The 72,089-nt window shown below is 38.2% G+C and overlaps 1 pseudogene; it reads right to left on the bottom strand.

The window, feature by feature from the left end:
• Positions 1–28,989: 28,989 nt before the first annotated feature.
• On the bottom strand, positions 28,990–49,747 carry LOC119507717 (annotated as a pseudogene).
• Between the last annotated feature and the right edge of the window lie 22,342 nt (positions 49,748–72,089).

Raw genomic sequence — 72,089 nt, 5'->3', positions numbered from 1 at the left:
TATGGCTTGGTGGGTCAGACAACACCCATCTCATGATAGGTAACTCAGGTCTCAGGGTAACTTGGTGGGCCCTGGTTAAACATTCTGTCTCAACTAAGGCCCAGTAGCAGGCCAACAGCTGTTTCTCAAATGGAGAGTAGTTATCTGCAGAGGATGATAAGGCTTTACTCCAAAATCCTAAGGGCCTGCATTGTGATTCTATAGGAGCCTGCCAAAGGCTTCAAACAGCATCTCTATTTGCCACTGACACTTCCAGCACCATTGGGTCAGCTGGATCATATAGTTCAAGTGGCAGAGCAGCTTGCACAGCAGCCTGGATCTGTCGCAGAGCCTCATTTTGTTCTGGTCCCCACTCAAAACTAGAAGATTTTCTGGTCATTTGGTAAATGGGCCAGAGTAGCACACCCAAATGAGGAATATATTGTCTCCAAAATCCAAAGAGGCCAACTAAGCATTGTGCCTCTTTTTTGGTTGTAGGAGGGGCCAGATGCAAAAGTTTATCCTTTACCTTAGAAGGAATATCTCAACATGTCCCACACCACAGGACACCTAGAAATTTTACTGAGGTGGAAGTCTCCTGTATTTTTGTTTGATTTATCTCCCATCCTCTGCCATGCAAATACCTTACCAACAAATCTAGCATAGTTGCTACTTCTTGCTCACTAGGTCCAATCAACATGATATCATCAATATAATGGACCAGTGTGATGTCTTGTGGGAGTGAGAAATGATCAAGATCCCTGCTGACAATATGACATAGGGCTGGAGAGTTGATATAACCCTGAGGTAGCAAAGTGAATGTAAACTTTTGGCTTTGCTAGCTGAATGCAAACTGTTTCTGGTGGTCCTTACTGACAGCAATTGAGAAAAAAGCATTTGCCAGATCAATAGCTGCATACCAGGTACCACGGGATGTGTTGATTTGCTCAAGCAATGATACCACATCTGGAACAGCAGCTGCAATTGCAGTCACCACCTGGTTAAGCTTACGATAACCCTCTGTCATCCTCCAAGACCCATCTGTTTTCTGCACAGGCCAAATAGGAGAGTTGATTGGGGATGTGGTAGGAATCACCACCCATCCATCCTTCAAGTCCTTCAGTGTGGCATTAATTTTGGCAGTCCCTCCAGGAATCTTGTTTTGCTTCTGGTTTACTATTTTGCTAGGCAGGGGTAGTTCTAGTGGCTTCCACTTGGCCTTTCCCACCATAATAGCCCTCACTCCATGAGTCAGGGAACCAATGTGAGGATTCTGCCAGTTGTTGAGTATGTCTATTCCAATAATGCATTCTTGCACTGGGGAAATATCCACAGAATGGGTCTGGGGACACACTGGACCCACTGTGAGATGGACCTGAGCTAAAACTCCATTGATCACCTGACCTCCATAAGCCCCAACTCTGACTGGTAGACCAGAGTGACGTTTTGGATATCCTGGAATTAATGTCACTTCTGAACCAGTGTCTAATCATGAAATATCTGATCATTTCTTTTTCCACAATACACTGTTACCCTGGTAAAAGGTGGTAGGTCCCCCTGGGGAAGGCTGGGAGGAAGATTAACAGTATAAATTTTTGGCAGTGAAACAGAGTCCTTCCCCTAGTGGACCCAGCCTTCCCCTCATTCAAGGTGCTCTGGATCTGTAAATTGTCTGAAGTTTGGGAATTGATTAAGGGGCCATGACTCTCTGTTTTTGTAATTCAAGGGAAATTTTTGTTCATTTGCTTATATATTTCAAACAAGAATTTAGTCAATTGCCCATCTATTTTACTACTTGGTACTCCATGATCTACCAGCCAATGCCATAAGTGTCTGCGAGTCAGATTATTTTGATTGCTGCTTTGAGCCCGTTTTCCAATATCGTAGCCATGCCCACCTTGTCTGTGGTGATTAACTGCTTCTGCCTCCTCGGGATCTGATTATCCCCATTGTGTTTAAGGATTCCAACTCAGTGGAAGCAGTTCCTACAATAATATCTGACCTACAGAGAAGGGTGACTACAGAGCACTTCAGGGATGATGGAGCTAGTTTCACAAATTTATTCCTCACAGTTGTGGTAAAAGAAGTGTTGTCTGGACATTCCAGGAGTGTGTGAGCAGGTCTCCATGATAAATCCACTCTAACATTCCAATCTCTCTAAGCCTTTGAATCCCCTTCTCTACATTATACCAGGGCAGTTCCGACATTTCAACCTCCAGTAATGCCGGCCACCTTTTGATCCATGTTTCACCCAACCACCCAAACAAACTGTTAATGCCCTTTCTAATCCCTCAAGCTACAGCAATGAATGCAGAATCTCTGCTTAGTGGGCCCATATCAGTAAATTCAGCCTGATCCAACCTTGTATTCCTTCCCCCATTATCCCACACCCTTAATATCCCTTCCCATACACATTCCCCTGGTTTCTGTCCGTATAAGTTGGGAAACTCATACAGTTCTTTTGGAGTATAGCATACTTCCTCATGGGTCACACTTTGTACGTCACCCTTTGGGGTCTGTTGGAACTTTAGTTATAGGTCTTGATGCAAAGTCTGGTGGTGGGGGTGGGTCATGAAAAGAATTAGAAGTATCTCTCAAGCCATTTACCTCAGGACATTCTGTTGTATTTTCATCTCTTAAAACAGGATTAATCTCTCCAGAGGAGTGAGGGCTGCTTCTCCAGGGGAGGTGATTACAGGATTAGCAGGCTGTGAAGGGTTAATCTCTTTAAGTGGAGGTTGGATGGCAGGCTCCTTAGGGCAGGTTGGAGGTGGGGAAGCTGTGTCCTCAGCACAGCCCTCTACAGGTAAATATAACAATGACTCAGCAGAATCCAAGGTTCCAGTGTCCCCACTGCCATTATTATCAATCCATATGTCCCCATCCCAAGTTTCAGGATCCCATTCTTTTCCAATCAATGCCTTTGCTTTAACAGCAGACACCCTGAGAGGTTGAGATTTTAGTTTATATTGTAAATCTGCTACTTGCACAATGAGAGTCTGAATCTGGTTTTCAGAAATCTCAAGTCTGTGGCCACAGGAAATAAGATTTTCTTTCAGGGCATGCATAGAAACCTTTCCATCTGTCAGATGGCATTTAAGTTTTAAATTTGAAGCCTTTAACTCATCCCTTTCTCTTATAACTTTATCCAGTGTATCTAAGAGCAGCCATCCAACATCATTATACCTCTTAATTCTGCAAAACTCTGTGAAGGTGTTGAAAACACTGTCACCCAGAGCCTTGCTTCATACAAGAGCATGATTAGGAGAATCAAATGGTGCTATTTTGCATATCTCCTCTGCCAACTCACACCATTGACTGTCAGTGCACTCTTGATTATTGGAAATGGATTCATTAGTGCCTTTGAGTCTAATCAGAGTAGAAAACAAATTGTAAAAGCCCATTTTAGGATTCTGTTTCTCAAGAACCACTCCTGGTACCAAGTTGTATTAGTTAGGGTTCTCTAGGGAAACAGAATCAATGAGAGATATCCATGAATGTAAGATTTATAAAAGTGCCTCATGCAACTGTGGGTATGCACAATTCCAAATTCCATAGGGCAGACAGCAAACTGGCAACTCCAATGAAGATGTTCGATGATCTCCTCAGGAAATTAACTGGCAATGTCAACAAACGTGTTCGATGAACTCCTCAGGAAACTAACTGACAACTTCAGTGAACTCCTCAGGAAATTCTTTGCTGGTCAGCCAAAGAAGTGAAGATCCTCTATCCATCTTGCTTAAAAGTCTTCAACTGATTGATTGGATTAAATCCAGCCAACTGAATTCTCTCATTGTGGAAGACATGCCCTTCATTGATGTCATCATCATAGCTGCAACCAACTGACTGATGATTTGATAAACCAGCCTGTTGGTATATTAGCCAGCCACAAACATCCTCGCAGCAATGGTTAGGCCAGTGCTTGCTTGACCAGACAGCTGGGTATTATCACCTGGCCAAGTTGACACATGAACCTAACCTTCACAGTTTCAGTGGCTGAGAGATTCCAAATGGAGTTGAGAGGTCACTCTGGTGGGCATTCTTATGCACTATATAGATAACCCTTTTTAGGTTTTAATGCATGGGAATAGCTAAAAGTAAATATCTGAAACTATCAAACTGCAGCCCAGTGGCCTTGACTCTTGAAGATGATTTTATATGAATGTAGCTTATAAGGGGTGAAAATGTGATTCTGAAAGCCTTGTGGATCACACTCCCTTTATCCAGTGTGTGGATGGATGAGTAGAAAAATGGGGACAAAAAAACTAAATGAAAAATTGACTGGGAAGAGGGGGATGATTTGGGTGTTCTTTTTTACTTTTTTTTGTTATACTTGTTTTCACTTTTTCTGAAACAAGGAAAATGTTTGAAAAATAGATTGGGGTGGTGAATGCACAGGTATATGATGGTACTGTGAACAACTGATTGTACACTTTGGATGAGTGTATGGTATGTGAATATATGTCAGTAAAATTGAATTAAAAATAAAACCATATGAAGATACTTAAAAACAAACAAAAAATAAAACACCATCAATATCATCCTTTACCCTTTAGTTTGATTCACCTTATACCTAACCAAGTCCATTTTGTTTATAGGTCTATTTGAAGTCCTATCTCTTTTTTAAGACTCCTTAACATTTGCTGAATGGGGTAATGCTGACATTTATAGCTGTTGGACTCTGGTTCTGAGTCTCAGGTGTCACAAAGATACCCAAATTTCCAGGTACCTACCAGGTTATACACAAGAAGCTCATTATCCCATAATTTAGAAATAACCATTACAATTCAATGAATAGATGTGACTGCTGTAAGAGCTTACAATATAGGAAACTTTACTATAAGCCTCCCCCTGATCACCTATGCTCTTAGATTCAATTCTCAGAATTTGCACGTTATAGTTCATCCATATTACTGAGGTGTTATAATGTTTATCTTTTTGATTCTGGCTTATTTCACTCAACATATTTTCCTCAAGTTTCATTCACCTAGTTGCATACCTCACAACTTCATTTTTTCTTGCTGCTGTTCACTATTCCATTGAATGTATACACCACAGTGCACCATTCCATTTATTGGTTGTTGTACCCTTAGGCCATCTCCATTTGTTGTGAACCATGAATACTGCTGCCATAAACACCAGTGTACAATGTTCATTCATGTCTCTGGTCTCAGTTCTTCCAAGTATATTCCCAATAATGTGATTGCAGGACTATATAGCAACTCCATATTTAGCTTCCTGTGTAATCACCACACAGCCCTCCAGATGGGCTGCACTATTCTCCTTCCCTACCAACAGGTAATAGGTAAATCCCTTTTTCCACATTTTCTTCAACACTTGTATCACTTTGTTAATTTTTTAAATAGTTTTATTCACACACTATACAATCCATTCTAAGTAAACAATCAATGATTCCCGGTATAGTCGTGTAGTTATGTATTCACCACCACAACCTATATGAAGATGTTTCCATTTCTTCCACAAAGCAAGAGGAAAAGGCAAAAAAAAAAAAAAAAAAAAAAAAAAAAGGAAAATAAAAAAAAAAAAGAAAAAGAAAAACAATATAAAAGATAGAAGAAAAATAATAATAAAGTAAAATACAATGAAAAGGCCAAACAGTAACACCACCACCAAGAATCCCATATCACTCCCTTATAACCTCCTTTTGTACACATTTAGCTTTGGTACCTTTCCTTTGTTACAATTAATTGAAGCATCTTACAATGTTACCATTAACTATAGACTGTAGTTTGCATTTATTGTACTTTTTTCCCTTGTACCATCCAATTTTCAGCACCTTGCAATGTTGACATTCATTTGTTCTCCCTCCTTTAAAAACATTCTTATATTTGTACATTTAATCAACAAAATTGACTACTCTAGGTTTCACTAAGTTATACAATCTTAATCTTTAACGTCTGTCTTTCCTGCTGGTGTCACACATGCCCGTAGCCTTCCTCTTTTGTACTTTGTTCAGAGTACTTAGTATTGTGCCACCATCACACAGTTTTATGCTATCCATTTCTGAATCTATACAATCAATCCTGTTTACCCTTATGTACACCTTCAGCATCAAATGCCCAATTTCTAACCTCTTTATGTCTCCTGATAACCTGTGTTCTTAACTTGAACTCTCAAATTTTGCTCATTAATGTTGTTTCATATTAGTGTATCCATAGACTACCTGTCCTTTTGTTTCTGGCTAATTTCACTCTATGTAATGTCTACTGTCTACTATTTTGACTTTTGGAATTTATATGTCATATCTTATTTTATTTTATTTTCCCTCTCTCTTTTTATTCTCACCTATAGTCTTCATTTCTACTCTCTTCTCCAAGCCTCTCTTCTGTCTTTTCCTATCTGCCTGTAGTGCTCCCTTTATTTCTTGTAGAGTAGGTCTCTTGTTCACAAACTCTCTCAGTGTCTGTCTGAAAATATTTTAAATTCTCTCTCGTTTTTGAAGGACAGTTTTGCCAGATATAGAATTCTTAGTTGGCAGTTTTTCTCTTTCAGTATCTTTTATATATATAATACCACTGCCTTCTTGCTTCCATTGTTTCTACTGAGAAATCTGCATGTAGTCTTATCAGGCTTCTTTTATATGTGATGGATCACCTTTTTCTTGCTGTTTTAAGAACTCTCTCTTTGTCTTTGACATTTGATAATCTGATTATTAAGTGTTTTCGAGAAGGTCTATACAGATCCACTCTCTTTGAGGTGTGCTGCACTTCTTGGATCTGAAATTTTTTGTCTTTCATAAGAGAGTCTAAATTTTCAGTGATTATTTCCTCCATTTTTTTTTTTTTTTTTTTTTTTGCCCCTTTTCTCTTCTCTTCTGGGACACCCATGACATGTATATTCATGTGCTTCATATTGTCATTTAATTCCCTGAGACCCTGCTTATATTTTTCCATTCTTTTCTCTATCTATTCTTTTTTGTGTAGTATTTCAGATGTCCCGTCCTCCAGTTCCTGAATCCGTTCTTCTGCCTCTTCAAATCTGCTGTTGTAAGTCTCCACTGTGTTTTTCCTCTTCTGTTGTGCCTTTCATTCACTTAAGTTCTGCCAGTTGTTTTTTCAAACTTTCAAGTTCTTCCTCATGTTCACCCATTGTCTTCTTTATGTCCTTCATCTCTTTTGCCGTATCTTTTCTTAACTCATTGATTTCATTTTTGAATTCATTTAGCATATTTGTTTGAAGACTTGTAATTAGTTGTTTCAACTCCCGTATCTTGTTTGAAGTGTAAGTTTGTTCCTCTGACTCGGCTATACCTTCATTTTTTCTAGTGTGATTTGTAATTTTTTGTTTCTAGGCATCTGGTTTCCTTGATTACCCCAATCATATTTTCCCAGACCAGACATGTCCAGGTCTCAGGAAAAAGGTGCAATTAATATCTAGTTTCCCTGAAGATGAGACTCAGAGAGTTGTCAGTCTTTCCTGTGGGGCCTGTAAATGCCACACATTTCTTATCCTGTCCAGCAGGTGGTGCTTGCCAGTCCCCAGCTCCCAGCTGGTAAAGAGGTGTGTTGCCTTTAATTCTTAGTAGACCCTGTCCCTTCCAGTGGCTGAGAGTGTCAGAAGCCAAGCTTATGCAGTTTCTGTTTGTTTTTTTTCCCCCAGACCCCAGGGTATGAGTTCTCTGAGGCAGGGCAGCCACTTGAGCTGGGCCTTGCCTCCCCCTTTTCTTAGGGAAGATAAGCCATTTAGGGATTTATTTCTTACATATGACTTCTTCCTTTGTCTCTCTAACTAGCTTAACTCCCCTTGCCTGTGTCAGTGTTGACAGATTGAAAGTGCCTGCGGCTTTCTCTAATGAGCTACTTAGAATGAAGAGAAAAAAAAAGGAAAGAAGAAAAAAAAGGAAAGAAGAAAGAAATCCCCTTTTCAGAGCCATTCCTCAGCCCCCCAGTTACCAGTCAACAACCAGAGTTGGTGCCTAGTTCTATGTGCCCCTTTTCTTGGCACACAGCCCTTTTTCAGTATTCTGAGCTCAGCCAACTCCAAAGCTTCTGTTATCATTTATTGATGTATTTTTTTTCCATCAGCTCTGCCTTGCCTCTGCTGGGAGAAATCTTTGGGTTTCTTTCCTGCTTGCTCCAGATTTATCTGTTCTCATAGGTTGTATTTAGTAGTCCAAATTTGTTAACTAAAACCACAGTTGGAGCTTGCTTGAGCTACCTTCCCTTCCTCCTAGTATACTGCTTCCTTTTCCCACAGGGAAGTGTGTCAGCTCAGCCTGCCATGCCAGTGGGAGAGGGGCACCTGCTCCACAGTTTGGGGAGGTTTACTTACAGTTCTTGTGCTGTGATATCATCTGTTCCACCCATTCCAGACTGGTTTTTGTTGTGTGACAGGTCATAAATGTCCCCAACAGTTGTTCCAGACTATTTACTAGTTGTTCCTGGCTATATGCTAGTTGTTCCAGAGGACTAACTAAATTCCACAACTCCATATGCTGCCATATATGCCTGTTATCCTATTGGGTTTTGCAGTTATCCTTTTATTTGCCCTTACTTATTATTTTCATTTCTTCACACTACTTTAAGATACTTTCTCCTGTGGTTTCCTTTCAACCTGCAGAACTCCCTTTAGTAATTCTTGTAGGGCAAGTCTTTTGTTGATGAACTCTCTAGTTTCTGTTTATTTGCTGATATTTTCAACTCTCTCATTTCTGAAGGACAGTTTTGCTGTAAAGAATTTTGGGCTGGCAGTTTTTCTCTTTCAGCACATTAAGTATATCATACCACTGCTTTCTTACCTCCATGGTTTCTGAGGAGAAATCATCACTTAGTTTTGAGGATTCTTTGTATGTGATGATCCACTTGTCTCTTGCTACTTTCAGAATTCTTTTTCTTTGGTATTTGACATTCTGATTCATATATGTCTTGGAGTAGGTTTGTTAGGTTTTATTCTATTTGGAGTATGTTGAACTTCTTGGACATGTGTATTTACATCTTTCACAAGAGTTGAGAAGTTTTTGGTCCCGTTTCCTCAAATATTCTTTCAGCCCCTTTTCCCTCTTCTCCTTCTGGGACATGATGATGCATATGTTTGCACACTCTGTGCTGTTACTCAAATCCCTGAGACACTCTCAATTTTTTCTATTCTTTTCTCTAGGTGTTCTTCTGACTTCATGCTTTCAATTGTCCTGTCTTGCAGTTTGCTGATTCTTTCTTCTGCCTGTTCAATTTGCTGTTGTATGCTTCTAGGGTATTTTAATGTCTACTATTGGGCCTTTCATCCCCTTACTTTCTGATATGTAATTTCTTCTTTATGGTCACACATTGTCTTAATATACTCTATCCCTTTATGCTTATTTTCCTTCATTCCTTGAATTGATTTAGGAGATTTGTTTGAACTTCTTTGATTAGTGTTCCAAATTCCAAGTCTCCTCTGAAGTTTTAATTTGTTCCCTTGACTGAGCCATAGCTTCCTGTTTATTAGTATGGCACATAATTGATGGTGGTATCTAGGCATCTTATTTTTTTTCATGAATTAACCCTGTACATCCCTTTTTCTCTGTTGTCTTTGTTTTTATTGTTGTTTGCCTTTGTGTTGAGGCTCTTCCTTCATGCTTGGTCTAAGTTATTCTGGACCTTTAGAATAGCTTGTGTTTTGCATCTCAGAGTTGCTGTGCTCCTCCCCAACTGACTTGCTCTGGATATGTGGTGCAATATTTAAGATTATACTCTTTGTTCAAATGTTTCACCTCCTTTCCTCTATTCAATCTCTGGGAATCTTGATCTGTTGTTTTTGTGCAGAATTTTCTCTTCAGCTCCCATGATTTGTTGAAATTTCTTCTCTCAGTCAGTGTCCCATTTTCCTTAATGCTTTTCACTTCTGGGACCCATCCTGTCTTACAGCAGTTTAGTTTATCCCCTCCCTCCTTTCTTTTTTTTTTCTCTTTGAGACTTTTCTGCATCCAATTTCTTACCTGTTAGGGTATCCCACCATGGAGTATCAGGTGGGGTAAATCCAGAAATGTGGGTCACTCCAGAAAAGTCTGTTTTGCCTTTAAGTGGTCCAGCCAACTGATGCTGTGTTGACTGTGTGCACAACAGTTCTTGTCAGCATTTCTATTGTGGTCTCCTTCCCCCCACTCCACCTCCCAAAGGCCATTTTATATGCAGCACTCCTCAGTGGCTTGTGTTACATCCTGGTCTCTGTGGACTCAGGTCCCTGTGCCTGCATATGCATTGAGTTCCAACACACTGCTGTGAGTCATTATACATTCTGTTCGTGGTGGGTGAGACCCAGGTCATGCTTCTTCTGTTTAATTCTCAAGCTTCTTGGGACCAAGTGATCAGAAACCAACCAGCAGTCTGGGATGGAATTTTCCTACCTGATTTTTTTTTGTTTTTTTGATTCAGGGTTTGTGGTGTTCTCCAGTCTTTACAATCTCCAAAGTTCTAAGCAAGTGGGATATGTCTTTTTTCCCCCACTAAATCTCAAGGAAGACTTTCTCATTGGATGGCTTACATCACCATGTTGATGACTTCACTCCTTAAAGGTTTTTTAATGACTAAATGTACAGTACAACTTGCAGTTATTTGGAATGGTTGGTTAGTGTACTGTTCTTGCTAATTGCTTATTATAATTACCTGACAGTAAGATGCATAGTATTTATCAACTTTCAAAGAATTTAAATATTTATAACACTAAAATGATAGTAAACACAATCACTCTTTCTGAGATTGCCTTTCAGAAGGCAGCATTACTGCCTCAGAGTCATCAGATTTGCTACTTTTACAATGAGGTATGTAAAAAATTTATGTTTTTGGATTTTAGATAGGAAAATTTGACAGTTCTAAGTTATTTTTAAATAGATATTTCTTCCTAAAATAAATCTTATTCTTTAAAAAAAAGGCAACTTGTACAACCTGATTACGCAGTTAATTCTCTGTTTGTCGTATAAATGTCTACTAGGAAAGATAGAATATTAATCCCAGGCAGATGAGGTTGTTTTTTTTCTTTTACTTTTAATCACAGATTGGTAGGTATCGGTAGTCTTTAGTAAATCCTTTATTCCTGCATGGATCTTTATAAGGAAGGATACATCAAAAGTGATATCTTATATATACTTGTTAGATTAAAATATCTGTCTCAGTCCTTGTGATATAGCCATTAATTCCTTAATTTATCACTTTAGAAACCATGTCACATGCACTTTCTTTTTGAGTGGGGAATGGTATCTGATTTTTCCTCTTGAGCTCAGGATGTTGCTCTCTACATGTGGTGAATCTCTGTCAGAAGTGAGTAAAAGCTACATTAGATGTTTCTTATAAAGAAAATTAATTTTCTTTTCTTAACCTACTTCATTTTATTACCATCAGAATATAATTTGGAGAAGGAAGTGTAATGCATTTTGACAAGCCTTCCTGTAGGCAAGTTGTCCCAGTTGTCTTGGGTGATTTCTGCAGGGAAATGCCTTGGCTAGTACATAATTCAGATAAGACAGTGGCAAGAGATTGAACTGACCAATGATTCAGTGAGGAAATCATGTTGAAACCAAGATATTCTGTGTAAAATGTATGATATTTTTAATGCTTACATTTAAATTTACATTTAATATTTAATAAATCTGTCTCTGAAAGATAGTCTTTGAAACACAAGTTCAGGTATCTGACTGGCATTTCTGTGTGCCATAATTAGAGCTGTCACAACAATCTCTTAAAATAGAACCAGAAGGAGCTTGAGTGCTTTCTGTCTGGAGTTGTATTGGTATTACTTGATGTGAATACAGATTTGCCCCCAAAAAGTGAAGCTAAAAAATGCTTTCTGGTTATAAGTACAGCACAATGCATACCACATACACCACTCACACATTCACACATACACACAAACACTCCAAAGGAAACAACATTTTTTTCAAGGCTAATGGTGAGGTTTTCTTTTTCTTTAATATTTTAGATATTTATGAATAAGCAAGCATAGTGTAAATAAATCTATGAAGAAAAATGGTAGTAATAATTTCTGAAATTAAATTATAGAATAAAGAGGCTTCAAATATATTGTTATAATATAGAAAAGAAAATAGGATGATATCTGAAGAAGGTGAAATGAATGTTCATTAATGGATGCCATATCTGAACAGAGCTGCTTTTAATTCCTCATCTTAGGATTGCATGCAATTACTTAGTAAGTGAAAAAATGGCTCATAGATCTCTAATCTCTCCTTTCTGCAGTACATTTTCCCAAGTGATCAAAATCTGAAATGTGAATTTCCTGATTCACAAGTTAAATTCTCATTATGCTTTGTGATGATCCCACTAATCAGCCATGTAAAATTGCAGCATTTATTAGATAGAGTTCTTTTGTCAACTTGTTCTTCTTTTAGCTTATTGCCCATTTATTTGAAAAAATAATACAACAGAGTTCTCTCTTTTTGTTTTTAGAGTAAATTAGCCTTATTATGTCAGGTTACTGATTGTCAGATTGTAAAATTCTGGTAGAAATTCTGAAGCAGAGTCTACAGCAGCATCTCAAATGTAATGTTAATTCCTTTTATTTAAGAAACAAATGACAAGATCTGTATCATAATATCAGATATTGTCTCCAAACTATCTGACTTGTTCAAAAGCCAAGAAGAGCAAAGAGAAATATTGGTCTCTTCAATATATGTCAATTTTTAAAATGTGTGATGATTTTTGAGGGAAAGGCCAAATTTCTTGCTTAAGGGTTTGCACTTGAAGCCTTACCATTCACTTCCCAATTACTCCCCCATTGACACTGTTTTGTGCCTATCTCCAGCTAAGTGCTGAAGGTGTGCCAACTAATGGTTTGTCACTGCATTGGAGTTTAGAGGGTCATCCCAACCTGAGGAGAACTATTGGAGAATGAAACTCTCAGGACTAGTAGAATAAAAAGCCCTGAAGAGCACTTAACAATTATAATAGCAGTTATACCACACAGAGGGCACACCATGGAGCCTCAAGAAGGCTGATACTCATTTTCTGGACAGGGTGCTCTGGATGGTGTATATGCTGCCTAGGATTCTAACGTCCTGTGATCTAGACCACACAGGGCCAGCTGCCTTTCAAGGTGTTGAGTTTTCTTTACTATATCTCTGAAGTTCCTGATGAAAAATGGATGTGCTCTCTCAAAAGGGTCAAACATACTTGACTAAGAAAGAAAAAGAAGTGCTCGCTGGTTTTCAAAGACTCTTATAAACAGGAGGTAGCAGGAGAGAAGAGGAGCATAACGATATTGCAGAGGAGGAAGAGTTGTAGCCCCCTAAAATGCTGCCTCTATAGCCATTGGTCTGGAGAATATCCAACCCCTTACAAATATCCCAAGGAATACTGTTCCCCTCACAGTAATCAGGTTAGGAAGTTATACATATTTCTACAATATTTCAGGAATCTTTCTGAAATTGTATCCAGAATCCAGATCATGTTTTATTTCATATTCTTAAAGGTAAAATATATATATCTTGATTGTTGACTTGATTTATTAAAGTATTCAAAAATTTTAGCTCATAATGATAAGGGAATGGAAATCAACCTAGTTTTACTCTGAAAATATGATGAAGAAATTATAGTTTGTTTCTTTTGAGTAAGATAACACTTCACTACTTTTGCACATCAAGCCTAATTACCCATGTAGCATGAATTCTTCATGAAGGATTCCACTGACTTGCAAGAAAAAGTCAGCATTTACATTACTTATAAGCCTGGGACTTGGACATTGCAAAACTTTAGGGTATCAGGGATTTCTTCTGATTTCTTTTATTACTGATTAATATTTTCTGTAACAATTCCATTTTTTTCTGGCCAAAAATATCATCTTTATTTTTTTGCTCAAAGTTTAAGGTAAAATGATTGCTAAAATTTTTCATGTTAATTTTATTTTGTAGTTTTCTTTCTTCTCATCTAAATTGAATTCTTCAATAATTTATTGTGTTTTAATGAACTGAGTCTTACCTTTTTAACATTTTCATGGCTTCTGAAGATAATTAGACACCTTACTATTCCATGCATAATTGTGACATCTTTTCCTTTTCCTTTAAACCTTCTGATGTAACCCAAAGAACCTTACCTTGATATTACTTCATCTATTTAAGCTTCATTTAGCTGGTCCAGATACCTTTCATGCAAAATTTATTACTTTTTGATCAAAATAATAATCATTTTTATGCTGACCTGAGACAGTAGGAAGACACAAGAGCAATAACAAGACTTACTAAGGGGTTGATCTTGAAGATGTAGCTGCAGGTTGTAATGTTGCAGCATTCTTTGTTTCAATCAGTGCTCTTTTTAGAAGAAAAATAACCAGCTTCCCACAATTGGTTGTAAATCCCTTCTTACTTCTCTTTTACTGGCCCATGTCCTATCACTTATTACTAAGAGTTATAAGCAGGGAAATTCCTAGTAAATGCATTTGTAGTTAAATTTCTGTCCTGCCCAAATCTCAATTTTACCTTCAATCTTAGGGAGCTGGGCTTGACCATATTTAAACTTCAGAGACACTCCGTCATCCTTCTCCTCTAAAGCCTAGATCTGAAAAATGAGTTTCTTCTTGCTTCCTCCCTAAAGCTTCATCTATATCCATTTAAAAGCTTTCCAGGAGAGAATGACAAGACAGGACACTCAGGCATGTGATAGCATCCATTGGAGATAATGTAGAATGGGAGAAGCAGTTATAGGTATAGTTTCCTAATGCCCTTTATGTTCTGGAGCAGTGCGCATAAATGTAACAGGGCTGGATAGTAGGCTCCAGATTCGGGGCATAGTCCTTGGAATGTGGGGTGTGCTGGTTTGGATGTATTATGTCCCTGAAAATGCCATGTTCTTTGATGCAATCTTGTGGGGGCAGACATATTTGTCTTGATTAGGTTGGAACCTTTGGGTTGAGTTGTTTCCATGGAGATGTGACCCATCTAACTGCAGATGATAACTCTGATTGGATTATTTTCATGGAGGTGTGGACACACTCATTCAGCCTGGGTCTTAATTAAATCACTGGAGCCCTATAAGAGCTCAGACAGAAGGAGCTTGGTGCTACAACCCAGAGAGAAATTTTGGAGATGGCCATTGAAAGCAGACTTTTGCTCTGGAGAAGCTAAGAGAGGATAAAACATCCCAAGAGCAACATTTTGAAGAATGCACAGGAACTGAGAGAGGAGCTGGAACATAGCCGAGGATCAGCAGACACCAACCACACACCTTCCCAGCTAACAGAGGTTTTCTGGATGCCATTGGCCTTCCATTGCTGAACGTATACTTGTGTTGATGCCTTAATTTGGACATTTTCATGGCCTTCAGACTGTAAACTTTTAACCAAATAAGCCCTCTTTATAAAAGCAAATCCATTTCTGGTATTTCGCGTAACTGCTGCATTAGCAAACTGGAACAGATTTTGGTACCAGAGAAGTGGGGGTGCTACTGAATTTGCAAATACCAAACATGTTGGAATGGATAAAGGGAAGATTCTGGAAGACTTGTAAGGAGCTTGATAGAAAAGGCCTAGACTACTTTGAAGAGACTGTAGAAATATGGACTCTAAAGATACTTCTGATGAGGTCTTGTGCAGAAATGTTGAGTATGTCATTGAAAACTGGAAGAAAGGTGATCCTTGTTGTAAAGTGGCAGGGAATTTGGCAAAATTGAGTCCTGTTGTCAGATGGAAGGCAGGATTTGAAAGCAACGAGCTGGGATACTTAGCTGAGGAGATCTCCAGGCTACGTGTGAAGGATATAGCGTGGCTTCTCCTTGCAGCTTATAGTAAAATGCAACAGGAGAGGGATAAGCTGAGACTGAACTCTTGAGTACAAAGAAACCAGAAATTGATGGTTTGGAAAACTCTGGGCTTCCAAAAAGTGAGACCCCAGAAGCTGCAGCTCCATGTGAGGATTTAAGCAAACATGGAAACTGACTGCTATTTCAGTACAAGCCAGGATTGGAGATGGAGTTATCCAAAAAGGATTTGTGGAAAGTCCTATTTTCTGATGGTTTTGACTCCTGTAAACTGTATGCCAAGCCTGCAGAAATTTTGCAAGAGCTGTATAAATGGAACCATTGCTGGTCTGGACCGGAGGGGACAGAGAAGGGACAAATTCAAGAAAATGTTTCTTCAAGGACAGAATCATGGAAGTTGAGGTCTGGAGTCAAGACTTCTTGGACAGGGATAGCAGAGCAGCCCATGCACATGGAAAGGGTGAGTTTGCTCCAGAGGCAGAGGGTAGGCCTTCCACCTCGATGCTCAGGAAGAGTGCTGACACTCCAGGCCTCAGAGAGTGTGAAGCACATTCCTTGGTGATTTGGGAGAGCTTGGCCACCATCCCACTGTTCTGAATGGGTTGAGCATAGGCCTCAGAGATGGAAGAGAGTCCAGGTGCCACCCTGATGTTTGAGGGTGGGGCCAAGAAGGTGGTCTCCCCAATGCATGGATATGTTTTAGCACTCACCCCACTGTGTTGAGAGAAAAGGGCTGTTGCAAAGGCCCTTAGAAAGGGTTGGACTCCCATTCTCTCAAGCCCCAAGGATAAAACATTGTTCTATAAATGACTCTCAGATTTTGAAATCTAACAGAGTTTTCCCTGCAGATTTTAGGAAATGTTTTGGTCCCTTAAACCCTATTTTCCTTTCTGTTTCTCCTTATGGCAATGGGAACATTTATGCTATGACTGTCCCTCCTTTGTATATTGGCAGCAGGTAACTTGTTCTCCATTTCACAGATCCAGAGCCAGAGGGGAATTTTGCCTTAGGGCAGACAACACCTGTAACTGATTTTGATAAGATCTTGTACTTACCTATTGTTACTGAAATGATTTAAGTTTCTGTGATATTGTGATAGGATGAATGTATTTTGTATATGGAAAGATCATGTCATTTTGGGGTCCAGGGGTGGAATGTGCTGGTTTGGATGTATTATGTCCCCTAAAATGACATGTTCTTTGATGCAATCTTGTGGGGGCAGATGTATTTAATCTTGATTAGGTTGGAACCTTTGGATTGGGTTGTTTCCATGGAGATGCAACCCACCCAACTGTAGGTGATAACTTGGATTGGATAATTTCCACAGAGGTGTGGCCCTGCCCATTCAGCATGGGTCTTAATTAAATCACTGGAGCCCTATAAGAGCTCAGACAGAAAGAGCTCAGTGCTACATCCAAGAGAGACATTTTGGAGATGGCCATTTTTTTTTAAATTCAGTTTTATTGAGATATATTCATATACCATACAGTCATCCATGGGGTACAATCAACTGTTCACAGTATGATCATATAGTTATGCATTCAACACCACAATCTATTTCTGAACATTTTCCTTACATCAGAAAGAATCACAATAAGAATAAAAAATAAAAGTAAAAAAAGAGCACCCAAACCATCCCCCCATCCCACCTTATTTTTCATTTAATTTTTGTCCCCATTTTTCTACTCATCCATCCATACACTAGATAAAGGGAGTGTGAGCCACAAGGTTTTCACAATCACACTGTCACCCCTTGTAATCTACATTATTATATAATCATCTTTAGGAGTCCAGACTACTGGGTTGGAGTTTGGTAGTTTCAGATATTTACTTCTAGTTATTCTAATACATTAAAATCTAAGAGGTGTTATCTGTATAGTGCATAAGAATGTCCACTAGAGTGACCTCTCGACTCCATTTGAAATCTCTCAGCCACTGAAACTATTTCATCCCATTCTACATGCCCCTTTTGGTCAAGAAGATGTTCTCAATCCCATGAGGCTGGGTCCAGATTCATCCCCAGGAGTCATATCCTATGTTGCCAGGGAGATTTACACCCCTAGGAGTCAGGTCCCATGTAGAGAGGAGAACAGTGAGTTCACCTGCCAAGATGGCTCAGTTAGAGAGAGAGAGGGCCACATCTGAGCAACAAAGAGGTACGCGGGGAGAGTCTTAGGCACAATTATATGCAAGTTTAGCCAGAGATGGCCATTTTTAAAGCAGACTTTTGTTCTGGAGAAACTAAGAGAGGACAAAACACCCCAAGAGCAACATTTTGAAGACCACACAAGAGCTAGAATACAGCCCGGGGTCAGCAGATGCCAGCCATACTAATACATTTTGTATGACTTGTACAGTGTTTATATTTTTAAAAAATAAGTTGCTACCAGAGGTTTTCCAGATGCCATTGGCCTTCCTTCAGTGAAGGTATACTTGCGTTGATGCCTTAATTTGGACATTTTCATGGCCTTCAGACTGTAAATTTTTAACCAAATAAACCCCTTTTATAAAATCCATTTTTGGTATTTTGCATACTGGCAGCATTAGCAAACTAGAACTGGGGCTTTGAAGATGCTTTATTGGGGAAGCACCAACCCATCTCTCAGCATCATCAGGAGCAGGATCTAAGCTTTATGATATGACAGAATCTCTGTCCCTGTTGTACTGGTTTGTAGCTATGTACCCCAGAAAAATACGTTCTTAAACCTAATCCATTCCTCTGAGCTTGAACCCATTGTAAGGAGGACCTTTTGATGAGGTAACTTCAATCAAGGTATGACCCATCTGAATCATGACGTGTCTTAATCCTATTACTGGAATCCTTTATAAGCAGAATGAAATTCAGACAGATAGAAAGCTATGGGAAGCAAGAAGCTGAAGCTCAACAGAACCCAGAGGAGAAAGGAGAGGCCAGGAGAGGCCACCAAGTGCACTGTCATGTGACAATGGAGCTGAGGCCAAAGATGGCAGCCAACCCCAGAACACCAATCTTTTGGAAGAAAGCATGGCCTTGAAAATGCCTTGATTTGGACTTTCTCCTAGGCTCAAACATGTGAGCTATTATAAATTCTCATAGGTTAAGCCAACCCATTGCATAATATTTGCTTGAGCAGCCAAGGAAATGAAAACACCCATTCTGTCATCGCAGCATTCTATACAGATAGCTAAATCATCTCTGTGAAGAAGGTCAGCTGCCTCTCTGTAAAGTCTCCCTGCATTTTTTGCCTAGTGGACTTTTATCTCTCAATGACTAAGGTGATCATTGATAGAACAGAGTGAACATTGCCTTAATCCACTTCTAATCATGGTCCCACATTCCTCTTACTAAATTATGTAGTCATTAGTCCTAAGAAAGGTGGTAGATAGGGCACTATTCTGTGGTACTTCTTTCCTCAATTTTGTCAGAGGCTTAACTGTTGAATTCATTCAAGAGAGTTGCTCCCTGATAGTAGAGTTGGAGGGGTTATTACAAAAAATTTGTTTAGGAGTTGTGGCTGGTGACTGTGGACTAATACATTTGTATGACTTGTACAGTGTTTACATTTTTAAAAAATAGTTGCTAGCATTTCACATTGGGAGTCTCACTTAAAAGTTCAGATTTCTGGCATCTCTCAAAAAATTAAAAGAGTTGACCTCATTGGGCCTGTATTTCTTCATGGCAACAGTCAGCTGGAGGTAAGGGTTGCCTACCCTATGTAGACAGGTATTCTTCAGTTTCCACTTCTCCCTGGCCTATCACAGTCATTTGTGTTTCCTGCCTGACTCTTGTAGTCATGTGAGCTTGCAACTCTTGTTATAGACTTCAAATTGAGTACTTGTATATAACCCTATAGTCAAAGAGGTTGCTAAGAGAGGTATTTTCATGTTCCCAGCAGTACTCTTCCAAGTTGTTTATTGTAGGTATAGCTGGTATCTATTGCTCTCATCAGGTCTGTCTGATCTAATGGTACAAAAATGGACCTGATTAACAGTCTAAAAGATTTTTTTTCCAGTTTCTACTGTGGATGTGGAAGTTTGCTATATATGTATGTATTAGTACAAGTCTTTGGTGGCCAATGATCATATTTCAACATTTCAATATGAACAGAGCTGATCGGCTCAGAATCTTTATTGTGGTTGAGGCAGGTTTAGTAAGGACATAGTTTTCTGCTTCTTTCTGTACTTATAACATTTTATATACTTTTGATTCCAACTAGAATACTTGAGGAAAAATTTCCTTGTACAGGAAGAATTAGCAAACCAAGCAGCACCAAGGAGTATATTGTAACCACTTAAGAATAAACAAACTAAATGTTCATTAGTTGTGTCATAAGGGACAACAGAAAGAAGTAGCAGGTTAATAGAGCTGTACAAAGCCCTGGATCTAATTGATCCCAGATTTAGAGGTTGCTCACCTTCTTTAATGTCCCTAATATGTTTATAGCTGGAGGGAGCTGGGGATATTGAATATTCATGCCAAAGACCAAAGTGAAAATGGTTATGTTTCTGTTGTTTTCTTGTAAATTTGAAGAGTTATGTGATGCTTTATTTTATTTTTATTTTTACTCCTGAGTTGAGACAAGGTATTAAAAGCATATGTTGCAGAGTGAACATCTGAAGAAATATACTAATTTGAGAAGATGAATGTAAAGATGTTGAAGTTTCTAGCTTTTCTAGAGAGAATCAAGCATATGGGTGGGGTGTAGTGCAAAAAATGAGAGTAAGAGAGAAAAAAACTGATGAGTGTGGGACTTCAAGAAAGAGTTCAGACTGAATTGGAAATAACACAGTTGTGTTTGAGATGAAACTGAGTAAGGAGTTGAAATGCCAAAGCCACCTTCTCTTGTCTACTTATCTGCAGCTCTGCTCTCATGGCTAATACTGACATATGCATTTTTGAGTCTTTGGAATTTAAGGTTGGGCATTTGATAAATCAATAAGAATCACTGAAAGAATGGGGCAAATCACAGTTTCATTGACTTTTTGAAAACTATTTATCTGAGTATAAAGTGATACCTAAGAAGCAAATGGGAGCAGAGCTGCTTTAGATTGTAGATGGTTCATTTCCAAGGCCTGTTGGTTCTATCAGTGTTGACTGAAGTCTGCAAGAGCTACAAAAAGTACCCCCTTCTTTTTTTTTTTTTTTCAGTTTCTAACAAACATTAAGTTACACTGCCTTCTGGAATCATCAGTTGCCTTTCATGATGAAATCAAAGATAAATCATTTGAGCTCCTAATATGCAGATTTATTTATGAAATCATCTCAAATGATTATATTCCTGCAAAACACCCATATTTATAACTTGAAGATATAAAAAACATACTGATTCGCTTATTTGGTTAGTCACAAAACAATCTAAAATAATGACAACACATTAATGGTAAATACTGTGATACAATATATGTCAGTCAGTTCTGTGTATTTTTATACTAAACATTAAGGGAAAAATGTCTTAATTAGGAAATTTAGAAGCTAATATTTGATTGAAATAGTTGTACTCTAACTGTGAATGCTTGAAAAGAAAAATGCAAGATGAGTAATATCTCACAGGGCACCAGACGACCTTACTGGAAGCTAGAAACATGAGAGAGTAATTATCCTAATATGCTAGTCAGAAGAATGCTTCTGAGACTCTTTATAAACTGATGCAAAAATCACCATCACAGTTATGAGCCAAATTCTCTAAACCAGTTTCAGGTGTAATGATATGATCTTATTAATCCTTGCATCCTATAGATACACAAGAAATATTATCAAATGAGTGACAAGAAGAATAAAAGATTTTGTTGGATGATGAGATTCTGGTGCAGTGTGATGGTAGTTAGCAATTCAGACAAATTTAAAACTTAAAAACATTATTGAATGCCCCAAATTTTGGGTTATTTAGGTTAAATGAAAATTCACGTGTCTTAGTTGAAAGAACATTTCTAAATCCCTCTGAAACCTGATTCACAGGGGTAGGCCTAATCTTAGAAAGAAAGAAGACTTTGAAGAAATCATTCTGTGTGTTTTACTTTTCTAGTCTGGTATTTTTATCTGGGTGTAATCAAATTAATATAACCATCAAAGAAACCTCTGAAAGAATGCCATAAGGGTATGGGGATTGGAAGAAAGTCATAAATCCTTTTCCCTAATACAGTGTATGTTTTAGGAAAGAAGGACCAATTTTGCTCAGTTTCCTTTGTTTATAGTAAGCATTTTTGCAGAGCTTCCTGTTCTCATGAGCTTCTTGTGGAGTCACTGCTCATTCTGTGGTTGTGCAGTGCCGTAAAGCAGTGGCTGGCAAACCATGGCCCAAGGGCCAAATCATGCTTGTCACCTGTTTCCTTACAACTCTGCAACTGAGAAGGCTTTTTACATTTTTTAATGGCTCAAAAAAATCAAAAGATGGATGATATTTAGTAACATGAAAATGTTGTGAAATTCAAATTTCAGTGTTCATAACTGAATTTTTATTTGAACACAGCCATGCTCATTTGTTTTTGTATTGACTGTGTCTGTTTTTGTGTTAAAACAGCAGATATGAGTAGCTGGACAGAGACTACTGTTTGGAAAAACCTGAAGTATTTACTATCTGGCCCTTTACAGAAAAAGTTTGCTAACCCCAACCTTAAACTTAGGAAGAGCACCTGATATACTTTCTCAAGATCTTGGCATCAATAGCATAAAATCTCCTGTGGAAATTGTAAAAATGCATGTTCCTGGGTCTGAATGCTGCATTATCTACTGAATAGAAATCCATGGAGCTAAGGACTATCAAGTCTGCATTTTTTACTAATTCTCCAAGTGAATACTGTGGAATGAGAATCTCTGCTATGTTCAGGGAAACCACACTAAAGCAAACAGTTTATCTGGCAGACTTTCTAGCTCTGTAGGAAATGTCATTTAGGGATTATTTGAGATAGACTGGAGTATTGTCTCTGTATTCCACATCTTTCTTTGATCTCTTCTCACCTGCAAAGCTTCAAGGAAGACTTGCTATTGAAATAGGATCAGCAGTTTATTGTATAAAATGAATGTCTCCAAAGTGGTGGGCACACATAGCAGGAGCCTGCAATCCTCTGAGTTTGAGGAAGAAAATATTAGAATTATAATTTTTTGTTGCAATTTAATTTTTACTTTTTTTGTGAATGACATACATGTATGTAATTTAAAAATTAAAATTTTTATAACAAAAATACAGTATGCCCCAACTTCACACAGTCCCACACTGATTCCTTTTCCCCAGCTGCTGTTTCTTTTGCCATTTACCTTTATACTTCTAAACTATGTACTCATACTTCTATTTATTTTTTCTTTTGGCAGTTATTTTACAATTTTATCTGATGATCAGCTTGTTAGTTTTCATCCACATTGACTGTCTGTAGGTTTTTGAAAGTGGTGACAGGTATTTAGGTAACCAGTGTATAGAGCTTGTTTGGTAAATCTTCATCATCACTACATTTTCTGTACAACCACATGGATACAGTACTGGGACATTTCTTATTCCTTTGGCCTGGACAACTTTGTTGAGCCTGGTGTCAGTGTGTATATCTGGCTTTCCCATCTCCTTGATGGCAAATTTCCAGATCTCTGAGTACCTGAAAGACTTCTTTTTTTTTTTTTTTTTTTTTTTAATCATCATTTTATTGAGATATATTCACATACCACGCAGTCATACAAAACAAATTGTACTTTCGATTGTTTACAGTACCATTACATAGTTGTACATTCATCACCTAAATCAATCCCTGACACCTTCATTAGCACACACACAAAAATAACAAGAATAATAATTAGAGTGAAAAAGAGCAATTGAAGTAAAAAAGAACACTGGGTACCTTTGTCTGTTTGTTTCCTTCCCCTACTTTTCTACACATCCATCCATAAACTAGACAAAGTGGAGTTTGGTCCTTATGGCTTTCCCAATCCCATTGTCACCCCTCATAAGCTACATTTTTATACAACTGTGAGAGACTTCTTTAAGACCACTCTGTGGATGTGATTGTATTGTTGATAGTGTTCTCCCTGGTTACCATCCCACTGATGGCAGAATGGACCTTCTTATCACCCTTCTTAGTATGAGCCATTCTACCAAGACTAGATTGGAAAGGAAGAGCACAAAGGATTGTCCATACTACTATTTCTTGATTTCTTTATTTTAGACATTATATGTTGACTTCAAATTATGAAAGATGAGGATTTAATTTTCCTATGTTCTTCTTACTCATACCTTTCCCTTTTGTCATTCTCTCAGTGTGGTTATATCAAAATTTTGTTTGGCTTAATAGTGTTCTGGTTTGCTAAGGTTGCTGTTTTGCAAAACACCAGAAATGGATTGGCTTTTATAAAGGGGGTTTATTTGGTTATACAGTTACAGTATTAAGGCCATAAAGTGTCCAAAGTAAGGCATTAACAATCAGGGAACTTCACTGGAGGATGGCCAAAGGTGTCTGGAAAACCTCTGTTAGCTGGGAAGACACATGGCTATTGTCTGCTTGCTCCTAGGTTGCATTTTAGCTCCTGTCTCAGCTCCTGTGCATTCTTCAAAGTGTCCCCCATGGCTGCAGCTTCTCTCCAAAATGTCACTCTCAGTTGCTCTGAGTTGCTCTGTCTGTGAACTCCTTTAAACAACTCCAGTGATCCAATTAACACCCACCCTGAATGGATGGGTTAACACCTCCATGGAAATTATCCAAACATTTCACTCACAGTTGATTGAGTCACATCTCCATGGAAACAAAGAATTCCAATCTAACCAACACTAATACTTCTGTCCCACATGATTGCCTTAAAGAACATGGTGTTTTGGGCGACACAATACATCCAAACTGGCAAGTTGGTGTTTACATTATTATGATAATGAGAATACTATTTACAACTGAGCCACAAAGTGTACAGTGATTATACTCCTTTTATCTACTTCTAACTTCTAAAGTTGCTAGTAAGACTTCAAAGAAATTCAGTGCCAAGTTGATTCCTGATCTTTTGTTTCTCTCTGGAAGCTATTTTTATAAATTCCCCGTTCCACCAGTGATCTGAAATTTCAGGATTCTATGCCTTATTGTAGGGCATTATTCATTTATTGTGTAGACCACTTGGTACTTCCTTTCAATCTAGACATCATATCCTTCAGTTTTGAAATTTTCTCTTGTATTATTTTAATTTTAGTTTCTTCTCTTTTCTCTGTTCTCTCTTTCTAGACCTCCTATTAACTAGAATGTTGAACCTTTTATATTGATTTTAATTTTCTCATTTCTTTCCTACTTTCCATCTATTTTTTAGTTCTACTTTCTGATATATTTTGTCAACCTTATTTTCTAATCCTTACATTGTGTTATTTATTGCTAACATAGTTTTTTTTTCCAAGAGATCTTTCTATTTCTGTGAATATTCTTGGATTATATAACAGACTGTTCTTGTTCTTGGATGCAATTTCTTCTCAGAGCTCTGTGGACAAATATAGCATAGTTTGCTTTTTTTTTTTTTAAGTTTGTGTTTGTTACTTGTGTTCTGTGTTTTCTGAGTGCTTTTTTTTTTTTTTTTCCCATTAGTTTTGGTTTCTATTTTTCATATAATAGGCTTTCTTCAAATTTCCGGTGACCTTTCACTCTTTGTTTCATATTAACGAATGAAACACTAAAAAGCTTAATGAAATTTTGATGTGTATGATTGAGGCTTTATCTGTTTGTGAGCTTTATCTTAGGGTAATAGACAATAAACAGGATGTTCACTCTGGAATTGCCAAATTTCTTTTGAGCAGTTTCATTTCCCAGAGATGAATCTCCATTCTCATGCTTGGTTGGATAAAACTGACTGCAATTATTCTGGTAGCCGAGTAAAGTAAGTGGCTGGAGGCAATACCTTTCTGTATTTGGAATTTTACTTAATCACTCTCCTTTCAGTACAATGCCTTACTCAGCCATTCAAAGCTTTCCAGAAAGTAAACCTGTTGTCTTCTGCCAGGATGTATAGGTTGGGATGGGATGTAAGGGGAGTCATTTAGCCACATGGTGTGGAGATGGGATTTCCCAACCAGTCCTGGAGATTTTAGCCCTGCCACCGTGCCTTCTTATGGGTGGTGCCTCGTTTCTAACTTTGTTGGGATTCTGTGTTGTGGACTGGCTTGCTTTCCTTCTGTCATTTCATTGCCCTCACACCCTCAGTGACATGCAAAATTTCAGTTTTCTGTGGTCTCTAAATCTTTTACTGTTACTTTTATAGGGTTAGGAAGAGAGTAGTGATAAATGTGTATGTACAATCCCCTGTTTATCAGGTGGTTTAGAACTTCTCTTTATTTTTTTCAATGATCTTGTTAAAAATTCATACTGGTATATGTATTATAAGGTGCTAATATGGTAGTTAAGTAACACATACTTATAATTTATAAATTTATAAATATATGTACATTTGAGATGTAGTCAAAAATATTTACTGATAGAGATATTTGATCAAGAACTTTTAGAGGATACTCATGTTAAGGATATGTATAATTAAATTTTTGAAAAATCTTTGTATATAAAGATAGAAGTTGCACTGAGCAAGTCAGATATACTAAACATTTTGCAAGAGCAGAACATAACAAGTTTAGATATACAGCTTATATGCACATAAACCCAAAATGTGCAAAATTAATCATATGCGTTTCCAGGAGATGCTACTGGATGGATATTTCAAGAGCCATATTTATATAGCCCCAGTTTATGGGAGAATGTTCTCATAATTAGAATTATCCAAAATTGAATGTTCTGTTTTGAGATTATATTTTTAGTTTAATAATTTATTTTTTTTCTGTTTCCTTTTATCATGCACATTTATGTCCAGTCTCCAGAGATACTGTACATGAGATTTCTCTTTTGGGTGATATACTAGGCTATAAAAGTTCTATAGTCCCTCCTAAGTCTAATATTCTATGATTTAAAATCAGACCTAAAGTTATAAAATACCATACAGTAGCCAGTTTTGAATAAGCAAAACAGAATCCAGAATAATAGTTATATGTATAATGTATTTTGTAGTTATAATTTCACCTTTTTGTTTATAGCTGAAGATATCTTATTGGTGTGACTTACAGATGTTTTTCTTTTTTTAAGTGCTAAATAACTTATTTTAATAAGTTTGTCATTAGTGCACACATTTGAACAGTTAAACCCAAACTTTAAAAATAAGTCAATACTTAGTAACATGTTAATTTTGAAAAGTTATTTTTTAGCAATGAGTATCAAATGTAACAGAACTTTTAAATATTCATTGCTTTCTATGACCATATTTAAACTTCTTAGCATTCTAAGGCTACCAAAGGTCCCTCAAAAATTTTTATTTTTTGACAAGTAAAAGTGTAGTACCTGCTGGTCGTTAGATCCTTTTTAAATAAAATAAATTTTAAAAACCAGCAACTTCTAACTTGAATGTCATTTGAATGCTTCTAAGCTATCCAGAAATGACTGGTACTTACTAACTCTTTCCAGGTAGTAGGTTCAGGGTCTTGAAGAAGAAATCATATCACAGAGTTTTAAAGTTATACCTGGACTTTTAAACCACAAAAGAAAGAAAATCTAACATTACTTAGTACACTTTCTTGTTTGTTTTGGTTTTGTTTTGCCAATAACGAACCAAATTTAATGTTCTTTTTATTCAAATGGCTTTGATTTCTCTGTTTCTTCCTGGTTATCTGATTACCATTGACTGTTCAAGGACAATTCTCATTAGAGCTGAGCATTTACACATAAAGATAATTACTTTTAATTTAAAGTAAAATTAATATATGTACATGTAGGTTAAATATAACATAACCACATGCAAACTAATGAGAGACATGCAACTAGAAAATGAAAAAGTACCCATTAAAAAGGAGACATAGGGGAAATTTTTTAATTGAGATGATACTTTCCATTGAATCATTAAGATAACTACTATCACAGTGTGCCGGTTTGAGTGTATTGTGTCCCCCAAATGCCATTATCTTTGTGGTCTTGTGTGGGGCAGAAGTTTTGGTGCTGGTTGGATTTGCTTGGAGTGTGCCCCACCCAGCTGTTGGTGATGATTTTGATGAGCTGTTCCCATGGAGGCGTGGCCCCGCCCATTCAGGGTGGGCCTTGATCAGTGGAGCCATATAAATGCGCTGACTCGGAGAGAGGGAACTCAGTGAGTGCAGCTGTGAGTGGCATTTTGAAGAGGAGCAAGCTTGCTGGAGAGGAACGTCCTGGGAGAAAGCCGTTTTGAGGCCAGAGTTTTGGAGCAGACGCCAGCTGCCTTCCTAGCTAGCAGAGGTTTAGCGGACGCCATTGGCCATCCTCTGGTGAAGGTACCCGATTGCTGAGGTGTTACCTTGGATGCTTTGTGGCCTTAAGACTGTAACTGTGTAGTGAAATAAACCCGTTTTATAAAAGCCTATCCATCTCTGGTGTTTTGCATTCTGCAGCATTAGCAAACTAGAACACACAGTATTCAGAGCAACTAAGATCAAAGAAAAGTTAACAATATGTCAAATGCTAAAAAAAATAATTTCTTCTACAACCAAAGCAAATGTGTTTTAAAAAGAGAGGAAAAAATAGGCTCCTAAAATGAAAAATAAACAACAAAACAAAACATGGGATTAATAATCTATTAAATATTACACCCTGATTTTCTTTTGAGAAAAAAAAAACAGTGGTTTTTTAAACAAGGGCATAAAGTAGACTTCATATGATGACTCATATTAAAATCTGTTCTCACTGAAAAATAATACCAGTAGAAATAATACTAAATAAAATGTCAGATATTTTCCATTTAATGTGGGCAAAAATACAATGTTTATGTCTGAAATATAAACTAGTAATTGATTTTCATTCAGAATATAAAGTGTTTGGGAAAATTTTATTCTTTTCAGTGCTCAAAATTAAATGGGAATTGTTTTCCTTACCTAGGAATTGTAATGGTAAAGTGAAGTATGTATGTTTAATTCTGCTGATTAAAGCTCAAATAGATTTAAATAGAAAACATGAATGAAAATGCCTAAAAAAAAAACCCAAGAAGTTTAAAATTTTTGTTATTTTGCAATGATGTTAAGTTTACTTTTCCTAACATTTAAAAAATCTAGCCTTATTCTATCAGTATAAAACTATTAAAATAATCACAATAGAATCTTTTATACTTAACTTAGAAAAACAATTTCACATGATACACTCACAGCACTCAAGAATTACAATCCAGAAAGTTATAGTCTCCTTGAAACAGAAAGAAGTTCTTTCTTTTTTTTTTCACTCCATTCCTTACATATAATCTTTATTTCACATCATTTACATAGAAATATTTATCACAATCTGGCAGGTAGATGAGAAATTTTTTTTTTTCCCTTCTGGAGCTCACCAAGTAAATTTACTCAGTCTTCTTAGTGAGTTTCTTTTTAACTTTATCTGAAGCATCAACTGCAGATTTTTTAGGTAGATGAACCAATGCCATTGAAAGATGATTTAATTTCACTTTTCTTCCCACATGGTAAAAACTGTTGCTGCCTGCCAAAGAGCATCCGACCCAGTATATCCTCAAAAGCAGCAAAAGGCAAAACAGATGTCTTTGTAAGCATCATGGTTATCTTTGTGGTCACAAGAAAGATGGTACATAAGATGATGCTTTGATATTGACAGATGCTTGGTGTGCTGGAACATGAAGATAACTTACCCCAGCAGGGTCACCTTGGCAGAGTATGACAATTTCAGCCATTCTTCAGTTTGTGATTTCCAATTTCCTTTTACCAACTGTTCAAAATTCATGACAATGCTGTCATCTGTACCTCAGGCCCATCCAACAGCTATCATGAGTATCCAGCCATTTTTGTAATAGCTATTAGCATGAGTGACTCCACCTATTATTTTCCAAGCTCTGGTCACTTCCTTCATTCCTGCAGCCAAGAGTTGAAAAGGTAAGAAAGAATAGCCCTGGCAAACTAGGTCACATGGGCAAAAATATATAATATTCCAGATTGAAGATGCCAGTAATATATTAGTGTGGTTTGTAAGAAATCTCAGATGAGGCTCTGCAAGCAGTATACACGTTAAAATTCCTCCACCAAAACAGTGGAGCATAGCAGTAAACCAGGTTGAAAGAGGATTCTTCCATGCCACTGCCTCTGCTCCTTTTAATACAGAGACTGGCCTTCACAGAGGTATGGATTGGATTGTGTTTTATTCAGAAGTACTTCAGAATGCAAGGAGTTATGGTTCCATGGTGGTGGCAGGCCAGGAGAGATGGAAGTTAGGGCTCCACCTAGGTGTTTTTCAATAGGGCTTACACAGAGCTCTTGGAAATTTTCATAGCAAAAGGCCGTCTTCATGAGAAAGACATCCATCCATTTGACTTGACCATCTTTTATTTGGAATGAGTCATGACATTTCTGACTCAGCAGTATGGTATTAATTCTTATCTTGAGGACACCCTAAGGTTTATGTAATACCCAGGCATCAGTCAATTAGACCAAGAAAAAAAAAGTTAATTTTATGAGTTTACATGAGGGAGGCATTTGATTTTCCTTAGAAAACAGGGCTCTGGCTCTTTTCACTGAAGCGTTCCTTCTGCAATCAATTAACTGCTGACTCTTATTCTGTTGACCCTTACTAATTTTGTTTCATGGTCTGTGATTCCTTATCTGGGGGGAAAGGGAAACTCTTCTTTAAATAGCAACAGATTATAAGGTTAAGGGAGGCTCAGTCTATTGTTGGGTCAGTTAATGGTCCTGAAGTGTATGTGTTGAGGAGGACCAGGTCTAGAGCATGCTGCTTGGCACATTTTCCAAGACCAAATGAGAAGTTAGGGCTCTCTCTTTTACACACACACACAAATGGATGGACAGCCAATACCAGCACTGATATTTACAAATTAAAATTTGATTTTATCTTCACACTATTCTTTTATTTTTTATTATTGTATTCTTACTAATGTAAAATGCTGCCTTTATATGGAAATGAAGGTTGGAGACTTAGTAATTAAATTGCTCTTGCCAGCTAAGCATTAGCTGATGCTGTTTCATTTCCATCTCAGTCTCTAAATACCAAAAGAATTAGTGGCTTGTTTAGAACAACAACTTTGGACCTAATCTTTAATTGGTGTAAACAATTAGTATACCCACTTAAATCTATTACTGCTGGCTTCATGTTATTTGTTGGATATCATTCGGATCTCTACATCCGTTTCTCAGATAGGCTTGCTGGGTTAAATCATATCAGATAATGTATTACTATGATAATCTTAAGAACCATTTTCTAAAATTTTGCTGAATTATGTGATGAGTTAGTATTAAACAGACATGGGATGAGGAATTCACTGGAATGGACTTATTGCTGAATGGGCATTTATATACTGCGAGAAAAGTTGAACATTCTTGAGGGGCAGGCTATAGAAGAGACATAAAAGCACAAACTCACCACTATCCTGACTCTCCCACAGAGTATCTGTAAAATGGGAATATTAAGAATTTATTTAACCCTCATCTGAGTCTGAAGAGCTTCATCTTTTGCTTTGCTGCAGCACCTACCTGTACTCTAACTGGATCAAATCATATGAAGAACTCTGAACATCCTGTTTTATTTCTGACCTCTGTGCCTTTATTGTTTTCTCTCTATATAAGAATCTTTTACTTCTTGTTCTGCCTGGTCATTATGCAAGGCAGAGTTCATGTATTTCCTTTCCTGTGGTCTCTCTGACTAATCGAAGTAGAATTGATAATGCCTGCCTTTGTGTCACTACCTGTCAATTATTGGCCCTATATAGCCACTATATCCTTATTTCTTATTAAATTTCATGGCCATACATGATAAGTACTTAATAAATGTTGAATGAATGCTATTGCCTTTGCCTAAAATGTTCTGTATTAGTTATCAATTACTGCATAACAACTCTCCTAAAATTAAAACTGAAAATAAGACTGATTTGTCAGGACAGTTTTTCTGTTGGTGTCACCTGAGCTCACCCATGTGAATATAGTCAACTGGCAGCTTGACTGGGAATAGGTTATCTAAAATGGGTTTTACTCATGTGTCAAGAGCATCAATGGCATAGTTGGGGTGACTGAATCTCTTTCCTTGTGTTTTTTCACCTGGGCTTTTTCACATGATGATGGGCAAGTCCCAATGGATCAGTGCTTATAAAGCCATGCTTGCTGATGTTCCATTGGCCAAAGCAGGTCACATGGCCAAGCTCAGCATTAGTAAGAAAAGGTATTATGGAAGGGCCTGGATGCCAGGAGTCATGGTTCATTGGGGGCCACTAATGTAACAATCTAGCACATGCCCTTATCTCCATTGTCTAACTGCTAAAGAACTACTTATTCTTCAAAACTCCTTTTGTTCATTTTTCTTCTCCAAAATGCCATCCATGTCCTCCCCAGAGTTTACCTTACATTTATCTATTGCACATGGGTGGCCTTCTGTTATCCTTCCTGGGAACAGCAATGAGAGGCTCATCAAGAGCTTGGAGAACATATTCATCTATGTTCCACTGTCTGGCTGTGAACCTACAGAATAGGTTCTGCCAGAGTTCAATGGACATCTAAGACTGAAAAACAAAGCAGACCATTCCATAAAGCAAAATAGTGACAGTTTGTTGGGGAATATTTACAGACTCAGAAACTGGTCCTGGGCAGCCACAGGATATTCAGAGTAGTGTTCTGTGCTGCCCAGCAGGTTACAGGGGTTTATACTGGGCAAGAACAAGGAAAGTACAGAGCCAAGCCACTTCTCGTTGAAGTTGCTGGTATGTAGCAGGAGTGGTTCAGATAGGTATTGTACTTAGGGATGAGCATGTGCAGTTTAAAATGCAGTTACAGAGGGATGTTTTTGGTCTAGGAATTTATGGTTTCTCTGGTTTATGGCCTCACATCTACCTGGTTCCAAAAATTTTAAGGCATCATATTGGAAATAGGGGACATAGGGTCAACTTGGACACTTTAACTGTATGACACTTAAGATAGGATTTAATACATATTGTCTCCCAGGTAAAGTCAGTCCTTACTGAAGATATTAATCTATCCAAAAGAAATATAATGTTTCTCAAATTTTATTTCTGAGAAAATTGAAACAAAAAACTCCAGCATTCTGGAGTTACGTCATCAACATGGCGATGTAAGACATCCCCAGAAAACACCTCCCCAGAGATTCAGTGAATAATAGGGCAAATCCTACTTGCTTAGAACTCTGGAGGATGATAGAAACTGGAGAATGACTCAAAAAAATGCTTAATTGAAGAAAAAGAATAATATCAGGTATGAAACTTCCATTGTGAACACACCAGTCCACTTCCCTCACCTTCACTCAGTCCCATGCAGCTTGGGAATTATTCAGAAGCAGCGGCCTGGATTCCTCCCACCTTCCCCTATTAACACAGGCTATAGAGTCAGCCACAGAAGCAAGCTAGAACCCCACACATATCCAGGCACAGGGACCCAAGTCCACAGAGACCGAGGGAAGAATACAAGCTGCTGGGGAGCACTGCATACAAAAAGGCCCCTGGGGTGGGTGGAGAGGACAGTGTTAGAACTGTGGCTGACAAGATGTGTGCTCACTCAATCAAGTTACTGTTGGTTGAATCCTAAATGCAAAATGGACTTTACTGCAGAGTGACCCACATTTCAGGATTGACCCCATCTGGCTCCCTGGGGTGGGATACCATAAGGGGGAAGAAACCAGAAGCAGAAAAGTCACATACAGAAAAAAAAAATTGGGGTTAAACTGATCTGTTGTAAGACAGGAGGGTCTGAAGGGTGAAAAGTATAAGGAAAATAGGCCACTGAGTGAGAGCATATGAATAAGTCATAGGAGCTGGGAAGAAAATTCTGCATGAAAACAATCAGAACAGCTGAAGATATCTGGAGAAGGAATGGAGGAAAGGAAGCTTTCAACTAGAGGTGAAAAACAATTAACAAAAAGTGCAATCTTAAAAGTTGTACTTCACATCCAGGGCAAGAATCAGAGAAGGAGAGCTGGGAAAAGCTGATTAGTTAAACTTGGGCTACTCTAAAGTTCTAGAATAAGTTGGACCAAGCCAAGGCCAATCAACAATAAAACCCTTTCAGGGAGAAACTGACCTTCAGAGTTAATGTATCACAATGATCAATGCCTAGGCATCACCAAAAATTACAAGCCATACTAAGAAAAAGGAAGATATGGCTTAGTCAAGGGAACAAATTAAAACTTTAGAGGAGAATTGGAATTTGGAACACTAATCAAAGAAGTTCAAACAAATCTCCTAAATCAATTCAAGGAAATGTAGGAAAATAAGCATAACGGGATACAGTATATTAAAAAGACAATGTGTGAGCATAAAGAAGAATTTGCAAGTTTAAAAAGAAACATAAATTATAGAGATGAAAGGCCCCATAGTAGAGATTAAAGTACACTAGAAGCAATCAACAGCAATTAAACAGGCAGAAGAAAGAATCAGCAAACTGCAAGACAGGACAATTGAAATCATGCAGTCAGAAGAATGGATAGAGAAAAGAACAGAAAAATCTCAGGGATTTCAGTGACAGAACAGAGTGCACAAACATACACATCGTGGGTGTACAAGAAAGAGAAGAGGGAAAAGGAGCTGAAAGAATATTTGAGGACATAATGGCCCAAAATTTCCCAATACTTACGAAAGATATAAATATACATGTCCAAGAAACTCAATGTACTCCAAACAGAGTAAAGCCTAATAAACCTACTCCAAGACACATATGAAACAGAATGTCAAATACCAAGGAAAAAGAGAATTCTGAAAGCAGCAAGACAAATGGATCATCACATACAAGGGATCCTCAATAAGACTAAGTGATGATTTCTCATCAGAAACCATGGTGGTGAGAAGGCAGAGTGGTACTTAAGGTATTGAAAATGAAAAATTGCCAACCCCTAATTCTTTATCCAGGAAAACTGTCCTTCAGAAATGAGAGAGTTGAAAATATTGACAAATAAACAGAAAGTAGAGAGTTCATCAACAAAAGACCTTTCCTACAAGAATTACTAAAGGGAGTTCTGCAGGTTGAAAGGAAAACACAGGAAGAGAGTGGCTTGGAATAATGTGAAGAAATGAAGATCATCAGTAAGGGAAACTGAAAGGGTAAATGAAAAACCCAATAGGACTGTGTCCTCAATCTACAACTCTATGTTTTAATTCCTATTAGAGTCAGGATACAATTGAATAAGAGAAAGGCAAGTTTCCTGAAAATGGACATGCAAAATATAGTGTGGTAAAGTGGGACAAAAATAACACAAAGAGGGAAAACAGGGATATGGGAGCAGAGAATGTATACGCTGTTGAAGCTAAGTTGGTGTCTTTTCAAATTAGTAGGTTACAGAGATAGGTTGTGTAATATAAACCCCACAAAGAAAGTATTTAAAAAGCATACTTAAACAGAAATGAGAAAGGGACCAGTCAGATACATCAGGAAAGAGCAACCATACAGAAAAGGAGGTTGCAGTAAAGGAAAAGAGAGACCAAATATATATGTGATATATATAAAAAAGCTAAAGACAAAATGGCTGAAGAAGTACTGCCTTTACAGTAATAACACTGAATGTTAATGGATTAACTCCCTGTGCTGCTTTGAATCTATTATGTCCTCCACAAAAAACCATGTTCTTTTGATCAAATCTTGTGGATGCAGAGATTATGGGTTGGATTTTTTTTTGAGTTCTAGTATTTATTATTTTTTTTTTCAATTCAGTTTTATTGAGATATAGTCACATACCCTACAAGTATCCACAGTATACAATCAGTTGTTCACAGTACTATCATATACTTGTGCATTCATCACCACAATCAATTTTTGAGCGTTTTCATTACTCCAAAGCATAAAAAATAAAAATAAGAATAAAAATACAAGCAAAGAAGAACACCCCAAACATCCCCATCCCCCCATCCCCCCTATTATTCATTTAATTTTGTTCTCATTTTTCTACTCATCTGCCCACACAGTGGGTAAAGGGAGTGTGAGTCACAAGGTTTTCACAATCACAATCACACCATGTAAGCTGCATAGTTATACAATCATCTTCAAGAATCAAGGCTACTAGGTTGCAGTTCAACAGTTTCAGATATTTCCTTCTAGCTATTCCAATATACTAAAAACTAAAAAGAGATGTTTATATAATGCATAGGAATAACTTCCAGAATGACCCTTCAACTCCATTTGAAATCTCTCAGCCACTGAAACTTTATTTTATTTCATATCTCTTCCCCCTTTTGGCCAAGAAGTCTTTCTCAATCCCATCATGCCAGGTCCAGGCTCATCCCCAGGGGTCATGTCCCAAGTTGCCAGGGAGATTTACACCCCTAAGAAAGAGTCATGTCCCATGTGGGTGGGATCTTTTGATTAGATTGTTTCCATGGAGATGTGACCTCACCCATTCAAGGCAGGTCTTGATTAGTTTACTGAAATCCTTCATAGAGCTCAGGGGCTGACACTGGCCCAGTGGAGATGCCAAAAAGAAAGACATTTGGAAATGCTAAGCTAAGAGACATAGCCTAGAATTTGCCCCGGATAAGCTAAGAGAAGACCCCCAGACACTTAGAGAGAAATGCTCTGGGAAAACAAGCAAGGATGCACAAGAGTGAGAGAGAGAAGCTGAGAGACAGAAGCCAAGAGACATTTTGGAGAAAGCCATTTTGAAACCAGATCCTGGGATCAAAGGATCAGCAGATACTAGCCATGTGCCTTCCCAGCTGATGGTGGTATTCCAGACCCATTGGCCTTTCTTCAATGAAGGTATCCTCTTGTTGATGCCTTAGTTTACTGGGCACTTTTATGGCCTTAGAACTATAAATTTGTAACCTAATAAATCCCCTTTATAAAAGCCAGTCCATTTCTGGGATTTTGCATAACAGCAGCTTTAGGAAACCGTAACACTTCCTAATCAAAAGACACAGATTGGCAGAATGGATAAAAAAGCATGTCCACCTTATGTTGTTTCCAAGAGATTCCCCTTACACCGAAAGATACAAATAGGTTGAAAGTGAAAGGATGGAAAAATATATTCCATGCAAATAGTAACCAAAAAAGAGCTGGGGTACCTATACCAGTGTCAGACAAAATAGACTTTAAATGCAAAATTTTTATGAGAGACAAAGAAGGAGACTATATATAAATAAAAGGGGGAAGTCAACAAAAAGAAATAGCAATCATAAATATTTATGCACCTAATCAGCTGCCCCAAAATATATGAGGCAAACACTGACAAAACTGAAGGGAAAAATAGATACCTCTACAATAAAATATTTGGAGACTTCAAAACACCACTCTCTTCAATAGATAGAACATTTAGAACAAAGACCAATAAGGAAACAGAGAACTTTACTATGATAAACTAGCTAGACCTAACATACATATAGAGAACATTGAACCCCAAACAGCAGGATATACATTCTTCTCAAGTGCAAATGGATCATTCTCCAAGGTAGACCAAATGTTGGGTCACAAAACAAGTCACAAAAAAATTTAAGAATACTGAAATCATACAAAGATCTTCACCAACCATAATTTTATTACTTTGGAAATAAATAACAAACATATGAAAGTTAAATAACACTCTCTTAAATAATCAGTGGGTCAAGGAAGAAATTGCAAGGGAAATCAGTAAATATATTGAGATGAATTAAAATGAGAACACAACGTGTCCAAATGTATGGGATGCAGCCACAACAGTCATGTGAAGGAAATTTATATCCCTAGACACTTACGTTAAAAAAGAAAAGCTAAAATCAAAGACCTAAATGCACATCTGGAGGAACTAGAAAAAGAACAGCAAACTAATCCCAAAGTAAGGACAAGGAAAGAAATAACAAAGATTAGACCAGAAATAAATGGAATGGGTAAAAACATAGAATTAACAAAACCAAAAGTTGACTCTTTGAAAAGATCAATAAAATTGACAAACCCTTAGCTAGACTGACAAAGAAAAAATAAAAGCAAATAAATGAAATCAGATTGGGGGGGGGCATTACTACTGATCCCATAGAATTAAAAGGGATCATAAGAATATGAACAAATGTATGCCAACACATTAGACAACCTAGATGAAATGGAGAAATTCCTAGAAACACAGGAAGAACCTACACTGATCTAGAAGAAATAGAAGAGCTCAAGAGACCAATGACCGGTTAAGAGATTGAACCAGTCATCAAAAACCTCCCAGGAAAGAACATACAGGACCAGAAGTTTTAACAGGTGAATTCTACCAATTGTTCCAAGAAGAATTAATACCAGTCCTGCTCAAACTCTTCCAAAAAATTGAAGAGGAGGAAACACTACCTAACTTATTTTATGCATCCAACATCACCCTACTACCAAAGCCTGATCTAGATACTAAAAGAAAAGAAACCTACAGACCAAATTCTCTTGTGAATATAGATGCAAAAATCCTCAACAAAACACTTTCAAACCGAATGCAACAACACATTAAAAGAATTATACACCATGAACAAATGGGTTTTATCCCTGGTATGCGAGGGTGGTTCAAAATAAGAAAACCAATTAATGGTAATACACCACATTAACAAAATGAAGGGGAAAAACACATCATCATGTCCATTGATGGAGAAAAGGCATTTGACAAAATTCAGCATCCTTTCTTTTTTTTTTTTTCATTTATCCTTTTCAGCATCCTTTCTTGATAAAAACACTTCAAAAAATAGGACTAGAAGGAAACCTTCTCAACATGATAAAGGGGACATATGAAAAGCCCACAGGTAACATCATACTCAATGGTGAAATACTGAAAGCTTTCCCTCCAAGATTCAGAACGAGACAAAGATGCCCACTGTAACCACTGTTATTTATCATTATACTGGAAGTTCTAGCCAGAGCAGTCAGGCAAGAAAAATAAATAAAAGGCATCCAAATTGAAAAGGAAGAAGTAAAACTTTCACTATGTGCTGATGACATGAACCTATATATAGAAAGCCCCCCCAAAAAAAAACTACAGCAAAGCTATTAGAGCTAATAAACAAATTCAGCAAAGCAGTGGAGTACAAGATCAATACACACAAAAATCAGTTACATTACACTAGTAATGAGCAATCTGAGGAGAAATAAAAAAATTCATTTATAATAGCAACTAAAAGAATCAAATATCTAAGAATAAACTTAACCAAGGATGTAAATAACCTGCACACAGAAAACTACAGAACAGTGCTAAAAGAAATGAAAGAAGACCTACATAAATGTAAAGATATTCCATGTTCATGGATTGGAAGACTAAATATCATTAAGATGTCAATTCTACCAAAAATGATTAACAGATTCAATGTAATCCCAATCAAAATTCCAACTGCCTACTTTGCAGAAATGGAAAAGCCAATTATCAAATTTATTTGGAAGGGGACGGAGCCCTGAAGAGCTTAAAACATCTTGAAAAAGAATGAAGGTGAAGGACTCACATTTCCTGACTTTAAGCATATTACAAAGCTACAGTGGTCAAAAAGTGTTGTATGGCCCAAGGATAGATATATTGACCAATGGAATTCAATTGACAGTTCAGAAATAAACCCTTACCCTATGGCCAATTGATTTTTTTTACAAGGCTGCCAAATCTACTCAATTGGGAAAGAATAGTCTCTTCAACAGATGGTGCTAGGAGAACTGGATATCCATATGTGAAAGAATAAAAGAGGACCCCAGTCTCACACCATATACAAAAATGAACTCAGAGTGGATCAGAGACCTAAGTATAAGAATCAGGACTATAAAACTCCTAGAAGAAAATGTAGGGAAGCATCTTCAGGATCTTGTGTTAGGCTATGGTTTCTTAGACTGTATACCCAAAGCACAAGCAACAAAAGAAAAAAATACATAAATAAGACCTCTTCAAAATTAAAAATTTCTGTGCATCAAAAGACTGTCATGAAAGTGAAAAGACAACCTATTAAATGTGAGAATATATTGGAAGCCACATATCCAATAAGGGTTTAATATCCACAATGTATAACAGAACTCTACAACTAAACAAGAAAAAGACAGACAACCCTATTAAAAAATGGGCAAAAGACTTGAATAAACACATTTCCAAAAAGGTTATACAAATAGTCACTAGCTATTAGGGCAATGCAAATTAAAACCACAATGAGATATCAGCTCATACCCAGTAGAATGGCTACTATTAAAAAACCAGAAAACTGCAAGTGTTGGAAATTACATGGAGAAAGAAATAGGAACACTTATTCATTGCTGATGGGAATGTCAAATGGTGCTGTCACTGTGGAAGACAGTTTGGCAGTTCCTCAGGAAGCTAAGTGCTGAATTAATATATGATTTGACCATCCTGCTACTAGGTATATACCCAGAAGAACTGAAAGCAGGTGCTTGAACAGATACTTGCACACCATGTTCTTAGTGGCAATATTCAGAATCACCAAAAGATGGAAGCAGCCCAAGTGTCCATCAACCAATGGATTGATAAAATGTGATATATACATATGATGGAATATTATTCAGCCATAAAAAGGAATGAAGTCCTGATGCATGTGACAACATGGATGAACCTTGAGGGCATTTGCTGAGTGATATAAACCCGACACAAAAAGACAAATATTGTATGATGTCACTGATATGATCTAATTATAATAAATAAATTCATAGAGTTAGAATCTAGAATATAGGTTACCAAGGGGTAGACTGGGTTAGAGAATGGGGAGTGGATGCTTGTTTTGTATGAATTTCTATTTAGGTTGACTGTACAGGTTTGGAAATGGATCATGGTGATGGTAGCAAAATATTGTGAGTGTAATTAATAGCACTGAATTATATAGGTGAATGTGTTAAAAGGGGAAACCTTAGGCTGTATATGTTACTAGAATAAAAATTAAAGGATAAAACATTGGACTGTATAACACAGTGAACCCTACTGTAGATGATGCACTGCAGTTTACATTATAAGTATAAGTATGTTTGTTCTTTTATGTATTATATCAAATGTATAACACTAATGCAAGATGTTAATAATAAGGTGCTATTTGAGAAGAAATACACCTAATGTAACCTATGGATGGTAGTTAATAGTACTATTTTAATCATCTTTCATCAATTATAATAAAGGTAACTACTGTGAAAAAAACAGAATTACAAAAAAGTGCTATCTTCAATTGTAACAAATGTTCTCCACAAATGCAAGATGTTGGTGGTGGGATGGTGTTTGGGGATCCTGTATTTTATGCATGATTATTCTATAAACCCACATCTTCTCTAATAAAAAAAAAGTTTTTTTAAAAAGAAACAAAACAAAACAAAAACTCTGGCATTCTATGCTGAGAAAGGTTCAGGGCAAAGGGCCTTCTTCTGTGCAGCTGTGACTGAGAAGTTAGAATTTAAGGGCTGATTATGATTATGATTACTGAATCATTATATAGATATTCCTTTTATTTTCTGTATAGTAGAGTAGACAGAGGGAAATACCTGAAATTTCTAAACTGTAATCCAGCTGCCTTGATCTCTGACAATGATTGTATAGCCTTTATCTTGTGCCCTTGTAATTGTAAAATCTTGTGACTAACCTTCATTTTTACCCATTTATCCAGTTTTCTGACTTTAGAGACTTATGATCACTAAAGACAGTCCCTAATGTTTATTAATGAAAGGTCTTGGGTCAACCCAGAACTAACCCACCCCAAGTCCAAAGTTATCTTGATAACTGAAGCTGGATCTACCCAAAATGGGCCCACCTGATATGCACAATAGCTTAGACTTTAACCTATAAGTGACTTAAACCTTATTATAATACTAAAAATCACAACCATCATCATATTAAGGCTGCCATTTTCTTACATAGGTTCTGTGACTAAGCATGTAATCAATCTGTGCATGCTCAATAATTAGATCACCTCTAATTACATCATCTGGGGTCATTGTGCTCATTATCCTAAAACCTGCCCATCTTTTGATACTATAAAACTATCAGAATTACTGCAGTCTGAGGAAACAGATTTTGGACTGATAGGCCATCTGCTCTCCTGCTTCACACCTAGCAATACACCTCTTTCTCTCTTTGAAACCCCAGTTTCTTAGGAATTGGTCATTTGAGTGCATTGGGCAAAGAATCCACTGCTTTGGTCTGGTAACACAATGGAGATGCTATTGTGGCAACTGTTTTGTAAGGCAATTTAGCAGTCTGTATTGAGACCTCAAAAAGTTCATACTGAGTCAAACTCAATGACTCCACTTCTAGAAAATCCTTCTAAGGGAATAATCAGAGATGATTGTGTACAAGAATATTTATTACTGCATTATTTATGCAGAGAAAAGTGAAAGGAATCCAAATAGGGAAATGAAATTAAGGGACAATCATAAAGTAGAATATTAAGCAACCAATAATAAGTGGTCTCGAAAAATATATTTTCATTATTTGGGAAATTTCTCATAATGTGACACATGATTCAAATTTATTTGGAGGTTAAATTCAATTCTATACAACACTGAATGTGTAGATATGAGTGTGTGTGTGAGAGAGAGAGAGAGAGTATTCAGTGATCAACAAACGTATTGAACACCTGCCTTGTGTGAGGCACTCTGCTTGGCACAGGGGCTCAGTGGGAAAAAGAAAGACATGGCCACTTCCCTCTCTCCCCTACAGATTAGTGGGGAGGAAGACAAATGTCTAACAATGTTGATGCTGATTGATTGGGGTAATAGCCTGAAATACATTGGAAAAGGGCCAAGAAGAAAATGGAGTGAGTATGAGAGCTTGCTGGTTTGAAGAGACTAAGTGAGTTTTGAGAGGAAGTAAATATTTTGGGGGCATGGGGGAGAATTATAGGTGTGAGAAATTGAATATGAGTCAAATAAAGTAAAAAAATTTTTAAGAATTTCTCTTAAATATTTTCTTTGTCATTTCTTTTTGCAAGAGGCTATTGCAAAAATTTAAATTACTTTGCAAAATGATTTTGGATGCTGAACTGAAATATTTTTGTATGTAGTACCAAATGACATGAAGCATTGAAGAGCCCCCAGATTACTATGTGAGACATAAACATGCAGATAGATAGATGTATATAGGTACATATACATCTAACTATATCTATCTATGTATCTATCTATGTATCTATCTGTCTATTATTTTTACAAATGTAATAAAGATGGGGGAAAATACATTCCAAAATCTAGCAATCAATTATGGGTGATGTTAATTTTGTTCTTAATTTGTATACAAGCATAAAAATATGTGCATACATTAAAATGGGATATATTAAAACTTTAAAAAGTGAGTTAATGATGATGGATGTTTGCCAACAGAGAAAATAAGACTTTTTATTGGCCAGGGATAGGGTTCTTAACTGCTCAGGTATCATTAAGTGTCTCTAGTGTGAAGATAGAGGCCTCATGTTTGTCATAGTCTGAAGTCATCAAGTGTGTTGCATTCAAATAATGCCCATAGTTTTGATTCTTTATTCATCCAAACAGTCTTATTAAAATGGAGATTGATAATGTGTGGGAGGGTCTGTTTTCAGGCATAGAACGAGTTCACCATGTCAAACCAAATCCTCTGGTCCATGATACAGGAGACAATACTAAGTTTTATTGTAAATTAATAAATTAGAATTCTGGGTTGTGCATTAATGTTAGTGAGCTTGATTAACATCCCAGAGACAAATCCATGCTCAGTGTGCTCACAGAATCAAATTTCTGAGCTTTCCAGGGAGCAGACCAGACCATGCACAGGGTAATTTATCAATGTAAGGCCATCCTGAGATGCTTCTTGGCAGTTAGCCACTGTCTCATTCTGTCATCACTCTGACCTGAATATATATCCCTTTTCTTCAAAAATTCTACAGTATTTACTCACTCTATAGACTCTTGTTTATTTTCTTGTTTTCCTTACCAGAGGGTGAAACCTTTGGAGGCATAAATTCCTTCCTCCTTTTTGCATGTATTTAATCCCCAGCTTAGTGTCTGGCATAAACTGTATATTTAATTAATATTTATTGAATGAAAATATATACGTTAATTGGGGTTAATTACCAGACATAATGAAACATACACCATGGCAAATATGGATAGATTTTGGATAATCTACTCTTTTTGATAATTTATACCCTACTTTACTTAACATTAGCCTAATAATCAAGTAATGATATTTGTAAACTACAATTTTGTTTCCTCTTGTCCCCCATGGAATCATCTTTGTGAGCCATGCTGCAGTATTCTAAGAGGCAGGCGGTATTTAAGGATGCATTAAACCATAAATGTCCACCACCGTTTTGGTCTTACAAAACATCACTTGTGAAAAATGTAAAGAAAAGATGGAGTGGATGTAAACCAGTAAGATAGGAAATCTGTCTATCCATAGATAAAGTCTATTATAATGACATTTTCTTTTGTTGTTTTAAAAGTCCACCCTCCCCTTTAAAAAAATCTGCAGAATGAGGAAAGCACTGACATTTTCTTTCTTGGAAAAAAACAGATTGAAATAGAGCGGAAGAAAGGTAAAAACCTGTGACCTCCTTTAAATAGGTCTCCTTTGAAGTCCTTTGGACTGAACTGAGGCCTGCAGTGAAGAGTCCTCTGGGAGGCCCCTCAGGTTTCCCCTCCTCCAACAGCATTTCTTTTTCACTTTCAGTAACTCTTTTGTGCTTGCAGGAGGAAAACAGCACATGAGCTTAGATGTGAACAATGGGCTCCACAAATATCGTGCAAATTTCTCAAATTTCTTTTCCACAGAACTGCTAGATGGCGTTTTCTCAGCTCCATCCACTGTCCATATCTCTGGGGAATGCAGGCAGAATGGCGATATCAGCCCCACAATGAGGAGGCTTTCTTGGTTTCAATAGGTGCTTAATGCCCTTTCCAAAACAAATACTTAGAAGGCTTCCCTCATTTCAGGGTGTGTGATTACTGTTGTGCAGAGAGAAAGAGCCAGACTGGGCCAGACCAAGGTGAATTAGGCTGGCCTTGTGGATGAGTCCCAGGATGGCCCTGAGGTTGATCTGGGGTGACTTGGATTTGAAGCTGACAAACAATATGTGGCCAGATTACAGTAACCCTTTGTGCTAGATTCATATTGGTGAATGTAGGGACATGAATGAAATATTTCACCTACTCCTTGGCTGTAATTTTGTTTTGGGTTGACCTCTATTTTAGTTTCCTAGGCTGCTGAAAGCATGTACCATGAAATGGGTTAGCTTAACAATGGGAATGTGTTAGCTTCCAGTTTTGAAGCTGAGAAAAATGTCCAAATCAAGGTACATCAAGGCAATGCTTTCTTCTCAAAGACTGGCTGCCAGTGATCCTTGATTCCTCTGCCACATGGCAAGGCACATGGCAGCATCTATTGGTCTCTCCCTTTTCTTCTGGGTTTCCTTGCTTCCAGCTTTTTTGCTTTCTTGGCTTTCTCTCTCTCTTTCTGTATTCATCCTCTTATAAAGGACTCCAGTAAGAAGGTTAAGACCCATGCTGGGCCATGCCTTAACTGAAGTAACCTCATCTAAAGATCCTACTTACAATAGGTTTATACCCACAGGAATGGATTAGATCTAAGAACATGGTTTTCTGGGGTTTATCAGTTTCAAACACCACAACCTCTAATCATTTTTTTAAACTATGTCTATATATTTTATACCTAACTTAGTGTTATCTAGTGTTATCTAGACCAATTGTAATAATTATCCCTGAGAATGATCTCTAAAATATCCCTGAGAATAATTTATGAATTCTCTACCATTTCAAACTCACTGTTTTTAGTCATTGAAATTTTCAGAGAAAGTTTTTATTTTAGAGGTAAAAGTTTCATAGTAGATTTCAGTGACAAAATGTTAAGGACAGTTTTTAAAATTTTAAGAAAAATTGTGGAAAATTTTAGTGAGAAAAAATGTAAGGAAAATTGAGTGAGAAAAATTGCTAGTTTGGGATTATAAGAAAGCAAGAAGAAATAACCCAATGTGTTTTAGATTACAGCTAAAAAAAATTGGAGTGCTATGTTTAGGAAGAATTAATAGTTCCTGAGCATTAGCATAAGAAGAAAGCAGAATCTAGAGATCAAAGTGAAGAGTCTTAACTGATGCACAATTATATTGGTTCCATAAATATGCATTTCTACACATCAGCATCTCATTTATCTGAAATCATTATGGCTAGAGATATTTGTGTTTATTAATGGAAAACCCAACACAAATGGGCCTAAGAAAAAGGGGAATTTAATTACTGTTGAAAGTGAAAGATGTGTAAATAGGGCTTTTTGGTGACGGGGCTCAGATGGCATCCTCAGTATACTCTTTCTCTCTATCTCTCATTCTGCTTCCTCTGGATTGTTTTCCCTCGTTTTCACCAACATTGCTGCAGCTATTCCAGCACTCATTACCTCCTGCCTCTTTTCCAGTTGCTCTGATAGAACTGATTTAGGTCACTCGCCACACCCACTGCTGAACCTTGACTGTACTGTAGGGAAATACTGTGCAGTTACTGAGTTAGGCCTTGTCGTTGGCTCCTCCCCTGGGGCTGGAAACCTGAACATTTCACACAGACTGTAAGAGAACAAGGTATCAGTTCTCAAATGAAAATCAAGGGCATAAGAAGAGGTAATGGACAGGCAATTAGAAAGGCAATAAATGTCTACCACATGTACTACTATGTATCTTATTTCAAAACATAACATTTTCCTGCGTTCTTAAATAGTTTTTTTTTTTTTAAAGGAATACTATTATCTTTAGTAAAAAACCATCGCTGGGTCAACAGAATTTTGTTCCTCTCAATACTTTTTAAGATTTCAGATTTCTATGTTGACTAGTGTGAGGCCAATCATATTTAACATTCTTTGCTATAGGTGTTTTTAAAAATGTGTATTGGGGTGGAGTGGACAAAATGGGAAATGCACTTTATATCCTGTCTCCTCCCCATCTCAGTCCCAGGAATCACAGTGAACCTCTCACAAATGGTGCCCCATAAGCTGTGTGTCTTTCTGATGCAAACCCACTGGGTGGGAGGGGGGAAATGAGCTCTTTTCAGACAGGTGGTAGATTATTCCTCCATAGAAAATTCCTCGGTCAGGGTCAGATTTTGGCAGTTGAACTGGAATGAGAGAGCCATTACCCAAGATCCCTGACCACCTGACTTGATAGGGAGCCTCCAAGTTTTCACACTTCACTTCTTGGCATCGGCTGGGTCAGTTTGGTCAGTTTGGTGATTTTCTAATCATTTTTTCTCTTTAATCTCTTTATATCATATTTCTGTCTTCATGTTTGTTGCGAGAGACCTGTGACTCATTCATGTCTGAATGTATGTGACATTTTAACCCTCACCACCTTTGTTTTTTGTCTGGCACAGGACTTTACCAGTGATTATTTGCTTCTTGTCAGTACAAGTTTTGAGAATTTAGCAGTTGGTTAACATTTATTAACTCTGACCTGCCCAGGGATACATTTAAGACAGTATATAGTTTCAATTACCAGAAAGACAACAATAATGGATGCAGATAATAAAGGCGGTGAGACTTAATTGAAGGTAAATATTCCTAAAATCATCTACTCCTATTCTATCTTTTCTTGATATCTCTTAAACTTAGCTGTGAACTTTAACATTCCCACATCCTCAAGGATTTTGGGACAACTAGAGTTCTTTCCCTCTGTGAAGATGACCCCAGATTGTGACACTTTCTAGTTAGTCTCATATGTTTCTCTTTTCCTTCTGACAACTGTCATTCTTATAACTATAGGTGTACCTGATTTTGGGAGACTCCCAAGCTTCTATCCTATTTGCTGTATCTAAGGAGGACTTGAAGGGCTTGGATATAAATCAGGTGCATGTGTTTAAGGCACTGACTTTGGAGCTTTTACTTTGATTTCTTGGGTGTCCTTTTCTCCCCCTTATTTTATAGTTATTTGCTGGGTTCTGGGTATGAAAAAAAAGAATATGGAGAAGTTGGGTCCTTGCATTTTGCAAAAGGCAAATATCTAATTTTTAGTTCAAAGGACCTTTCATAAAACAATCTAATCTTAGAGATTGCAAGCTGTTCTAGTTTGCTAATACTGCTGTAATGCAAAACACCAGAAATAGATTGGCTTTTATAAAAGGGGGTTTATTTGGTTACACAGTTACAGTCTTAACTAAAATGTCCAAGGTAATGCATCAACAATTGGGTACCTTCACTAGAGGATAGCCAATGGTGTCTGGAAAACCTCTGTTAGCTAGGAAGGCATGTGGTTGGTGTCTGCTCCAGAGTTCTGTTTTCAAAATGGCTTTCTCCCAGGACATTCCTCTCTAGCCACGGCTCCTCTTCAAAATTTCACTCTCAGTTGCTCTTGGGTCATTTGTCCTCTCTTAGCTTCTCTGGAGCAATAGTCTGCTTTCAATGGCTGTCTTCAAACTGTCTCTCATCTGCATCTCCTCTCTCAGCTCCTGTGCATTCTTCAAAGTGTCCTTCTTGGCTGTAGCAAGCTCGCTCCTTCTGTCTGAGCTTATACAGTGCTCCAGTGAACTAATGAAGGCCCACAGTGAATGGGCAGGGCCACGCCTCCATGGAAGTTTTCCAATCAGAGTTATCACCTACAGTTGGGCAGGTCGCATCTCCATGGAAACACTCAAAGGATTACAATCTAATCAATACTAATACATCTACCCACACAAGGTTGCATCAAAGATAATGGCATTTTGGGGGACACAATACATACAAACTGGTACACAAGCTATATGAATGAACAGTCTTCTTTCAGGTATTCTGTTAAAAATAATTTTCAATTGATTGAAGAAGTTCACTGAGTTAATGCATGTGCATTTTGCTGTCAAAGAGATGTGAAATAAAAAACTAATAGGCAGTCCTGGCTTTGGGCCAAAATGTGACGTGGATTAGGTTTGCCTTTGGGCCCCTCATACATCCTCTCCTGTTGCCCTTCTCGTTTCCTGAGCCCCAGAATCTACCTGTCCTTACCTCCAGATACCCAGGGCTCTCAGGCAACCCTGCAGCCCAGGCTCCTCCCTGCTCTGTCCACAGAGTCCCTCCAGCCCCGGGCAGGGCATTATACCCTTGATTCAGCTCTCCTAACTGGTCATCTAAACTATACAAAGATTCCTAATTTTGTGGTCCAGATCTCAGCTAGCTGCCACTACTGAAATTAAGCCCTACTAAGGTGTTAAGGCAATACAATGATTTAATATCTTATTTTTCCCAAGGATGTTTGCATTTTAGTAACACTTCAGGGCCATTTACATTTTTTTTTTATTTTTATTTTTTTGTTAACATTTTATTTAAACCAGTACAAGCACCACGCTTAACAAAAGACAGGACCACTTACATTTAATCTAAAAGAATGATCATCCTAGGGTAGGATTTCAGGAAAGTCTATGTCCAATGCTTAGAGGAAGGGAGCAGCTTTCTACATCTCCTCTGGGACAGCCCTTCTGCTTGATTTTAGCCATGTCTTCTTCTCTCACTAGGGTTTTTCAGAAATCCTTCCTTATAGCCAGGCTGGCTGGGGGTTACTGTCTAGCGTAGTTCCTGCCCAGTCCACATACATGGCTCAACTCTATTTGCAATCACTCCTACCAATTTTTGGAAGGATTTCCCTGAGTACAACCCTAATCCAGATTTGGCCCTCCTACCACCTCCATCCCACATGACCATTCTGAAGCTATATGTCCTCTGCTTCTCCTTAATAGAAACCTGTGGTTTTCTATCTGGACTTGCACCAGAAATGCTATATTTAGAATGTGGACTTTGTGAATATTAACTCCTCCTGGGGCCGCTGCTTCTTCTCCCAGGTTTCCCAGGTTTCTACCCTCTTCTCTCCATCTCTGGCTCTCTGTCTCCTAGCATCCTGTACTGTCTTCTCTGCCCAGTAGTTATTGTGGGAACCAGTGGAGTTATAACACAGAACACGGCAGATGCATATGAATGCCACAAAGCATTTTGCAGTAAAGAAAGATTCATGATTTGAACCTCAGTCACCTCTAAGAGAATACTCACTGCACTCTATCACAGATGTACACCCTCTCACCCCTCACCTAGAGTCTTCATTTTTCTAAGATAAAACATCCCATCCCTCCTAGGCTAGGATTACCACATTCTTCATCATCCTGGTCATTCTCTTTCAGGAAAATCCACTTTGTCACTGTTTCCCCAAAAATATGGTGTACAGAAAGCAGCAAAGTATAGGAAAGTTTTCTATCATATAGTTCACATTTCTCCATCTCGTCCACAAAGATACAATGGGAGACTTTATAAAATTGCTTTGCTGAAATCTGGATTCAACATTTCAAAAGGAAATGAGGCTATTCGACATAAAACACACACAAACACAATACATAAAATAAACACATTTAAGCTGTAATGTGCAAAACAAAAGTAGTATTCCGTATTTTCTGTTAGTGATATCATCTTGTCCTCAGTCCTGCATTCCATTCAGTACCAGAAGAAAATAAATCTAAAACTTGCCAGTTCTTGGTATGTTGGTAACTTGGTCTCTTTAGTTTTTAAATAGTCTGTTTTAGATTGGCTCCGTGTCTTTTGGTAAATGTTCATTTCAAATTCAAGACTAAAATTTACCTGACAGGGATATTTTTATCCTTTAAAGATTTACTCCCTAAGGTAGTATAGGCAGCCTCAAGGAATAAATGTAGGGTAGCTGTTCCGTGCCTCAATTTCTGTGCTGCCTTCAGGGTATTCACGGGTCACTGTGGAGATGTTCCTTATATCTTTTGATCATTGAGTGTCCTGCTGGTGTCTGCTGTAGGAAATCTGTAGCTGGTGAATTCTCTATCAGAGCTCACATCTACCTGCTCCTTCTCTCATCCTAGAAGGGTCTCATCCAAGGGGTAAAAGTGAAGGAGACAGAAAAGATGAAAGAGAGGTGATAACTGTGGGACTTAAATGAGCAGTGCATTTCAGGGCATTGTCTTGGCAAGAGTTGGAACAGCTGCAGCTCTGGTTGCTAGAAGAGCTATTCTTAAAGCCTGCCTGGAAGCTCCCTGTCCATTTTCAGCTGGCAGTTTGGAAGTGTGGAGAAATCTATCCATAGAAACTCTTCTGCAAACATCCTGTGATTCCAGTGTGTAAATCTGTATTTCAGAGCCTCAGTTTCAGAAATGTAAGGATCTCAATATAGGTGTTCATGTTTCAGGTTTTATGCCCAGAAGTTGGCTTCAACAGTTCATAAATTTGCTCATTAAATTGCTCTCTGTCATCATTGTTGTCATCGTCATCATCATCATCATCATCATCATCATCAAAGAAAGCAAACCAACTGTTATAATCATAGAGGCTATGGGGCAGAGTGGACAGAGCATAGGCTATGGAGTGAAACTGGGTTTTTCTACTTACTCCATATGTGACCTTGGAAAAGTCTGTATCTTTATGAACCTTAATTTCATTGTCTTTAAAACATGGGTAATAAATGCCCATCTGATTAAAGAAAACAGTATCTACTAATAACTGGCAGCTATAATTATAAATAATATCTTCTACACACAAATCTTCTAAAATAAATGCTGTTTTTTTTCCCTAACATTCATTCCCAAGAGATAGTAGCTTGCTTTCTTTTCATTGGTTGGTTTCATTAAGTACGACATTTCACCCCAATACAACCATTTTTCTTTGAGACAAATGCCTTTTCCTCCTTAGAGGGATGACTTTCTCCCTCTTCCCGACAGATCCCAGGGGATCCTTGTGAACATCTTTCCACTTCCTCCCCCTGGGGACTCTGGACCATGCTGGCCTCTGCATCATTGCCATTATACTCTGCCCAGGGAAGACTGGTAGAAATTTCCTCTGTGGCTTGTTGACGTCAACTCTGAGGATGTGCTAGATGAATTAGGAAAAGGTTACTAATAGTTTTCACTTTCAGGAAGCCAAATGTTTTTCAAATCAGAAGCAAAAGATTTAGCACAGGGAGGCCAGGCAGGCCCACATCTCTGTTAAGGAAGACAACTGAACTCTCACTTTACCCCCAGGCCCTCATGTATTTCCTGTTGGGCTTTACCTCCCTGTCATGATTTAAGCCTTCCCTTGCTGATCTTCCCTTGCAACCTCTCAGCCAGGCCCTGCTCTGTTCTATATCCAGTGTGTGACTGGGGATGAAGGCAGGGAAGGTGGAGAGCTTCTGTTCTGTGAAGAACAAGAACAGTTCTATTCTGAAATCTTGTGTTTATGTAGGGGGGCTTTTACCAGCAGGTTCTGGGTGTTTCCTCTTTTTATTTACTTTCTTTAATTTCTGCAGCAAGAGCTACCAAACAGAAGTGCAACTAGTGTTCCTACAATCTTTGGTCCCCAAAATACTCCCAATGGCTAAAGAAATCTGATCCAACACCCAAGAGTTGCATAGGGCTTCCTTTCCTCCTTATCTGAGAAAAGTGGCTCTGAATAGCAGTTTGCCTTTGTCTTCTCCAAGGGCTTGCCCTTTGCCTGGTTGCCTTTGGGGGTACTGGCATAGCTGCATGGGAGTGGAACCTTGGTAACATAGTCATATTTCTCTTGCTGACAAAGAGTTCTCAAGGTTTTGGAGGCAAGAAGTAGGGTAGAAGTGCTCCTGGTCTCTCCAACATGGATAAACGGTGGTTTCAACTAAAGCATTTGTAGTATTAAAAGTCAGCTCAAAGCATCTTGGTCTTGCCTCTTTGTAATCTGTAAAGATCCCTGCCAGATCTCTTTTTTCTAGGAGTCCATGATTGTGCAACACATGATTCACTGGCTTGGGGAAAATGTTGCCAACATGAATAGGACCCTGCAGTAGAACCAGACAACCAGAAGGTGGCACTGATAATATTTATAAAGTGCCGCCGCACAACATTAGGTAAATGATGCAGTGCTTGCTTCTTTCCAGCTGTCTAAAAAGTGAAACAACTGTGTTTTGTTAACACCATGTTACACAGAGCTTTTTTTTTTTTTTTTTTTTTTTTTTGTGAATTTCTGCTTTTATCCAAACCATCACAGCCTACTTTCCTGCCTTGTTAGGAGTGTTACTTACAATGAATTCAAAGGCTAGAAGGTTTTGTTTGTTGAAGTTTGCTCCATGTATTTATGATGCTTTCTATTCTTTAAATATTGACAAAAATAGCACCGAACTCTTTGGGAAATAAGAGACCCCATTTGTTTAGCAACTATTCTTCCTGACCCCTTTGCCCACTTTGGGAATGTTCCAGAGGTCTAGATGCAAGGTTGTTATTGTCTTTCCTGTTAAGCTTTTGCCTGTCAAGGCTTTTAATATTCTTTGTATGAGTTTAATATAAAAAGGCACCAAGTTAATGCTGCTTTCACATGACTAATAGGCTGCTTCATGAATAAGTAACTCTGTGTATATATTTTTAATAGTAAAAGAACTTACTTAAAAAGGAATTTGAAAGCCACTGAGAAACTTGGGAGAACTCAGCAAGAAGCCTCCCTGTCTGTACCATTTTGTTGAGCAGAGAAAGAATTTCCAAAGGAAGTTGGCACTAGTTGTATTAATGTTAACAAAGAAACCTGTCCCCTTATCCATTTCCTTTAGCTTTCTGGAACAGGGGCTGCCATTCATGGGAGGAACTACAGGGGAGGTCTGCAAACTTTTCTGCATAGGGCCAAATAGTTAATGTTTTAGGCTTTACAGGACATATCTTCTCAGATGCAGCTACTCAACTCTGCCATTACAGATGGAAGACAATCATAGACTATATGTAAATGAATGAGCATGGTTTTGTTTTAACAAAACATTATTTATAAAAGCAGACAGCAGGCCAAGTTTGGCCCAGGCGCCATAGTTTGAAGACTCCTAGACTAGAGAAAGGGAGACAAATTTTTCCTGCCTTGAAATGGATACTTTTTTCAACTCCCTTGTTTTTTTAAAGTGGTAGCTGAGAATTCTCCTGATGTTTTTGGCCTAGTCCTAATAGATTTCTCACCGACTATTACTGTACCTGTAGAAATAAAAGGAAAGAAGCAGCTTCTGTTTCTGCTATGGTCACCTCAAGTAAAGAAAATTAGTGCCAAAAGTAGGGAATGATGGACATTGGTTCTATCTCCTCCTTGGTTCTCAAAAGCAAGGGTTTTGTATTGGGTCAAATAGAAACAGCATCATCTTCTGGGGGTATTGCATTTGGCCAACATCCATCCTTTAGGAGTGGGCACACTGTAGCCTATGGGCCAAATCTGGCTCACTGTCTGTTTTGGTAAATAAAGTTTTATTGGAACACAGCCATGCTCATTTGCTTACAAATTATCTGTGGCTGCTTTTGTGCTATAATGGCAGAGTTGATGCAACAGAGACTACGTGACCTATAAACTATATGGCCCTTAATAGAAAAAGTTTCTCAACCATTTAGCAGTACTTCTCTGACTCTGTGATGAAGAACTAATTTGTCCTTTTCTTTCTTCCTGTTTTTTAATCCATCATGGTTTTACTGCACATGACTGGTAACAGCTTGTGTCACATGAGACTCACCATACAAGTTCCAAAACCTCATACTGGTCCATCCCCTATGAAGAGCATGCATCCATTGCTCATGTGCTTGGATGTGGTTGCAATGTCAGATAACTATGAAAGTTTTTAAATGCTCATCCTCAAATTTTATATTTAGCTATTAGTGGACTAGGAACAGATCACAGAGCAGCAGCACAGTTCTAGAGCCATGCTACTGAAGTGTGGTCCTTGAACCATCCTCATCACTTGGGTATCTTGTTACAATGCAGATCCTCATTTGTTCAGTAAATCTGGTATGGGGCTTGTCATTTAGAATTTCAAACAAACTTCTAGGTGATGTTGATGCTACTGGCTCATGGGCTATCCTTTGTGTGGCACTGCTCTGGAGGCATTTCTAAAAGTGGTCAAATTAGACATCAAATATAGCCTGTATTCACAGAATGGTGTTGGCTGCATTATTCCCATTTTACTGATGAGAACTATATTACTTAGAAATGTGAAGCAATTTGTACTGGGCAACCAAGAAAGAAACACAAATGCAGTTAACCAAGGGGATGTCTAGGACTCCCTTTCCCTACCCCATACATGATATTTTAACCCAGAAATCAGCTTTCCTAGTGCTGACACTAGCCTTGCTTGCAACTTAGCTGAAACTAAATCAGTAGTGATATTGATTATAGCCTGTTAAACAAGGGTGGAACATAAAGAGAAATGCAAATTACTTTTAACCTCTCCTATGCCCTTACCCACCTCCCCTCCCCTCCTTCATTTCCTTTCTCCTCTCACATTACTGTGTGTTGTTTATAGAGAGTCGCCAAATCTTGATTTGAACATGCAAGCCACTGGGAATGAAAATGTCAAGCAAGAAGTGGAATCCTTTTTATTTTTTTGTAACATTGACACATTAAAAATATACTTAAGTAAAGAAATCAGCAGTCAAATGCCTTTCTGTGTCATTGGGGGGGGGGTACTGTTGTAATCACATATGCCAGGCTTTATTGGATTTGCATTTAGAGATTTATGCACTAGAGCCGAATTCTGCATGCTTCCTGTCCTCCCTTAGCTGCTGTTTATTGGGAGGTTTTTGTGTAGGTCAGCTGCTTATTATCAGTTTAAAGGATCTGGGCCACTGAGAAGAATGGTAAAAGAGGCTAATAAGGGAAGCTTAACTTCCTGGGTTGCCTATCATGAAAAGTTCACTTAGGAGCCAAATCTCCTCTTAAAATATTCACTCCACATAGTTCATTAAAAATGCTGATGATGTTTCCTCATCAATTCTACAACAAACAGTGCTTTTGTATGTAAGCTGTTGTTCTATAGTTTTCTTTTTTCAAAAATCAGTTTCCATTGAAATTAATTCATAATGTATTAGATTAAAGTTGAAGTGATGTTGTTCTCTTCTAAGATAAAGCCTGTTCCTCTTCACATTACCCTGGCTTCTCTTGTATTTTCGTTTTAATGGTTTGTCAGAGATTAAAATATCAAAACCATGACAACTTTTCCCTGGTAGTTTGACCAGTGTTGGAGTAATGTCACAATGACATTTGAAATGAGTGATGATACACTATTTATAAAACACTGTTGGCTTATTTGTGTGTTGAACATGTTACCTCATGTAGGAAGTATCAAAATATAAGCATCCTTCTCACTTGAATTCTCAGAACATTTCTGTTCCAGTTTGTTAAGTCTGCCAGAATGCAAAATACCGGAAATAGATTCGCTTTTACAATGGGGCTTAATTAGTTTACAGATTTACAGTTCTAAGGCCATAAAAGTGTCCAGACTAAGGGATCAACAAGAGGATACCTTCTCTGAAGAAAGGCCGATGGCATCTGAACACCTCTGTCAGCTGGGAAGGCACGAGGCTGGCATCTACTGGTCCTTTGCTCCTGGATTGTGTTACTTTCAGCTTCTGATTCCAGGGGCCTTCTCTTTAAGTATCAGTGGGTTCTCACTTAGCTTCTCCAGGGCAAACTCTAGGCTTCATCTCTTAGCTTAGCATCTCCAAACGTCTTGCTGTCTGCATCTCCAAGCATCTGGATCTGTGTTGGTTCTGAGCTCTCTCTCTTTCTCCCTGAGCTCTCTTCAGGACTCCAGTATACTAACTAATATCCACCTTGAAGTGTGGGGTCACATCTCCATGAAAATAATCTAATCAAAATGTCCCACCCATAATTGGGTGGGTCACATCTCCATGGAAACACCTAATCAAAAGATCCCACTCATAATAAGTCTGCACCCACAAGATTCCCTTTGCCTGGGGGAGAAATTGAAAGGAAAACAGGAATCATGGAACACAAACAGCTCCTAAAACTCTCAGGGCAAACTCTGTTAGAATTCAAAGTTTGAGAGTCATTTATAGAATGATGCTTTATCCTCGAGGCTTGAGAGAGCAGCAGTCCCACCCATTCCAATGGATTACATAGCAGCCTTGTTCTCTCCAAATGTTGGGGTGATTGCTCCAACATATCCAAGTGTTGGGGAGACCAACTTGTTCTTGGTTCCACCCTCCTCCAACATCTGTGTGGCACCCAGACTCTCTGCCATTGCCAGAGCACACACTCAACTCCTTCAGAACAGTGGGGTGGTGGCCAGGCTCTTCTCTATCACCAGTGAATGTGCTCCACCCTCTTTGAACTCACCCTCTCCACATGCATGGGTGGGTCTGTTCTTCTGGCCCAAGGTTTCTTGACTCCAGACTTCACAGCTTCTGTGGTTCTGCCTTTGAAGAAATTCTTCCTTCAGTCTGTACCTTTTCTGTCCCTTTTAGTCAAGACTGGCAGTGGTTATATTCATAAAGATCTCACAAAAATTTTTTGACTTGGCATGCAGCATACAGGGATCAAAACTGTCAGACAATAGGACTTTCCACAAATTCTTCCTAGATAACTCCATTTCCAACCCTGGCTTGTACTGAAATGGCTGTCAGCTTCCATGTTTAGTTAAGTCCTCACATGGTACACTGTCCTCTGGGATCTCACTTTCTAGAAGCCCAGAATTTTCCAGACCATCAATTTCTGGTTTCTTTGTTTTCAAGAGGTCAGTTCTCAGTTTATCTCTTTCCTCTTGCATTTTACTGTAAGCTGCAAGGAGAAGCCAGGCTGCATTTTCCACATTTAGTTTGGATATCTCTTCAGCTAAGTATCCCAGCTCATCACTTTCAAATTCTGCCTTCCGTATGACACCAAGACTCAAGTTTGCCAAATTGTCTGCTGCTTTAAAATAAGGATCACCTTCCTTCCAGTTTGCAATAATGCATGCATCATTTCTGTTGTAGTCCTCATCAGAAGTATCTTTAGAGTCCATATTTCTACCAACAGTCTCTTCAAAGCAATCTAGGCCTTTTCTATCAAGCTCCTCACAGTTCTTCCAGAATCTTCCCCTTATCCATTTAAAAAACCATTCCAACATGTTTGGTATTTGCAAACTCAGCAGCACCTTACTTCTCTGGTACCAAATTCTGTTCCCGTTTGCTAAAGCTGCTGGAATGCAAAATACCAGAAATGGATTGGCTTTTACAATGGGAATTTATTAGTTCACAAATTTATAGTTCTAAGGCCGTAAAAGTGTCCAAACTAAGGCATCAACAAGAGGATATCTTTACTGAAGTAAAGCCAGTGCTGCCTGGAACACCTCTATCAGCTTGTCTGCTGGGAAGTCATGTAGCTGGCATCTGCTGGTCCTCTGCTCCCGGGTTGCATTGCTTTCAGCTTCTGATTCCAGTGATCTTCTCTTTAAGCATCTATGAGTTGTCGCTTAGCTTCTCAGGGGCAAACTTTGGGCTTCATCTCTTAGCTTAGCATCTCCAAACATCTTTCTGTCTGCATCTCCAAGTGTCTGGGTCTGTGTCAGTTCTGAGCTCTGTTTCTCTCTGAGCTCTCTTAAGGGCTCCTGAAAACTAGTTAAGACCCACTTTGAATGGGCATGGTCACATCTCCATAGAAATAGTCTAATTAAATGGTCCTGCCCACAATTGGGTGGGTCACATCTCTATGGAAACAACCTAATCAAAAGATCCAACATTCAATAAGTCTGCACCCATAAGATAGAATGAAAAGAATATGGCTTTTCTGGGGTACATAACAGATTCAAACCAGCACAGTTTCATACTTGGAAAATTCAGAAAACGGTCAAGATGAAATAGATTTCCCTAGGATAAAGAGCATAAATAAACCAATGGAAGACTAAAATAAGGAGAAAGAAGACACTTGCAACTGAGCACATCCAATGTTTTTCTCCTTCCCAGTCATAGAAAATGATCACTCATCCTCCTATAAACTCTTGTCATTGGCTGCAGGACCATCCACCCAGGCTTCCTACTACATTTTGATGTGTTTCTGCCCCTTCTGCTCTTCCAGTTCCAGTGCTTTTCATCATCTTTTTCTCAACTTCTGACATAGCTTCTGAGTAGTCCCATGCCTGCAGTCTTACTCTTCACATGTCCTCTTACCATCAAAGAATAACCTGCCTGAAATTCAAATCTGATTTTGTCATTCTCTTTCTGGGACTTCCCATCACCAAAGGGATGAAATTTTGTCACCTCTGTATATACTTCCAGACCCTACATTTTCAGACTTCTCTTCCTTCTCCATCCCCATCTCCCACCACTCTCTCCATTGCACTTCATATTCTGTTAATATGGAATTATGTGTAGTGCTGAGATAATCTAAGCATTTGTCAACGTAACACTGGAAGTTATTGGGTCCTTCTTTCTTTATTTCTTAGATGCAATATTCATTGTGGGATGGGTCAGTCATTAAGTTTGGGTCTTCTTGGGTGCATCCTGTATTGTGGGACTCCCCATTGCTATAGAAAGCTTCCGGTAAGCCTGAGGTGTGGTACAGAAGATAAGTCTGGACAAGTGCCTTTCTCTGCTGGAGCCCAGAAGGAAAAGAAGCAACACAGACTTGGCCTATTCCAGCCCCTGTCCCATGAGCCTTCACCAGACTCACATGACTCACTTTAATGTCAATATATAAAGCTTTTTGTTTTTTTAAGATGAATATTCTTAGGAAGGTTTTATAGAGGTCAAAGTTCTAGCTAACTCAACAATTGTCTTGTAGTCTTCCCAAGGGAAGGCATTTCAAAGTTTTACTCCAACACATACACATGCACACACACACACACACACACACACACAAACACTCATACAGCCCTACCTTTGGGTCTCTGTTCTGGCAAGAGATCTTTACTCCTTTACATGGGGGGTTTCTTTCCCTGGGTTTGTTTCAGCTTCTCACAGCTTGAAAAAGGTCTCACTGCTTCCTTTTGAGCACTGTTCTTCTCCTCTGACCTTCCCAAAGGCTCTGGAGGGAAAGAGGCTGGGTCCTCCTTCCTCTGCAGGACTGTTTACCTAATTTGCTGCATCCAGTGTAAAATGAAAAATGTGGGGCATCTTATTAAAAGATTATTAAGAATTTCAAGACAGTGAAAGAAGAGCATTAAACCAAATGTAGAGCCCTTTTGAGCTCAGGACCCTGTGGACGGCACAAGTTGTAATCCCATGAAGCTGGCCCCGCCGTCTGTGAGATCTGGAGCCCAGCTATTGCCTTTACCAGGTCACCTATGAAGGGTGCACATTTTACAAAATTGTTAATTTTCCTCAGCGATACCATATTATGTGGATCCCCAGGAAAGAATATTTACCTGCTGGCATGACTCTGGCTTTGCCCTCCAGGACCAATACATAGCCCATTAATTATGCTAAGAGGCATTTGAGTCTTACCATCTGGGACACCCTGACAGTATCCCAGATAGAAAAACATGCTGGCTTTTAATGCTCCTCTCTTTCTCAGGGAATGCTGCTGGTGTCAGGTGAACTATTTTGATTCATTCTGCCAAATAAGGGGCAGGGACTTCTGATTCTTTTTGTTGCATCTGTTTCCCTGGACTAGAAGTCACTTGAAGGCTGAGAATATGACTTATTCATCTCTCAATATCCATGGCCTTTCATATTGTAGACACATAATGCATGCTTGCTAAACTATGTTTACATTCGGCAGAGGGCAATAGAAAAGAAAGCTGTTATAATACTACCTTTGCAAATGAAAAGAAGCCTATGATATGGTTAGTAATGTTTGCCTCTGCTATCTATGCCACTCTTCCTTTACTGGGAAATAATGTGAATAAATTTTTCAAATAAAGGTTTTTATATCCTTTATGGTGTTCTGCTGGCTTCTACGTTATAGGACATCCAAGAATTCCCAGTAATTTGAGTAATACCTACTTAAACATGTAAATCTTGTGTATTAAATCCTTTTATAAACAAAATATAGAATAGTTAGCTATGAAGCTTATACTTGTATCTCATCTTGAATTCTGCCATAGGTTCAATGCTTTCCAAATGAGCAAGAATTTTATTTTACCTAAGTTTTAATTGCTTAATGCAAAGAAACCATTTTATATCTGTCTAAAAGCTGTTTGGTTAAATGTAGGTTTAGAAAGGAAAGGACTCAGGCCAATCAGTGTCTGCTTCTTTGTCATCTCAAGGAATTCGATAAATGTTTGTATATAATTCTTGGAGTTCAGAGGCTGGAGGGAAGTCTAGCAAATTAGTGAGGCCAGATGTTGAAGAAGCTTTTTGACTGGAAGAAAATGGTTTTTATAGTCCCTCAGCTTTTAGATTAAAATAAATAGTTTGAAATGAAAAGTGAAAAGATGCAAAGCGGACAAATGGAAAGAAGGATGTTATGATTGTTAAATGGAGACGCGTCCAAAAAAATAACCCTTTCTGTGATGAATGTAAGGAAATAGCTATAGGCCAAAATACAGTGGCCCACATAACTTTTTGAAGCAAAGTTGCTCTGATATACTGCTGTGATATATATTTCTTGGAAGCATTGTTTTTTTGGAGGGGGCATTCTTTGGGATGATCAGCTTTTTTTTTAAACAATTTTATTCACACAGCATACAATCCATCCAAAGTGTACAATCAATGGCTGTTGGAATAATCACAGAATTATGCATTCACCATCAGAATCAATTTGAGAAGATTCTTAATGCTCCAAAAAAAAAAAAAAAACAATCCCATAATCCTATTATCCCCTTACTATTGATGCTTAGCTTTGGTATACTACTTTTATTACAATTGATGAAAGATTATTACAGTATTACTGTTAACTGTAGTCCTTAGTTTGCATTAATTGTATTTTTTCATGTACTACCCTATTATTAACACCTTGCAATAGTGAATACATGTGTCCTAGGGCATGTAAGAACTTTCTTATATTTGTACAATTAACCACAGTCATCATTTGTGGAAACCCAGGTCCTGGGCTCTCCCTCCATATGGACTGTAAGTTGCTGCTTTTTGCTGCTATGTGACTGGGACAGAAGTTAAAGGTCAACAGACCTCCTCGGGGAAGAAAGAATGTACAGATGGTCTCATAAACCACTTATCTTATAGCACATTAAAACTCCTCTCCCCTGATGTATATGTTGATAACAAACCTCCACATCCCTGTGTCATGAGACCCTGCTGAAGCTCTGTTCTCATACCCTATGGAATGTCTTTGTCCTAAACCCTTATAAGCTGCCCCTTGCACTCCCACCTTTGTGCTATTCCCATTTTCTGGATGGCTGCCACTGGACTCTCCTGTTCAAAAGTCCTAATAAAACTCTGTGCATAGTGTGTTCTTTGGTCTTGTGGCTGCCCCAACCTGAGCCCTCCAAGAGTTTGGTTGGAACATCATATACAACAGGTTTCACTATATTATATGGTCCCATGTTTTATCCTCTAGCTCTCCTAATGAAATATACATCCATAGACTTCCCCTTCCAACCATACTCACATTCAGCCCTGTTAATTACACTTACAATATTGTGATACCATCAACTCTATCCTTTTCCAAACATTTACGATCAAACTTACTTAAAAATTCTGTACACCTTAAGAATCATCTGCCCATTCTCTACCCATTTTCTATCTCCTGGTAACCTACACTCTAGATTTTAATTCTCCTGGAAGCCTTTCTGGTTGTTAGAAGAGATTGTGGGAAAATATTATGGTTGGATCTGGGAAATAATTCTCAGTTGGACTCTTTTGCAGAGCAGTCTATATCTCCCTCTTCCTCATAAGAGAAGTCATAATTATGTGTATGTATATATATGTATGTATATGTGATCCATTATTAAATCTGGGCATTTGTCTTAGTTCTCAGATATATGGGGGAAAATTGAGAACCATTTGTCTATAAGAGTTGCGTAGTTAGAATCAGGAGATAATAATAATAATAATATATGATGTTTACCCAGGAATGCCTTAACATTGCCCTTGAACATCATTCTTTTTTTTTCTTTTATCTTGTTCTAAATTGTAGCTATGTTAGGTAAAAATTCTTAATTATGTGTGCTTATTTAAATTTAACATTTGTATTGGGTAGCATAATAGCTGCTGCAACAACCTTAACAAAAAAAGTCACAAAATTTCAGTTTCATAGAACAGTAGAATTTTATTTCTTACATAACAGTCCAATGTGGGCTTTCCTGGTTAATAGGCAGGTGGCTTCCTCCATGTGGTAATTCAGTGATACAGGCTCTTCCTGTCTTGTGGCTATGCCATCTCTTAGGGTCTTGAAGTCCTTTGCATGCAGCTAGTGGAAAGGGCAGACTATGAGTAGAAGGTAGAACCACTTCTTAAAAACCCAGCACAAGCCAGAAGTGATGCGCCTTACTTTTATTCACTTTCCATTAGCAAGATCTAGTCACATGGCCACCTCTGAATGCAAGGAGGCTGGTAAACACAGTTTGTGGCCAGAACCGTCTTCAGTGATATCTTTGCCTTATGGAAGAATTTTTGGTGGTTGGTTTTCCTTTTCTGCCATATTATTGTAGAGAAGTAATGTGATTGTTCTTTTTCTATCGGGTAGTTGAAAAACCAACCATAATCTAGGCTAACGTGTAGCTAGTGCCTCCCATGCAAGTTGCATTAATGGGTGGGGGTGGGAGCTATAGGTTCATATAAACCTATAAATAGTTGGGAACACTACTCTCAAAAAAAGGCAGTACATCAAAGAAATAAACCTTATATCAGTTTTAATGTAATTTTATTGAGATGTATTCAAACACCGTACAATCCATCCATACAATCCATCCAAAGTATACAATCAGTGGTTCACAGTATCATCACATAGCTGGGCATTCATCACCATGATCAATTTTAGAACATTTGCATTACTCCAGAAAAGATAATAAAAAGGAAAAAGAAAACCCCAAACATCCCATACCCGTTTTCCCCCACTTATTGATCCCTAGTATTGCACTCTACCCAATTTTAAGACTTACATAAAGGTAGGTTAACTAAGACAGTGTGGCATTGTCAGAGATAGATATATAATCAGTGGAACAAATAAACAAATAAACAAATCCAGAAGTAGAAAGTAGATTCATACAAACATAGGCAGCTGACTTTTTTTTTTTTTTTTTTTTTTTTTTTTTTTGCTATATAGCTATACAATCATTATCAATGATCAGGGTACTGGATTACAGCTCAACAATTTCCAGTATTTCCTTCTAGCTATTCTAATATACTAGAAATTAAAAGGAAATATATATGATAAGTCAGCAGTAATTATCTTTGTTAAATCCTAATTTCTCAGTTACACCTCCTCCCTCTCATTTAGTCATTCTCTCAATTTTCAGGGAAATCTAGGCACTGAACATTTAACTTCTTCAAGCTGGAAAGGGGTTTTGAACTTTTGGGGTAGAGGAATGAAACTGGTTGATGTTCTTGGAGAGACTGGTACCTCTGGGTTTCAGGGCTTATCTGGCATAGGAACAATCTGGAGGCCTTAAGTTTCTGAAAAAATTAACTTACTAGGTAAAACATTTATAGATTCTTAGAGAGGGCTAAGGGTATTCTTTAGGGTTTTCAGGAATACTGTTGGTTGGGGCTTGGCATACTGTGGCTATTTGCAATATCTGGCTGAAGTTTGCATAAGAGTAACCTCCAAAGTAATCTCTCTACTCTATTTGAAATCTCTTAGCCACTTAAACTTAATTTTGTTCTATTTATTTTCCCCCTTTTGGTCAAGAAGGCATTCTAAATCCCACAATACCAAGGCCTGGCTTATCCCTGGCAGTCATGTCCATGTTGCCAGAGAGACTTACACCCATGGGAGTCATGTCCCACATAGGGAGCAGGGTGGTGAGTTTACCTACAGAGTTGGCTTAGAGAGAGAGGTCACATCTGAGCAGCAAAAGATGTTATCTGGGGGTGATTCTTAGGCATAATTGGAATGAGGCTTAGCTTCACCATTGTAGAGATAAGTTTCATAAGGGTAAGTTTCAAGATCAAGGGCTTGGCTTATTAAATTGGGAGTCCCTAATGCTTTAGAGAGTATCAGGAATTCCTCAGGTGGCGGAAGTTTAATAGTTCCACATTTTTCCCCAGTCCCTCAATGGGACTTTGTAAGTACTTTTTTATTTTCTGCCCAAAATACTGTGGAATGTATTAAGGTATTACCTTAACCTGTACAGAATAACAAGATGTCATTCCCTATTCTAGATTCCATGTAATTAGGGTGTTAAAATAAACTGGGCAGATAGGTTAAATTAATAGTGTGCTAGAGGAAATTAAAGTTTTGAACAAAATAAACATATCTTCCTTTGGTCTCACACAGCAGTTGAAGTTTTAAAATACAAATTCATACTTTACCCTGTATTTTGATTTACCGTAGTTCTAACCAAATCCATTTCATTCATAGTTCTAATTGAAATCTGATCTCTTTTTCAGCTTCTTTAACAGTTGATGTATGGAGCAATGCTGACTTTCAGAGCTGCAAAACTAACTCTGAGTCTCAGGTGTCACACAGATACGTAAAGTTCCAGGCAGCTTCCAGGTCATACACAAAGAGAGCTAGCATCTCAGAATTTAGAAACAACAGTTAAAACTCAGAAATAGATGTGACTGCTGTAAGAGCTTACAATCTAGGAACCCTTTACAAAATGAGCCTCTTTGAACATTCTGTACTCCTTAATCATTGATTGCCCAATCTTTGCCTGCTTTCTATCACCTGATAATCTATGCTCTGAAATTCAATTCTCAGAGTTTGTTCGTTATGGTTAGTTTATATCAGTGAGAATATACAATATTTGTCCTTTTGTTTCTGATTTATTTTCACTCCAACATAATGTCCTCAAGGTTCATTCACTAGTTGCATGCCACATGACTTCATTTCTTCCGTGTAAGCCACTCCAATATTCCCTTCATATGCTACACACTACAGTTCACCCTTCTATTCATCTCTCGATGTATCCCTGAGGCCACCTCCATCCACTGCAAATCTTGAATAATGCCACCATTCACACCAGGTTTTGCAAATGCCTATTTCCTGTCCTTGCTTCTCAGTTTTTCAAAGTGTTACACCAAATAATGGGGTTGCAGGTATCATTATGGCAGCCTTACACCCAGCGTCCTGTGGAACCACCACACTGCCCTCCAGAGGTGCTGCACTGTTCTACTTCTCTACCAACAGTGAATAGGTAAATTTCTCTCTCCACATCTTCTTCAGTACTTGTATCTTTCTTTTCATTTTTAAAACATGCTTTATTCACCACACCATACAATCCATCCTAACTACAATCAAACAGCTCCCAGTATAATCACATAGTTAACGCATTCACGCAACAATGTATATGACAAACATTTCCATTTCTTCCACTATTAAAAAAGAAGAAAAGAAAAAAAATGAAAAACAACCACAAGAATTCCATACTGCTCTCTTATATCCCCCTCTTATTGACCATTTAGCTTTTGGTATATTGCCTTTGTTACAATCAATGAAAGATCACTACAATGTTACTGTTAGCCATAGACCCTAGTCTGCATTAATTGTATTTTTCCATTATACAATCCCATTTTAACACCTTGCAATGGTGACATTCATTTGTTCTCCCTCATGTAAAAACTTTCTTACATTTGTGCATTTAATTCACCATCAATCCCCCACTCTAAATTTTGCTACATTATACAGTCCCAATTTTATCCCCTGTCTTTCCTTCTGGTGTTACACATGCCCCTATCATTCCTCTTTCAACCATACTCACTCAGCTTTGTTCCTTATGCTTACAATATTGTGCTATCATCTCACAGTATTGTGATATTCATTTCTGAATCTTTAGAATCAATTCTGTTGGACATTCTGTACTCCTTCAGCATCAAATTCCCAATCTCCAACCTCTTTCTATCACCCAATAACCTGTGTTCCCAACTTTAACTCTCAGAGTTTGCTCATTATAGTTAGTTCATATTGGTGAGATCATACCACATTTTTCCTTTTGTTTTCTTGCCTTAGTTTGCTCAACATAAGGTCCTCAAGGTTCATCCATGTTATTGTATGTTCTGTGACTTTGTTCTGTCTTACAGTTGCATAATATTCCATCATATGTATATTCCACAGTTTGTTTATCCACTCACCCATTGATGAACATTTGGGCTGTTTCCATCTCTAGGCAATCATGAATAGTGCTGCTCTAAACATTGGTTTGCAAATGTCCATTCATGTCCCTGTTTTCCATTCTTCTGAGGATATACCTAGTAATGGGATTGCTGGATCATATGGCAATTCTATACTTAGCTTCCTGAGGAAGCTCCCAACTGCTTTCCAGAGTGACTGCACCATTCTACATTCCCACCAACAGTGAATAAGTGTACCTCTTTCTCCACATCCTCCACAGGACTTGTAGTTTTGTGTTTTTTTGGATAATGGCCATACTGATGATGGTGTGAGATGATATCTCTTTGTGCTTTTGATTTGCATTGCCCTAATAGCTAGTGAAGTTGAGAATCTTTTCATATGCTTTTGAGGCATTTGTATTTCCTCTTTGGAAAAGTGTCCATCCATCTCTTTTGCCCATTTTTAAATTGGGTTATTTGTCTTTTTATTGTTGAGTTGTAGGTTTTCTTTATGTATTAAATTATTATCTGATATGTGATAATATAAATTATATATATTAAATCCTTATCTGATATGTGATTTCCAAATATTGTCTCCCATTGCATAGGCTGCCTTCTTACTTTCCTGGCATAGTCCTTTGCTGCACAAAAGTTTTCAGTTTTGAGGAGATACCATTTATCTATTTCTTCTTTCATTGCTCGTGCTTTGGTTGTAAGGTCTAGGAAACCACCTCCTACCACAAGATCTTTAAGGTATTTCCTTACATTTCTTCTAAATATTTTATGTTGTTAGCTCTAATGTTTAGGTCTTTGGTCCATTTTGAGTTAATTATTGTATAAGGTGTGAAATAGGGGTCCTTTTTCATTCTTTTGGGTATGGATATCCAGTTCTTCAAGCACCATTTGTTGAAGAGGCTGCTCCGTCCCACTTGAGTAGACTTGACTGCCTTATCAAAAATCAATTGTCTGTAGACGAGAAGGTCCATTTCTGAATACTCAAGTCAATTCCACTTGTTAGCACACCTATCTTTATGCCAGTATCATGCTGTTTTGACCACTGTATATTTGTAATATGCGTTAAAGTCGGGTAGTGTGAGAACTCCCACTTCATTTTTCTTTCTCAAGATATTTTTAGCTATTTGGGGCACTCTGCCTTTCCAAATAAATTTGATTATTGGTTTTCCTATTTCTACAAAGTAGTTGGGATTTTATTTGGTATTACATTGAATCTAGAAATCAATTTGGGTAGAATTGACATCTTAACTATATTTAGTCTTCCAATCCATGAACACGGTATGTCCTTTCATTATTTAGATCTTCCTTGATTCCCTTTAGCAATATTTTATAGTTTTCTGTGTATAGGTCTTTTATGTCCTTAGTTAAACTCATTCCTGAATATTTGATTCTTTTGGTTCCTATTGTACATGGATTTTTTTCTTGATTTCCTCCTCAGATTGACCCTTACTAGTGTATAGAAACACTACTGATTTTTGCTTGTTAATCTTGTATTCTTTAACTTTGCTGTACTCATTTATTAGCTGTTGTAGTTTTGCTGTAATTTTTCAGAATTGTCTTCATATAGGGACATGTCATCTGCAAACAGTGAGAGTTTTACTTCTTCCTTTCAAATTTGGATGCCTTTTATTTATTTTCTTGCTAATTGCTCTAGCCTGTACTTCCAGCACAATGTTGATTAACAATGGTGACAGTGGGCATCCCTATCTTGTTCTTGATCTTAGAGGGAACACTTTCAGTTATTCCCCACTGAAAATGATGTTAGTTGTGGGTTTTTCATATATTCCTTTTATCATGTTAAGGAAGTTTCCTTCAATTCCTATCCTTTGAAATATTTTCATCAAGAAAGGATGCTGAATTTTGTCAAATGCTTGTTATGCATCAATCAAGTTGATCATGTGATTTTTGCTGTTTAATTTCTTGATGTGATTTATTACATTAATTGAATTTCTTGTGTTGGACCAGTCTTGCATACCTGGAATAAAGTCCACTTTATCATGGTGTATAATTCTTTTAATGTGCTGCTGGATTAGATTTGCAAGTATTTTGTTGATAATGTTTGCATCTATATTCGTTGTGCTTGTTTTAAGCTCAGGACCCCAGAAGAGTCATGATCTTTTAATCCAATCTTGCATGGTGGGAACTTTTGATTGACTATTTCCATGGAGATGTGACCCTGCCTAGTCAGGGTAGGTCTTAATTAGATCAACTGGGGTCCTTTAAGAGAGCTCACAAAGTAAAGGAGCTCAGAGAAGCTGAGAGAGACATCTTGGAGAGAAGCTAAGATAGGTAATCCAGAGTTTGCTCTGGGAAAAGCTAAGAGCCGACACAAGCCCAGATGCTTGGAGATATTTGGAGATGCAGACAGGAAGACTTTTGGAGATGCTAAGCTAAGAGATGAAGCCCAGAGTTTGTCCAGGAAAAGCTAAGAGAGACAGAAGCAGAAAGCCAATTTGAAACCAGAACCCAGGAGAAAAGGACCATCAGACACCATCCACATGCCTTCCCTGATGACAGAGGTGTTCTGGACATCATCAACCTTTCTTCAGTGAAGGTATCCTCTTGTTGATGCCTTAGTTTGGAAACTTTTATGGCCTTAGAACTGTAAATTTGTAACCTAATAAATAACCTTTATAAAAGCCAATCCATTTCTGGTATTTTGCATAATGGCAGCTTTAACAAACTAGAACATTCATTAAGGAGATCAGTCTGTAATTTTCTTTTCTTGTAGTACTCTTATTTGGCTTTGGTGTTAGGGTAAAGTTGGTTTCTGTGATGGTTGGGTTCATGTGTCTACTTGGTCAGGTGATGGCGCCCAATTGTTTGGTCAAGCAGGCACTGGCCTAACCATTACATCAAGGACATTTCATGGCTGGTTAATAAACCAGAAGGCTAGTTTGAAATCATCATTCAATTGATTGCATCTGTGGCTGATTACATCTATGATCAACTAAGGGAATGTCTTCCAAAATGAGAGATTACAATCAGTCAGATTTAGTCCAATCAGTTGAAGATTTTAAAGGAGAAGAGAGAACTTCCATTTCTTCTTCAGACAGCCACCCTATCCTGGGAGTTCACCAAAGATCTTCATTGAAGTTGCCAGCTGACAGCCTGCCATATGGAATTTAGACCTGTGTGTCCCCATGGTTGCATGAGACACTTTTATAAAATCTCATATTTACAGATATCTCCTGTTGGTTCTGTCTCACCCTGATTAATATGGCTTGGTACCAGGAGTGGTTCTTGAGAAACAGAATCTTAAAATGGGTTTTACAATTGCTTTTCTACTCTGTTTGGATTCAAAGGTACTAATGACTCTATTTCCAATAATTAAGATGTCACTGGCAGTACATAGCATGAGTTGGCAATAGAGATAAGCAAATTATCACCATTTGATTCTCCTAATCATACCCTTGTACAAGGCAAGGCTCTGGGTGACAGAGTTTTTGACACCTTAATAGAGTTTTGTGAAGATAAGATGTGTAATGATGTTGGCTTGTTGTTTTCAGATGTACTGGATACATTTATAAGAGAAAAGGATGGGCTGAAGGCTTCAAATGTGCAACTTGAATGCTGCATGAAAGATGTAAAGGTTTCTCTGTGCTCCCTGAAAGAAAATATTTCCTATGGCCACAAACTTGAGATCTCTGAACACCAGACCCAAAGTCTCATTGTGTGAGTAGCAGCAGATTTACAACATGAACTAAAATCTTAACCTTTCAGAGTGTCTGCTATCTAAGTAAAGTCATTGATTGGAAAAGAATGGGATTCTGAAAATTTGGATGGGGACATATGGATTGATAATGATTGCAGTGGGGACAATGGAACCCTGGATTCTTCGAAGTCTTTGCTAGAAGTCTTCTAAGTCTGCCCTGAGGAAACAGCCCCTCACCTCCAGACTGCCCTGAGGAGACAGCTGCTGGTCCTCCAGACTGCCTTGAAGAAAGAGCCTCCCAACATTCAGTTTTCCCTGAGGAGTCTGCCATCCAACCTTCACCTAAAGAGATTAACACTTTAGTGCCTGCTAAACCTGTAATCACCTCCTCTGGGGAATCAGCACTCACTCTGCTGTCTGGAGAGATTAATCCTGTGAGCAAGAGGTAGAAACTCTCTAGACTTATTGGCAAGGCACTTGTGTATCAGGGGATGGGAGATAAATCAACCAAAAATGCAGGGGCCTTCCACCTCAGAAAATTTTTAGGTGTCCAGTGTTGTGGGGGCATGTTGAACTAGCTCTTCCAAGGTGAAGGATAAGCTGTTGCATCTGACCCCTCCTATGACCATAAAAGAGGCAAAATGCCTGGTTGGCTTGTTTGGACTTTGGGGACAACATATTCCTCATCTGGGTGTGCTATTCCATCCCATTTACCAAGTGACAGGAAAGCTTCCAGTTTTGAGTGAAGACTGGAACAAGAGGAGGATTTGTGACAGGTTCAGGCTGCTATGCAAGCTGCTCTGCCACTTGAGCCATATGATCCAGTTGATCCAATGGTGTTGGAAGTGTCAGTGGAAAATAGAAGTGCTGTTTGGAGACTTTTCAGGCTCCTATAGAAGAATCACAACACAGTCCCTTAGGATTTTGGAGTAAAACCTTACCATCTTCTGCAGATTACTCTCCTTTGAGAAACAGTTTTTGGTCTGCTATTGGGCCTTAGTAGAGACACCGTGCTTAACCATAGGCCACCAAATCACCATGAGACCTGGGCTGCTTGTGATGACCTGGGTATTTTCTGACCCATCCAACCACAAAGTTGGGTGTGCACAGTAGTACTCCATCATAAAATGGAAATTGTATATATGAGATAGGGCTTGAGCAAGTCCTGAAGACACAAGTATGTTACATGAGGAAGTGGCCTAAATGCCCATGGGCCCTACTCCTGCCACAATACCTTCTCTTTCCCAGCCCAGAGTTATGGCCTCTGGGGGAGTTCCTTACATTCAGTTGACTGAGGAAGAGAAAACTTGGGCCTGGTTTACAGATGGTTCTGCATGATATGCTTGTACCACCACCCAAGAGTGGGCAACGGCAGAACTGCAGCACTTTTCTGGGATGTCTCTGAAGGACAGTGCTGAGGGAAAATCCTCCCATTGGTTGGAACTTTGAGCAATGCACCTTGTTAATTTTGCTTGGAAGGAGAACTGGCCAGAGGTGCTTTTGTATACTGATTCATGGGCTGTTGCTAATGGTTTGGTTTGATGGTCAGGTACTTGGAAGGAACATGATTGGAAAATTAGTGACCAAGAAGTCTGGGGAAGAGGTATGTGGATAGGCCTTTCTGAGTGAGCAAGAAACATGAAGATATTTGTGTCCCATGTGAATGCTCACCAGAGGGTGATTTCAGCAGGAAGGTTTTAATAATCAAGTGGATAACATGACCCATTCTGTGGATACCAGCAAGTCTCTTTTCCCAGCCACTCCTGTCATTGCCCAATGGGCTCATGAACAAAGTGGTCATGGTGGTAGAGATTTAGGTTATGTGTCATTGCCCAGTGGGCTCATGAACAAAGTGGTCATGGTGGTAGGTATGAAGGTTATGTATGGGCTCAGAAACACGGACTTCCACTGGCCACAGCCACTACTGAGTACTCAATCTATCAGCAACAGAGACCCATACTCAGTTCCCAATATGGCACCATTCCCTGAGGTGATCAGCCTGCTACCTGGTGGCAGGTTGATTACATCGGACCTCTTCCATCATGGAAGAGGCAGTGATTTGTTCTAACTATGATAGAC

The sequence above is a fragment of the Choloepus didactylus genome, chromosome 13, assembly GCF_015220235.1.
Source record: "Choloepus didactylus isolate mChoDid1 chromosome 13, mChoDid1.pri, whole genome shotgun sequence".
NCBI lineage: Eukaryota > Metazoa > Chordata > Mammalia > Pilosa > Megalonychidae > Choloepus > Choloepus didactylus.
This window is presented reverse-complemented; position numbering and strand designations above follow the sequence as displayed.